General features: G+C 41.8%; 2 protein-coding genes and 1 pseudogene across 2 annotated transcripts in view; 1 reads left to right on the forward strand and 2 right to left on the reverse strand.

The window, feature by feature from the left end:
• ELOVL2 (ELOVL fatty acid elongase 2) overlaps nucleotides 1–17 on the reverse strand; it is a 63,790-nt gene extending 63,773 nt beyond the window's left edge. The window contains exon 1 of the mRNA XM_059399434.1: nucleotides 1–17. This exon is cut by the window's left edge and continues 131 nt beyond it. The gene's annotated coding sequence lies outside the window, so the exon portion shown is untranslated.
• A 30,709-nt stretch (nucleotides 18–30,726) lies between these two features.
• On the forward strand, nucleotides 30,727–59,599 carry SMIM13 (small integral membrane protein 13). Its single transcript, XM_059399435.1, has 2 exons — nucleotides 30,727–30,882; nucleotides 55,176–59,599. Exons 1-2 carry the CDS (start codon nucleotides 30,807–30,809, stop codon nucleotides 55,361–55,363), a joined length of 264 nt encoding a protein of 87 aa, XP_059255418.1. The 5' UTR covers nucleotides 30,727–30,806; the 3' UTR covers nucleotides 55,364–59,599.
• Nucleotides 45,247–45,549, reverse strand: LOC132018478 (U6 snRNA-associated Sm-like protein LSm5; annotated as a pseudogene).
• Nucleotides 59,600–63,970: the final 4,371 nt, after the last annotated feature.

The raw sequence follows: 63,970 nt of genomic DNA on the forward strand, positions 1-63,970 counted from the left end.
ACGCCCGCCCGCCTCCCCGCCCCCTCGGGCTCGCGCCGCTCCCGCGCGGCGCTCCGAGCTCCAGGGCCGTTTCGGGCGCCCGCCGCTCCCCACCCCCTCCCCTCGCCGGGGGCTCGCCGGCCGCGGCGCGAGGAGGGCGGCGGGGGGAGGGGCGGGGCCCGGCGAAGCGGGTGGCCCCCGGCGGCCTAGCGCGCCCCCTCCCGGACGCCCGGCTCCGTCCGCGGCGCCCCCTGCCGGCCGGGTGGCGATTTGCAGGCGCAGCCGACGCCCGTCGCGTGGCGTGGCCCAATGTTCGCAGAGCGTCCGCGCGGACCTCCCCGCGGGCGGCTGCCCGCTGCCAGCCCCAGCCGAGGCGGCGGTGGCTGCGGGAGCTGCGAGGACCCGCAGCTGTAGAGGCCAGGGCTCTGCCCCTCCTCTTAGCTGGGCTCCGCGGTTTTCAAGCACACGTCAAAGGGAATGGCTTATGCTCCTGCGGGTTTGCGGGGTGTGGGTGTCTTAGATCCACGGAGCAGTCCGGCTCTCTTTGGCTTCAAGTCGGGCGCGGATCAGTCTGAGCCGGCAACTGCTTGTTTCACACGACGGTGCCTGCAGAGGTCTCATTCCAGGGACTTTTTAGTTACTACCACCAACGGTTAGTTGAACGCTTAAGCGTGAACAGAAAGTATGGGGTCTTAGATGCTGGGCTTTTAATTTTTTGAAGTTTTTGTCACCCAGGTGGAAGATGTTAGGAAAGATAGACCTGTGCATGCTGCATGACCTTTCCCGCTCTTTAGCGTTGGGAATGCTTGATTTTTTATGTGGCCGATGTAGTACACTGAAATGCAAGGAAAGGTAAATGTGTTTGTTGAGAGTCAGTACACCACATCTGCATGTACACGGAGGTCCCTGCCGTATACACTTAGCATTCCACACCTGAAGGACTGCGGGTGAGTTTGCAGTTTTGTGAAGTAGCAGAGTGACTAGCCATCCGTGTCAGGGCTAATTGTTGTCACATAACCTCCTAGTATTTAGAGTTAACTGTCGTTGGAGTGTTAAAAGTCAGTTAGATATTTGCTTATAAGGAGTGCGTAGCTTTAGACCATGAACAGGTAGGAATTTGTTAACCAAGTGTCTTAAAATCTTACAATCAGGGGTGCCTGGGTGGATCAGTGGGTTGAAACCTCTGCCTTCAGCTCCGGTGGTGGTCCCGGGGTCCTGGCATCAGGCCCCGAACCAGGGCTCTCTGCTCCGCAGGGAGCCTGCTTCCCCCCCTCTCTCTGCCTGCCTCTCTGCCTGCCTGTGATCTCTCTTTGTCAAATAAATAAATAAAATCTTTAAAAAAAAAAACCTTACCATCAATGGGCTCAGGAGTCAGCCCTGCCACGTAGTGGCTATGTGATACTGGCTTAGTTACCTAATTCTCGGTGTTTCAGTTTCTTGGTCTATAAAATGGGGATAAAAATAATGCATTATATATGGCTATTAGGATTAAATTAATATGAATAAAGCACTAGAAAAATGCCTGCAGCGAAACTACTAATTATTGATACTGTTTTTGATCTAATGCCTGTGGAAATCAGAAAGTGATATTCTACTTAAAGCTGACAGGCTGAAACCAAATAGACAATTTGATGCCAGTTCCATTCATTCATTCGCTTAGTTCATTCAACACAATCTCATTTACAACTGCACCAAGAAGAATAAAACACCTAGGATAAACTTAATGAAGGAGGTGAAAGGCCTGTACCCTCAGATAGTTAACATTTTACTTCAACTGTATATTAATGAATGGGCCTTCTAGAAAGAATAGAGTAGAAGAACCTAAATGAGGTTCAGATACTTGAAGAGCTTCTTGCTTGACCCAGACTTCAACCAATGCAACCTGAGCAACTTCTTCAACATCTGGGAAGCAGACCAAAGGGATCCTAAGATTAACCCAGAAGTTATAGAAGGCAGCCTCAATTTATAAGCTCATCATTCTTTTAGCTCAAATGTAGTATTTGTAGGTGACTATTGGGTATCTAACATAAACCTAACATAAACATAATATAACGTAAATGCTGTGTGGCTTACCACAGTACAGATGAAGAACCTCAGAAGGGGAATGGTATACCCAGGGTCACATGGTCAGACAGTTGGGAAATGGGGAAGCCAGAATGCCATTTGAAACCTGTTGGATTCTTTCTATGATACCATGCTATTTTGAATAATCCTATCTTTAAGAATCCTTATAAACTTGGCAGAGAAACTTGCTTTCTGTGGTTTGGAAGAGCAGATGAAATATAAACTTCACAGCAATTTGAATTTTTTTAATTATGGAAAATTCCAAACATCTAAAAAAGGTATACATATTAATGAACTCCAACGCATCCATCACCTTTTTTAGAGATTATCTACCCATGACTAATCTTGTTTCATCTATACCCCTACCTACTTTTCCCTGTTCTATTATTTTGATCTTTTTTTTCCCATTCTGTTACTGTGAAGCAAATCCCAGATGTAATAATTTGTCATTGAATATGTCAGTATGTACCACTAAAGAAGAAATCTTTTAAAAAATACACATAAGTGTCCCTGGGGTGGCTCAGTCCATTAAACATCTTACTTTCAATCTCAGCTCAGTTCTTGATCTCAGGGTCAAGAGTTGGGCATGGAGCCTACTTAAACAAACAAATAAGAAAACACACAAAGTGACAAAACCATTGTAATTTCTTAAACGTTAGCCATAACTTATTAATGACATTAACTATGGACATCAAGTATACAAATTTCCAAAATTTGTCTTTTTTTAACATAGCCATGGGTTGCTACATCTCTTGTGTCTCTTTCGTCTCCACTTTTCCCCTCCATCTCTTTTGATTTTCTTGCAACGTATACTGTAGATTTCCTGCAGTCTGGATTTTGTGGACTACAGCCCCAGGGAACAGTTTCTCATGTGCTTCTGACCTCTGTGCTTTTGTAAACTGATAACTGTAACTAGCTCTAGGGGCTTGATCAGACTCAGGTTAGAAATCTGGGGCAGAATACTTCAGAGGTGATTGTGTGTTTCCATCAGGAGGCACCTGCCAACCAATTGTCACTCTTTCTGTGATGCTTCGGCATCAGGTGATGATGCTCAGAGCCTACATCCACTGATTCATTAGGGATTGCAAAATTGTGACATTCTGGCTCTGTCATTCCTTCTTCGTTTACTCGTTAAAATACTTCAAAAAAATTGCCCATATGTGTTCTTTGGCTACCCATGGTGCTGTTCATACGAGAAAGACAAATTAGAACTTTAAAATGAAGAGCTGATTCCTTATGGATGTAAAAACTCAGTTCAGAATTTAAACATGAAGGTAAGTTAAAAAATAAATCGCATTTGGAAATACCCAGGCTAGCTGCCAGTGTCAATAAAGACACCTTAACTGTTGTTGCCCAACTTGCTTATCTAAATAAGCCGAGTTCTATCTTAACTAGAGTGACTTTCACAGATTTCTTTGTTTATCCAACCTTTGAAAAGGAAAAAAATTAACAGAAGGCTTTAATGTGATTGATCCTTTCCAAGGGAAGAGGTCAGAACTCAGGAAAATGAGTTATGAAGAATCTTTTTGGAATCGCATTTGGTTCTGTCATTAAACTAGTTGGATAGAAAAGTACATATGACAATAACCTTTTTTTAGAGAGGGAAGGGTTACAGGGAGAGGGAGAATCTGAAGCAGGCTCCACACCCAGCGTGGAGACTGATGTGGGGCTCAGTCTCACAACCTTGAAATCATGACCTAAGCCAAAATGAAAAATCTGATGCTTAACCAACCAAGCCACCTAGGCTTTTCTTAACAGTCTTGAGTGTACTTGGTCAGCATTGTAACTAGTTCTGTTAAAGGTAATTTGTAATTACCTTAGTTCTACAAATACTTGAGCTTAGATTAGAATTTGCCTGAAAAATGTTCATTTCAACTGTCTTTTTAGCTTCGGTCACACAGTAAGCATTCAAGTAATATTTAATATAGACCTATCCCCCCCCCCATTTTTTAAAAAAAAGATTTTATTTATTTGTTTGACAGACAGAGATCACAAGTAGGCAGAGAGGCAGGCAAAGAGAGAGGAAGGGCAGCAGGCTCCCCGCTGAGCAGAGAGCCAGATGTGGGCCTTGATCCCAGGACCCTGGGATCATGACCTGAGCTGAAGGCAGAGGCTTCAACCCACTGAGCCACCCAGGCACCCTCCCCACTTTTTTGTTACTGCACACCACCTATGGTTTCTGTGACATTCTAATGAGAATCTCATTGGATCCAAAGACCTTTGAAAAATATATTATTATTATTGGCTAATGGAATTGCAGCTCCTTAGCAAATGATATCACTGATATTAGCAACATCCTGAAAAAAATGTGGTCTTTACTTTGTCATGGCCTGCACCATGCCAACACCACAGTGTTTACAAAACAAAACAAAACAAAAAAAAAAAAAAAAAGGAAGGGGCACCTGGGTGGCTCAGTCAGTTAAGTGTCTACCTTCGGCTCAGGTTATGATCCCAGAGTCCTGGCATGGAACTCCAAGTTGGGGCTCCCTGCTTAGCGGGGAGTCTGCTTGTCCCTCTGTCCTTCCCCTTGTGCTCATGCTCTCTCTCTCTCTCTCTCTCAAATAAAATTTTGGGGGCGCCTGGGTGGCTCAGTGGGTTAAAGCCTCTGCCTTCAGCTCAGGTCATGATCTCAGGGTCCTGGGATAGAGTCCCACATCGGGGTCTCTGCTCAGCGGGGAGCCTGCTTCCTCCTCTCTCTCTCTCTGCCTGCCTCTCTGCTTACTTGTGATCTCTCTTTCTCTGTCTCTCTCTGTCAAATAAATAGATTAAAAAAAAAAAGATACATACTTCAGTTCATGTGTACCTGTGCTAGTCATCCTCCCCATAGGGAAAATGAATGAAGCACAGCAATGGGTCCAATTGAATTTGTACTCACCTGCCCTTTTGCATTAAGCTCTACAGCTTTAAGAGACAATATGCCCATAGCTAGAATTCCTGGTGTATCAATTTCCCTCATTTCTAGGGAACCAAAGTCTCGATATTCTTTTACTTTTTAAAGATTTTATTTATTTATTTGACAGAGAGAGAGATCACAAGTAGGCCAGGGCAGGCAGAGAGAGAGGGGGAAGCAGGCTGCCCACTGAGCAGAGAACCTGATGCAGGGCTTGATCTCAGGACCCTGAGATCATGACCTGAGTGAAGGCAGAGGCTTAATCCACTGAGCTACCCAGGGTGCCCCAAAGTCTCTATATTCTTAACTTTGATACAGAGTAGTCATTTAGGACCCTGTATGTGGAAGATGGTCTCTTTTACCACGCAGAGGACTCGTCCTGCTCCCCTAGTCCATGCCTTCACCTCCAAACTCTAGCAAGTCCTGCAAGGCTTTGGACCTTGTTAAATGGACTTTTGCCACTAAGTATACATAATTTTATCATCCAGACTAAGCTGTATTCAGGAACCAGACTATCTCTTGGGATGTTAGCATGCTCTCTCTTATCTATCACAACTATTATATGCTCTCATACCAATCAGAGCACAGGAATAAACAGAAAGGCCTGATCACCTTTTGAATTCCTTAGACAAATAGTTTAAAACAAACAGATATCCTCTGGAACTAGCTGAGTTAATAGGTCAATAGCCTTTACTTGAGGAAAATGAAAAAACAAATAGAAAAAAAAAAACCCACATGTTTTAATGGGACTAAGTTAAGATCCTTTATTCTTCCAGAAGATAGAATTCAAGTCAAGGGCGCCTGGATGGCTCAGTGGGTTAAGCCGCTGCCTTCAGCTTGGGTCATGATCTCAGGGTCCTGGGATCGAGTCCCACATCGGGCTCTCTGCTCAGTGGGGAGCCTGCTTCCTCCTCTCTCTCTCTCTGCCTGCCTCTCTGCCTACTTGTGATCTCTCTCTGTCAAATAAATAAATAAAATCTTTAAAAAAAAAAAAAAAAGAATTCAAGTCAAAATGTAAAATGTGAAATACTAGAGACCAAGGGAGAAGTACCTATTCTCAGAGACCTCTGAAGGACATCTAATGAAGTCTTTGTGGAGAGAAGGTAATAACAACTTTTAATTCTTGTCTACTTCTGCAAATGAGGAGTGCTGAAGAAACAAACTATTAGCTTTGAAATAAAGCAGAAATTCCTATTACAGGCCAAGCTGCAGTGGTGGGGTGGTCTTCTGGGACACATCTACACTTTATTTCTCTAGTAGTGTCATTTGACTCACTGATCCTGAGTATCTATCAAAAGTTTAATTGAGAGAGGAATTTTCTAATGGAAATTTATCATTTTTGTAGTCTTATTGGAATAGTCTACATCCATTCCTGCATTAAGCCAGATCTTTAGAAAGCTGAAGGCATGGCCCAAATTACCTTAATGTAGCTAACTTTAAAAAATTACTTTTCCTATTAGAAGGGTCCAGAGATAAAGATACTTACAACCTATTTTTATCTGGCTTTAGTATGTGTGTTTGTACTAGAATAATCTTCACTTGTTCTGATTACTAGAATAATCATCAAAATGAATTCTAGGGGCGCCTGGGTGGTTCAGTGGGCTAAGCCTCTGCCTTCGGTCCAGGTTATGATCTCAGGGTTCTGGGATCGAGCCCTGCATCAGGCTCTCTGCTCAGCAGAGAGTCTGCTTCCCCCTCCCACCCCACCGCCGCCCTCTGCCTACTTGTGATCTCTTTCTGTCAAATAAATGAATAAAATCTTGAAAAAAAAAAAAGAATTCTAAACAGTTAATCAAGGGATGTCTGAGTGGCTAAGTCAGTTGGGCAACCGACCTGCGGTTTCGGCTCTGCTCATGATCTCAGGGTCGTGGGATTGAGCCCCATGTCTTGGCTCCTTGCTCAGCACAGAGTCTGCTTGGGATTCTTTATCTCTTCCTCTCCCTCTGCCCCTCCCCCCAACTTGCTCTTGTTTCTAAAATAAGAAAATGAAATAAAATCTTTAAAAAAAAAAATTGGGGGCGCCTGGGTGGCTCAGTGGGTTAAGGCCTCTGCCTTTAGCTCAGGTCATGATCTCAGGGTCCTGGGATCGAGCCCGGCATTGGGCTCTCTGCTCGGCAGGGAGCCTGCCTCCCCCTCTCTCTCTGCCTGCCTCTCTGCTACTTGTGATTTCTGTCTGCCAAATAAATAAATTTAAAAAAATAAAAAAAAATGAAGAGTTAATCAAGCAGCAAATGCATTCAAGAAAGCCAGATCTCATTTGCCCATTCCTTCATCCACCCATTCAATAGGTTTTTCTGAGTACTTTTTGTCTATTTGCTACCCTCATGCCTCCTTTGGTAAAGAGTCTCTTCAAATCTCTTGTCCAATTTTTATTGCATTGTTTCTTTTGTTATTAATGAGTTTTGAGAGTTCTTTATATATTCTGGATATAAATCCTTTATCATATATGCATAGTACAATATCTTTTTCTAGCTTATGGCTTCTTTTTTCTTTTTACAACAATGCCTTTCAAAGAGAAAAAAAAATTCTTAATTTTGATGAAGTCCAAGTGTTTGTTCTTTTATGAACTGTGCTTTTGGTGTCGTATGTAAGAAATATTTGCCTTCCCAGGGCCACAAACATCTTCCCCTTTATATTCTTCTAGGCCTTTTCTAGTGTTGTGTTTTACATTTAGGTTTATGTGGTTTATTTTTACTAAGTTTTTATATTTAGTGCAAGAGATAAGTCAAAGTTCCTTTCTTGATCTCCCTCCCCGCCCCCTTCTTCCTCCTTCCTTCCCTCCTGTTTGGTATAAGGACACCCAGTTATTCCAGCGCCATGTTGGAAGGATCATCCTTTATTCATTTGAGTTGCCTTTGCTCTTTTGTCAGAAATCAACTGACCATACAGGTGTGGGTAAATTTCTGGACTTCCTGTCCTGTTCTGTTGATCTACGTGCCTACCTTTTCACCAATACCAGACTGTCTTGATTACCATTTCTTTAGGGTAAGTGTTGAAATCAAGTTTTGAAAGTTTTCCACTCTCTTTCCCAAAATAGTTTTGGCTATTTCAGCTCCTTGGCTTTCCCATATAAAATTTCAGAACCAGATTATTAATTTTACACCAAAATTCTTAATGGAAAGTTCGATTGGGATTGTGTTAAATTTGTAGATCAATTTGAGAACTGACACCTGAATAATAAGTTTTTCAATCATGAATTAGTATTTCTTTTCATTTGTTTAGATCTTCTTTGACTTCTTTCATCACTGTATTCTAGTTTTAAGCATATCTGGCATATATTTCATTAGATTTATACTAAGTGTTTCATGTCTACTGGTGCTATTGTAAATGATTTCTTAAAATTTCAATTTACGATTGTTGCTAGTACAGGGAATAACTGATTTTTGTAGATTGACATTGTATCTTGTAACCTTGCTTAACTTATTAGTTCTAGAAGCTATTTTGTAGATTCTTTGAGATTTCCTACATATGTGATCATATCATCTGTGAATAGAGATGGTTGTATTTCTTCCTTTCCCATCTATATTCCTTTTATTTCCTTTTCTCAGTTCATTATACAGACTATAACCTCCAATACAATGTTGAATAACAGTATGACAGCAGACATTTGTTACTTGTTCCTGGTATGAGGCATAAAGCCTACAGGCTTTTGGTACTAATGATGATGATGGTTTTGGGGGTTTTTTGTAGATGTTCTTTATCAGGTTGAGAATTTTACCAAATTCAGCATCCATTTGTAATAATATCACAATTTGTAACATTACATTTGCAATACTATTACAAATGGATATTGAATTTGGTAAAATTTTTGCCATGTTTATTGAGATCATTATACTTTTTTTCTTCTTTAAATCTGCTAATATGGTAAATTTTATTGACTAATTTTTTTTAAGATTTTATTTATTTGACAGAGAGAGATCATAAGTGGACAGAGAGGCAGGCAGAGAGAGAGAGAGGAGGAAGCAGGCTCCCTGCTGAGCAGACAGCCTGATGTGGACTCGATCCCAGGACCCTGAGATCATGACCAGAGCTGAAGGCAGAGGCTTAACCCACTGAGCCACCCAGGTGCCCCTTGACTAATTTTTGAATGTTGAATTAACCTTTCATTTCCTGGATAATGCTCAGTTGGTCTCTTTAAAATATATATATTTTTTTTAATTCATGTGATACAGAGAGATACAGAGAGAGAGGCTGAGCAGTGAGGCAGAGGAAAAGGGAGAAGCAGACACCCCGTTGAGGCGGGAGCTTGACACGGGGCTTGATTTGAGGACCCCAGGATCATGACCTGAGTGGAAGGCAGACACTCAACTATCTGAGCAACCCAGGTGCCCCATGGTCTCTCTCTCTCTCTCCTTTTTTTTTTTTTTAAGATTTTATTTATTTGTCGGAGATAGAGAGAAACAACGGGAGAGGGAACACAAGCAGGGGGAGTGGTCGAGGGAAAAGCAGGCTTCCCTCTGAGCAAGGAACCTAATGCAGGGCTGATCCCAGGACTCCAGGATCATGACCTGAGCCACCCACGTCTTACATATTGCTGGATTCCATTTTCTAATATTTTGTTGAGGATTTTTTTTTCATCTGTGCTCTTAAGATTTATTATTTTGTTATTTTCTTCTAATGTCTTTATCTGGTTTTGGTATCAGAACGAAAGTGGCTTGGGTGCCTAGGTGGCTCAGTTGGTTAAGCATCTTTCTTTGGCTCAGGTCATGATTCCAGGGTCCTGGAATTGAGACCCCCATCTGGCTCCCTGCTTGGCAAGGAGCCTGCTTCTTCCTCTACTGCTCCCCGTGCTTGTGTGTTCTCTCTCTCTCTCTCTCTGACAAATAAATAAGTAAAATCTTAAAAAGAAAAAAAAAAAAGAATGAAGATGGCTTGATTAAATAAGTTGGAGGTGCTCCCTCCTTTTCTATTTCCTAGATGATTTTGTGTAGAGCTGGCACTATTTCTTTAAAATGTTTTGCAGTATAAGGGCACCTGGGTGGCTAAGTGGGTTAAGCCTCTGCCTTCGGCTCAGGTCATGATCTCAGGGTCCTGGGATCGAGCCCCACATCTAGCTCTCTGCTCAGCGGGGAGCCTGCTTCCCCCCTCTCTCTCTGCCTGCCTCTCTGCCTGCTTGTGATCTCTGTTAGGTAAATGAATAAAATCTTTTAAAAAAAATTGTTTTGTAGTATATAGCATTGAACCCATCTGAGCCCAAAGTTTTCTTTCTTAGAAAAATTTCAGGGGCACCTGGGTGGTTCAGATGGTTAAGTGTCTGCCTTTGGCTCAGGTCATGATATTTGGGTCATGGGATGGAGCCCCACATCAGGCTCCCAGCTCAGCAAGGAGTCCACTTCTCCTTCCCTGCTGCCTCTCCCCCTGCTTGTGTGCTCTCTCTCTCATGAATAAATTTTTAAAAAATCTTAAAAAAAAAAGAAAGAAAAATTACAAATATGAATTCAATTTCCTTAAGATCTAGGACCATTCAGTCATTTGTTTCTTCTTGAGGGAGCTCTGGTAATTTGTGTCTCTTGAAAAGAATTCATCCATTTTATCTAAATTGTCAAGTCTATCAGCATAATGTTGTACATGATCATACTCCCTTCTTGTCCCGTAGGTGTTGGCAGGATCAGCAATGATATTCCCTCTTTCATTCCTAATATTGGTAATTTGAATTCTGTCTTATATTCACGGTCATTCTGGCTAGAGGTTTACCAGCTTTACTTCAAAGAACCATCTTTTGAAAACTAAAAAGTCAGGAAACAACAAATGTTGACAAGGATTTGGAGAAGGGGGAGTCCTCTTTAACGCTCTTGGTGGGAATGCAAGCTGGTACAGCTACCCTGGAAAACAGTATGCAGGTTCCTCAAAAAGTTAAAAATAAAGCTACCCTACAACCCAACAATTGTACTACTGGATATTTACTCCAAAGATACAAATGTAGTGATCCGAAGGGGCATGTGCACCCGAATGTTTATAGCAGCAATGTTCATAATAGCCATACTATAGAAAGAGCCCACATATCCATCGGCAGATGAATGGATAAAGAAGATGTGATATATATATATAGGAATATGACTCAGCCATCAAAAAAAAAAAAAAAGAAATCTTGCCATTTGCAACAATGTGGTGGGAACTAGAGGGAACTATGATAAGTGAAATAAGTCAATCAGACAAAGACAATTATCATATGATCTCACTCCTATGTGGAATTTAAGAAACAAGGCAGAAGATCGTAGGGGAAGAGAGGAAAAAATAAAATGATGAGATCAGAGAGGGAGACAAACCATAAGAGACTCTTAATCACGGGAAACAAACTGAGAGTTGCTGGAGGGGCAGGAGTAGGGGATGGATTAACTGGGGGTTGGGCATGAAGGAGAGCACGTGATGGAATGAGCACTGGGTATTATATGCAACTGATGCATCACTGAACTCTACCTCTGAAACTAATAATACACCCTATGTTCACTAATTGAATTTAAATAAAAAATTATATCAACAAATAAATAAATGAGAAATGAAAAAAGAAAAAAAAACCCAGCAGGCAAAGAATCAACTTTTGGTTCACTATTTTGTTTATTGCTTTTTTTGTTTTCCATTTCACTGATTTCTGCTCTTTCCTTATTATTTCCCTCCTTCTCTCGTTTTGAGTTAATTTACTTTTTACTTTTTTACTAATTAACTTTTTACTTTTTACTTTTCTTTCCCACTTTCTTAAGGTAGAAACTTAGATTATTGACTTATAGTTTTCTTCTTTTCTGATACTAGCATATATAGTATAACTTCCTCTAAGTGTTGCTTTAGCTCTATTCCCCATACATTTTGATATGTTGTGACTTCATTTTTACCCAACTCAAAATATTTTCTGCTTCCCCTGTGACTTCCTCTTTTACCCACGTACCATTTAGTAATCTTTCTTTTCCAAAGATTTGGGGATTTTCCAGATTATCTCTTTGTTATAAATTTATAGTTTAGTTCTGCTGGGGCTAGAAAATATACTTCATGCAGTTTTTTTTAAATTCTTTTAAGTTTTCAGAAGCATTTCAGAATGTGAATCTAGGTTCACCTGGGTGCCTCAGTCGGTTAAGCATCTGCCTTCAGCTCAGGTCATGATCCCAGAGTCCTGGGATCAAGTCCTGCATCAGGCATCTTGCTCGGAAGGGAGCGTGCTTCTCCCTCTGCCTGCAGCTCTCCCTACTTGTGTGCTCCCTCTCTCTTTCTGACAAATAAAATTAAAAAAAAAAAAAAAAAAGAAAGAAAACTTTCATTTTTTTTCCTCCATTCAATCTTTAAAGTATACTATAGCAGAAGAAAGGAAGGACTAGCTTTCTCCCTCATTGAAACAGAGTCCCTGGGCACCTGTGGTGGCTCAGTCGTTTAAGTGTGCCTTTGGCTCAGGTCATGATCCCAGGGTTCTGGGATCGAGCCCCACATCGGGCTCCCTGCTCTACAAGAAGTCTGCTTCTCACTCTCCCTCTCCGCCTCCCCCCTGCCTGTGCTCTCTCTCTCCCTCTCTCATGCGCTCTCTCTTAAATAAAATATTCTTTTAAAAAAGAAAGAAAGAGAGTCCCTGCTCTCTGGCCTTTAGCTGATTATGCACACAGAAGGCTTCGGTGAGAGGAGACTCCCTTGTGAGATGAAATCAGAAGCCTGCCATTCAGCCTTAGTCAAAAACAAAACTGGTTGTGAAAATGTGTTAATTAATGTGACTACCTAGGAGTTTTCAGTGCCTTTTTTTACTTCCTCTGGCTCCCTTGCCAGGAAGATTTCAGGAGAAAGCTACTCATCAACCCAAAGAAGAAGCATAGAAACTCACATGCCTCTCTTCCTTGCATTTGTTCTATGGAACGACAGAAATATCTTCGTCCAGCTGTAACTGGTAGACACAGTGATGAAGAGATCAGTGACTTCCAGAAAGACATACAAAACACCTGCTATGAAGCCATCTTTGTTAAGGATATGAAAGATGCAGGCACTGTACTTCAAATGGAATTAAAAAATAAAATAGGGGGCACCTGGGTGGCTCAGTGGGTTAAGCCGCTGCCTTCAGCTCAGGTCATGATCCCAGAGTTCTGGGATCGAGTCCCACATCGGGCTCTCTGCTCAGCAGGGAGCCTTCTTCCTCCTCTCTCTCTCTGCCTGCCTCTCTGCCTACATGTAGTCTCTCTCTGTCAAATAAATAATAAATAAAATCTTTTAAAAAAATAAAATAAAATAAAAATGGAATAAAAAATGCAGGCATTATACTTCAAATGGAATAAAAACTGACCAATATTTATCCGTGGTCAAGTGAATCCTCCTCCCACTGCCTGGTGCTCCTTCCTTCACAACCTCACAGACTCAGAATTTTCTCCCCAGACACTGTTTCCCAGGGGAAAACTGACCCGTGGGAAGGAGTAACTGAATATTTGTGGAAAACTCCAAAATTTCAAAAGAATGGGCAGCAAGTAGTTGTTTCCATTTTCAATAGTTATCAGTTCCCACTTTCAATAATTATCAACCAATAACCAATTAAATTTTATTTGAACCCTCACCGACTTCCCTTAATCCCATCCTAGCCTTTTTTTTTTTTTTTTTTTGAAAGAAAGAGGGTGCGCCAAGGGGAGGGAGAGGGAGAGAGAATCTGAAGCAGACTCCACACCCAGGGTAATACTTGTTTCAGGTATTCAGGTCCGTCATTCATCAGTCTAATACAACACCTAGTACTCACCACAACACATACTCTCCCCAATGTCCATCATCCAAACCAGCCCATTCCCCTACCCCCTCCAACAATCCTCAGTTTGTTTCCTATGCTTTAGAGTCTCTTATGGTTTGTCTCCCTCTCTGAGTTCCTCTTGTTTCATTTTTTTCCTCCCTTCCCCTATGATCCTCTGCCTTGTTTCTCAAATTCCTAATATCAGAGAGATCATATGATAATTGCCTTTCTCTGATTGGCTTATTTCACTTAGCATAATACCCTCCAGTTCCCTCCATGTCGTTGCAAGTGGCAAGATTTCATTTTTGATGACTGCATAGTATTCCTCTGTATATTCATACCACATCTTCTTTATCCATTCTTCTGTCTATGGACATCTGGGCTCTTTCCATAGTTTGACTATTGTGGACATTGCTGCTATAAACATTCAGGTGCATGTGCCCCTTTGGATCACTACATTTGTATCTTTGGGGTAAATACCCATTAGTGCAATTGCTGGGTTGTAGGGTAGCTCTATTTCCAACTTTTTGAGGACCCTCCATATTGTTTCTCACAGTGGCTGCACCAGCTTGCATTCCCCCCAACAGTGTACTTTTTGACTTTCATGGCTTCTGTGCTTGGGGCCACGAGCGCTTGTGGTACTGCATATGATCCTAATGCTGCCCTTTGAGGCCTTGTTATAAACCAGGCACGTGGCAAGTGCTTTGCATATGTTATCTCATTTAATCCTTACACTAAGCCAACAAGTTAGGTACCAACATCACATCCCCATATTGTAAACAGAACCCTGAGGGATCAAGCAATGAAATAATTTGCCTAGGAATGCACAGTTAATAAGAAACAGCTGAGGCCCAATAACACAGAATTCTAATTCTGATCGTGGCACTTTTATGGATGTTCAAAATATTTCTTAGGTTGCAGACAGAAACGGAATGCCACCGTAAAGGTCCATGTGGTCTATCTAAACCAGCAGGCCTGTATTGAGTACCTTCTGCGTTCACGGAACTGGGTAGGAGTTGGGCAGAATTGGCAGATAAACCCTGTTCCATCACTGCCTTGCAGACACTCAGAATCCGGAGGCGGGGGCGAAGGAGATGGACACAAGCAGATGCGATGAAAAGTGGGCCACGGTGCGGGCCACCCCGGAGCTACCGGTGAGAAGTGATGCGCAACAGAGAGGGAAAAAGAATTCTAATTTGGGAGATTTGAAAAAGCTTTTGGAGGACATAGGAGCTTCAGTGCCCCTGAATGAGTAGTAGGATATTAGCCAGCAGAGTTTAGGTAGCTGGAGAGTAAAGACGATGAATATTGAAGTATAATACTGCATTCTATTGACGTTTTCTTGGGGCCTTTGTTTCCCACTGCTGATTTGGGGGCATGTATAAAACAGCTTGCAGCTTTCCCGGCAACTCAGCACCTTGTAGCATAGGTGGGTGGGAGCTAACCCCTCACCTGCTTCCACCCCCTTTCCATCATCCACGACAACTGCGAATCAACTCTTTGCTCATCTCCCCCCCTCCCTTTTTAAAAAGATTTTGTTTATTTGCGCGAGAGAGTGTGGGCACGTGAGAGAGAAAGCGAGCATGCGCAGGAGCAGGGGGCGGGGCAAAGGGAGAGGGAGACGAAGACTCCCAGCTCAGCAGGGAGCCTGACTGCTGGGCTCCATCCCAGGACCCCAGGACCGGAGCAGAAGTGAAATAAGTCAAGTAGAGAGAGCCAATTATCATATGGCTTCACTTATGTGTGGAGCATAAGGAATAACACGGAGGACATGGGGAGATGGAGAGGAGAAGGGAGTAGGGGGATATTGTAGGGGGAGACGAACCATGAGAGACTATGGACTCTGAAAAACAATCTGAGGGTTTTGGAGGGGAAGGGAGTGGGGGGGTTGGGTGAGCCTGGTGGTGGGTATTAAGGAGGGCACGTATTGCATGGAGCACTGGGTGTGGTGCATAAACAATTCTGGAATACCGAAAAAAATAAAAAAATAAATAAAAAGAAAAAGAAAAGAAAAAGGCAGACTCTTAACCAACTGAGCCACCCAGGTGCCCCTCCTGGGCTGTTTTAAAAAGCCCAGGATTGTGTTAGGATTACGAGTGGCTGTGCTCCTTGTGGCCTGGGCTGCCGTTTATCTTATCAGCTTGCTTCTGACCTAAAGCATCCTTCAGCTTTTGCTGAGGTCAGGCAACTTGCCAGCTCCACCTTGGCAGGAGAGCCTGGGTTCCCTGGATAACTAGCTTTGTGCCTCTCTGATTACAACCTGATTATAACCCTGGATTGTTCCTGGTGAGCGGTGACGGCTGTCACTGCGGGAGGCAGTCAAACCCTCTGCTTCCTGGCAGATCTGGCAGAGATTCCTCTAGGTCTGTTACATTAGGAAACAACTCCTTTTTCCAGCTCTTGAAAGGACTACTTCATTTTACATCTTTATTAAAGAAACCTGTTTCTCTGGCTCTAGAAGGTTAAGTGAGAAGGGATAGCTGAGCAGCAAGTTTTCCGTTCTATTTTGTCACCATCAGCTGCAAAAGGTTAGCCTCTAACTGCCTGGACCCTTTTCCCCCAGCCTGGTTCCTCCCCTTTCCCATCTCCTCCCAGCTACAGTGGCAATTGTGTTCTCAGAAAAGACAGGTTTTAATATTAATCAAAGCAAACCCTAAGTAGAGAAGTAAATCTACTAGTATCCACTCCTGCCCTCCAAAGCATATGGGACAATGATTTTAAAATTAAAAGCCAAAAGCAAAGTAGTTTAATGATCCGTGCTAGCAGTTCCTACAGTTAATTAGGAAAGTTAACAACACTGCCTACCATCCTGTACTTGGAAGATCAAAGAACTTCAAAGTCATTGTTGCTAAATTATTCCCAGTGACTTTTATTACTACAACATTTTTAGTATGTAGTAGTGACTAAGGCTATCTACCCAATATTTCTGGTTTTCCTCCCCTATGCACGTATCCTACTTCCAAAACTCTGCATTAGATGACACGGCATGTGATTTGCTTTGGTTAAGAAAATGTGAGCAAATGGGGCACCTGGGTGGCTCAGTAGGTTAAGCATCTGCCTTCGGCTCAGGTCATGATCCCAGGATCCTGAAAACCAGCTCTTTGTGTGTGTGGGGGGAGGCTCCCTGCTCAGCGGGGAGCTGCTTTTCCCTCTCCCTCTGCTTGCCACTTCCCTGGATGTGTGTGTGCTCTCTCTTGGTCACATAAATAAATGAAATCTTTCAAAAAAGAAAATGGGAGCAAAGATAACGGATGCCACCTCCAGACAAGCTTTGAGAGCCAATGAATGACCGCCCAAGGTTTTCCTTCCCTCTGCTACGGTGGCTGGTGGCTTTCAAGGTTGTGGCTACTCTGTCAACCAGATTCCCCTTATAATGACAACACTGTGCAGAGCCCCAGGACAACAACACAATGGACACAAACATGAGCTAGCAATAAACCTGTGCTAAGTCTCTGACCCCGGGATCGTTATGGCACCATTACCCAGCCTCGCTTGACTGATACATAGGGTTTCTTAAAGGCTTCTGAGGATTAAAGCAATGAGCCTCCAGATAACCTGCAGGATAGCCTTCAAAAAGTTTTTGGCTTGATGAGTGTGATAAAACACCCTCTACAAATTTGAGGGACTGAAGAGAATTTTGCCAAGCTTTCCAAAAAGGCTCACTGTCCAATCTTCTGGTAACTTGCATAAGGTATGGCACACATATAATATATATTGTGTTATATGTTATATAACATATATAATATGGCACCCTATAATAAGGTTTTTTTTTTCCCTAGAACATTAAAAATGTTATGAAGTGACAAGACAACACAGAGGAAATTAACCTTGTATTTGATATTGAGAAAACTTTTAGACTTTGGTTCTTAAGACCTCTTATGCCCATATTCTACAAGACTAGCGCTTTTCAGATATATTTGCTATCCTTGAGAGTTAGAACAGGCAAGTGTATTACTCAACTAAACAAACTTTTGCTAAGTAAGCTTCCCCGCGCCAAAGTTACATTTTAGCACCCTCTGCTGAAGAAATTATGTTTGCCTCTGATTGGTATGGTGACTCCTGCCTCTGTGATCTTTCTGACTTGTGCTTTTCAAATATAAGCTCTGGAGAATATATTATTTACACTCTACTAAAAGAAATTTCTCCTTTAAACAATTGCCTTTTTGGCAAACTATCCACCTATCAATGGTGTCTTCTGCAAATCGTGGAGCAAAGGAAATGCAGACGCACATGCAGTCATCAACATGAGTATAATTTACACATTCACAATGTAAAAGTACATCTGGTGAAAATTAGACATTTGTAATACCATATTCTCTCCCTGGCAACACCCTTTGCCTCCCACGCTCACCTAGGGCTTAAGAGCTTCCAATCCCTCCATAATGTCTTCTGAGTTATTTGCCAAATCCCACTACAAATTATGCCATTCCCAACTAGTCATTCAACAGACTATGGGACAGGCACAGCGCTAAGGGCAGGAGTTCCATTTTCAGCGAAAGGGATGTTAAATCTGTCCTCTGAGAGTTTACAATCTTATTGCAGAGCTGACTTTCCAACAAATGAAGCGATCGATGAGTGTTTAATTATGGACTGCAACATGTGATTTCAAAGGATACAGTTCCCTGGGACTATGCAGCGGGGAGAGCCAACGGACATGCGCTAAGTCACAGAGCCGTGACCGAGCTGAGATGAACAGAGGCCAACGGGCAGGTGCCAACGAGCGCAAGAGCGGGGTGGGCAGGAGGTGGGAGGGCATTTCAGGAACGGCAAGCAACAGGTGTAACACTCCATATTCAGAGGGAGCCTGACTGGTTGTAGGAATGAAAGACAACAAGGTTCCAGTAAAGAGATCAAGGGAGAGAGGGGAGGGACAGGAGGCAGGGTCAGACCAAGGTCATGGGAGGGAGTTTTGCTCTTGGACTTAAGAATGCTGGGGCTGGTGAATGGGGGTTGGGGGTGGGTAGGGTAGATGCTATCAGCAGGACACCATCAGCTCTGTGTCACAAAATGAAATGATTCCTATTGGGTAATAACACTGGATATAATAAGAGTCATCTCCCTTAGACTCTAGAATTGAACCGGGTACCTGACATGAGAGTTCTCCATGCTAGGTACTGTCTGTTTTTCCAATCACACCTTTCAGTGGGTTCTATGGTTACTGATTGTTCCCGGAGAAGACCCCCTATGCTCATTTGAAATGTACTTTCTTCTTTCCCTCTCTTCTTTCTCCACCTATAGACGTGCCAATAATTTTTAAAAGTTTGAGTAATCTCTACATCCAACTTTGGGATCCAACTCATGATCAAGAGCCACCTGCTCTACTGACTGAGCCAGCCAGGTGCCCCCAAATGCCAATCATTCTTAAAAGACCAGGGAAAAACCACCTCTTTGGGGGAGCTTTTCTCTGAGTTTCTCAGAAGGAATTCTCTTTCTACTTCCGTAACATATGATCTGCATTTCTACCCAACACATTTCACACTTCTCTCTCCACGAAACTGTAAAAAAATGATAGGAATGATATCCTCCTCATCTTTGGATTTCTTCCCCATATTTATTGGATCATTCAGCTAAACTTGATAAATGCCTTTTTAAAAAAAAATATTTTGTTTATTTATTTGACAGAGAGAGAGAGTTCACAAGGAGGCAGAGAGGCAGGCAGAGAGAGGGGGGGAAGCAGGCCCCCTGCTGAGCAGAGAGCCTGATGTGGGACTCGATCCCAGAACCCTGGGATCATCACCTGAGCCAAAGCCAGATGCTTAACCCACTGAGCCACCCAGACTCCCACAATATAATCTTTTAATCTGGTAATCTATAAAGTCAAATATTCTATTGGTCATGATGAGACCAAGGAAGGAAATGAACATCAACCATAGGCACATTCTTGCTTGTGACAGTTGCTGCTATCTGCATAGATAAAAATCTGTTCCTATAGTTAGCTGTGTTAGTTGCCATAGAGAAACTGGGGTGTGTTCAGTGCCTAACTATAACTTCACCCACTTCTAAAAATTCAACCATACTTATGTGGATTTCCGGGAGGTCAGGATGAGAGTAGGGGACAGTGTATCTGAAATGAAGATATTTTCCCAAGTAATGTCTAGAGGGAAAATTTGAATTCTTTTCCTCTCCCCGGTTCCTCACTCCTTTTACCCACACAGTTCGCCCTTCTTAGTGATATCTCTTGAACCCTTCCTCTCCTTTCCTTCCCCATGGCCTCCCCATGCCCTGGCCTTGGACTTCATTAGCCCACAGTCACACTTCTGCAGCTTTCTTAAGGTCACCTTGAGGCTTGTAGGTGAGTTGAAATTTCTCCTCTGCTCTCTTACGGTCTCCAGATAGGTCTAAGGACCAAACTGACATAAAACAGTTTAACAGGAGGAAAGCATACAAATTTTGTTTAGTAATTTTACATGTACATGGGAGCCTTTGTGAGAAAAAGTAAGACCCCAAGAAGCAGTTAGCATCCAAGCTTCCAGTGTGGACAAAGAGCAGTTAGTTGTAGAAATATGACAAGACAAAGAGTTTGGGGCCAGACAGTTGATGATGGAAAAGTGTCTAGAAGATCAGGCTTCGTTAAACCACGTTTATTTGTTCAGATTTCTCTTGACCTCAACTCTCTTCTCTGGTGATAGGGATGGCTTCCTCTTCCCTGGTACTGGGAGGACATCCTTTTGCCTGGGAATTTTCTCTTCTGCTTTCATAAAGAAAAAGGAAGATCTGAGTGCCTACCCTGTACATGCTTTTTTCATGTGCCTTTAATTCAAAATATCAATATGCCAAAGTGGCCTATTTGGGGATAACGTGCTTGGAAGCCCTATAGGACCTAAAGTCTTTCCACCATATCCTTAACGCCACTGCTGGATCTAATCCCCCCCCCCCCAAACTTTTCTCTTCTTTTCTCAAGATTCCTTCCCCTTCTCTTCTCAGACTTTCATGCCTCTTTTAGCTTTCACATTTCCAACAAAGCCTGACTACTCTCGTGCACAACATCCAGACACCTCTGGAGATCTTCTGGCTGAACATCTTTATCCAGAGTTCCCACCATCATGCTCCAAAGCCAGCATGGCAAATGTTTCCTTGTTCCCCAAGTCAAAGATTTCTGTTCAGGATGCTGACATCCATTCAGTCACTTGGGCTAACAATCTGGAAGTTATCAGTGGCTCTTTCTGTATCCTCAGGAGCATAGACAACTCATGGATCTTGTCTCCCTAGTGTTGGGCCCCTTCTGCCCATCCTTTGCTATACCCTACATTCAGTTCTTGTGGCTTTTTGCTCAGATGAGTAGGATGGGAAAAAATGCTGAAAACATAACAAGAAAATACAAGAAGGTGCATATTTTTATCTTAAAAAGAGAGTAAGCATTGTGCCTGGGTGGCGCAGTTGGTTGGGTGCACAATTCTTGGTTTCAGCTCAGGTCATGATCTCACAGTCATGAGACTGAGCCCCACATCAGTCTCCACAGTGAGCAAGGAGTCTGCTTGAGTTTCTCTCTCTTTCTCCCTTTGCCCCTCCCTGCTTCACTCTCTTTCTTTCTGTCTCTCTCAAATAAATAAATATTTTTTAAAAAGAGGTAATATTTACTATAAGGATTGACCCTGAGGGCCTCACTTGTCCTTATGCTATATACATAATAGAGTAACAACTAATACTAATAGTAACTAATACAAATAGAGTAACAGCCAGTATCCTGAGGGCATATCAGGGGATCCACTCTCAGTGTATCTTTATGCACTGCTGTTTCCTTGCTAGGAGTGGTTTTCTACAGGCTTAATTTTTGTAAAAAGCAAGACTTTAAAATAATATGTCATCACCAAAATGGCCAGCAAATCTTTTGTAACACAAGAGTTTTCTGGTTTTTTCCTTCATGAAATATCATCAAGTTTTTGTTTTGTTTTGTTTTGTTTTTTTTCCTTTTAAATGATGGTGTCCAGGTTGGGTTCCTGGGAAGGAAACCTTGAGACACAGCCTGTAGGCTGATTATCATGAAGGCTGTGCCCTTGGTTTCAACCAGAGGAGAAGGTAGGAAAAGAAAGTGGCAGGAGGCATCAGAGGGAGAAGTCACTGTAGGCCAGTGACTCTGCAGCTGACCTCATGGGAGCTCTGGAGCTGTCTTGACTTGTGCTCAGATGGCCAGATCTTTGTGTTCCTGTGTGGATCAGTCCTCGGATGTGGCCACGCCATCTCCACGGCTGGAGCCACAGTGTATGGCACTGAGAGGTGGGTGAATAAGGGTGGTAGATCGGTGTCCATCCCGGAAGCCAACTATACCAGGTTTGCTGGTCTTTTCTGCAATGAAATGATAAACTAGCTTTCTATAACATAGTACGTAGCTGACGGTTTGGAAAAATAACCACATTTAATCTATTATCTCAAGATAAAGAGGATATCTTAATAAAGGAGAAAGCAGTTACTTTTAAAAGAAATGCATGCTACGGAGAAGACATTTTGAAAACATGACCACCATTATACGACTTAATTGTCAAAAACTACCCAGTTGTGTCACACACAGAATTGAAACCAGAATTTTTTCACTTGTCCACAATTTTCCAAACAAAGAGTCCTCATGGGTTTTTTTACTTACTTGTAAAAATGATAAAAAGGCAACATCTTCCAATGAAGGTTCAAGAACAACAAACATAGGAATGATGGAAATTTGCTAACTGAATATTTATGAAAATTTTTGTATGCCAAGTGGATGGGACTGACAAATGTGGATCACAATTCAGAAAGTCAGGCCGAGATGCTCTGCTTTCATCTGGATCTTTTTTGAGGCATCTTTTACAATTATGACAAACTTGAAATTAATTATAAGATACAGTGAACTTAGATCACGGAGCTGCTGAGTCTCAAAGCATTAACCGTTTTCAAAAGATTTTTTGTAGCAATGAGGACTGTTTGGTGATGGTTAATGGGGGTGAATTGTGTCCCACAAATAGATCATTTGAAATCCTCACCTCTAGTACCTCATAGTGGTTTTATTTGGAGAAAATGTTGTTGAAGATAAACATCGGTTAAATTAACGACAAGTCCTTACAAGAGAAGGCAGAGGCACAGAGGGAAAACAGTCATGTGATGAGTTGGCAGAGATTAGATCTATGCTGCCTCAAACTAATGTGTGCCCAGGAATGGAAGAGGCAAGGAATGATTCTTCTTTAGAGGCTTCTGAGGGGGTATGGCCCAGCCAATGCATTGATTTGGCACTTCTGACTTCCAGAACTGTGAGAAAATGCAGTTCTGATATCTTAAGCTACCCAGTTTGTGGTACTGTGTTACAGTGGCCCTAGAAAATGAAACAGTGATACTAAAATGTTTTCTAGCCATTAGACATAAAATGTTTAACATTACATATTTTATCTCGTCTCTCTTTGGAAGCACATACACATGTATTAAAGGAGAGCTAATTTTTTTTTTTTTTTTTAAACTAAGAATGGCGGGGCACCTGAGTGGCTCAGTGGTTAAGCATCTGTCTCCAGCTCAGGTCATGATCCCAGTGTCCTGGGATTGAGCTCCACGTCGGGCTCCTTGCTCGGTGGGAAGCCTGCTTCTCTCTCTGCCTTTCCTCCCGCTTGTATTCCCTCTCTTGCTGTGTCTCTGTGTCAAATAAATAAAATCTTAAAAAAGAAAAAAAAAAAAAAGGTAAGCCATAGAAGGGGGAAAATAGCTCGAGTATGCCCTGGAAGTTGTGTTTGAAAAGTTATTTGTAAAAATAATTTGAGTCCAAGAATGTTGAGTTTCTTAATTTGTTTCTGCCAGGCCTTGGGGATTTCTCTAATCTCATTTCAGGATTTGAACTTTTCTGGGTCAGCCAGATCAGGCAAAGCTGACCCGGGCTGACTGCCTATTTATTTTTGGTTCCCCCCTTACCCTATGGTTTGACTTTCTGGTGTCTCAGCTCCATGCTCCTGATAGTCTTCTAGCCCTGAGCCAGGGACTCCACCGTCGCCCACCCAGAGTGGTGGCCCCAGCCACTCAGCATTCTCTTCAGGACCTCTGGAGCCATCTCTGGGTAAAGGAGCCCTTAAATGCTAGTGCTCCATTCTGGATTTCCAAGTCTGTCTCTTCTCTGATCTTGGACTGGTCATTCTTCATTATCTTATCAGGTTTTTGGATTTTTTTTTTCTTTGACATTTAGAGATTTTCTCAATGCAGATTATTAAGTTGTATTCTGCCAGAGTGTTGGCCCTATTTTGCTCATATACTACATTACCAAAAGCATGATCAAAAACTGTTTAGGGACTCCTAGGTTATGCCCATGATCTCTTAACATCTTCAATCCCCTTCACCCCCAATCGCTCCTCCACTCTACTGCCAGATCATGGTTTTTTGTTTGTTTGTTTATAAGATTTATTTATTTGAGAGAGAGAGAGAGAGCAAGAGAACAAGTGCGGGGAGGGGCAGAGGGAGAGAATCTTCAAACCCAATCCTTACCGAGTGCGGAGCTGTCAAGAGATCATGACCTGACCCGAAACCAAGAGTCAGACACTTAACCGACTAAACCACCCAAGCACCCCCAGATCAGTTTTTTTTGTTTTTTTTTTTTAAGATTTTATTTCTTTATTTGTCAGAGAGAGAGATTTTGCACAAGAAGGGGGAGCAGCAGGCTCTCTGCTGAGTAGGTAGCCTGATTCTGGGACTTGATCCCAAGACCCTGAGATCATGACTTGAGCCAAAGGCAGACACTAAACTGACTGAGCCACCCGGGTGTCCCAGATAAATGTATTTAAAACATTTCCATTATTTCCCTGTTCTCAAAAAAAAAAAAAAAAAAAAAAAAAAAGAAAAAAAAGTACTCAATGACTTACTGAGTTGTGACTTTGTACTATGTCAATTTAGCTAAGCTGGGATTCCCCAGAATTTCCTTTCTGGGATGTTTCTGGATCACTGTTGGCCAACAGAGACATTTTGGATGCTATTTGGGAGGCAGAAATGAAGCAGCTGCCAATTTTTAAAAAATGTTTTAATGGCTTGCGGGAGGTTCCAGGCGCACTGGGTCTGACCTGCCGTTACCCCACCTGTTGTCATGGAGAAACATCCAACCCCAGTTCCTGGGCTGCTGAGCTGAATGGTGTCATCCCCTCCCCCTCCTCAAATTCAAGTCCACCTGGAATCTCAGAATGTGACCTTATTGGGAAATAGGGTCTTTGCAAATGTAATCATATTGTATATTCAAATGAATATCCAGATGTAGCCCTTGTAGATGACGCCCTATATTCAATAACTAGTGTCCTTATAAGAAAGCCACCTGAAGACACAGGAGAGACAGACACGTAGGAAAAAAGCCTCACTGAAAGACAGGCAGAGATTCCGTGATGTAGCTACAAGCTGGGGAAAGCCCAGGCTGGCCAGCCACCCCAGGAAGTGAGGAAGGATTCTTGCCTTGAGCCTTTGGAGGGACTGTGGCCCTGCCAGCACCTTGGCTTCAGACTTCCGGCCTCCAGAACTGTGAGAGAATACATTTCCCAGGGTTTGAGCCCCACATTTCGTGGTACTTTGTCATGGCAGCCCCTGGACACCCAGACATTCCAGTTCCTAGCAACGTCCTCTTCTGTCCTGGACTGAGAGCGTGTGCACAGCCATAATGAGGGGCGCCAGCTTCTCCTACCATCACTTGTGGTGTCGAGGATGGTGACAGGGAGAGGCAGACGTGGGTACTAGTTAGTCTTTCTGAGTACCACTTGTGCTTGCTGGTCCTAGTTTGCCCTTTGCTCTCTTTCCTATCCAACTTTCCTTCTCATCTGCCAGTCTAGCAACTGTAGGATCAACACTAGACATGGAGGCAACTGCCTGCATAGACGGTCCACCACTCACTCAACTGCCCTTAATTCTTAGAGTAATTCCCTTATTCCATACCGGACATGGTGATTCTACTTCTCTGGTGAAACACTAACAGACTGTTTTCCAAAGTAAGTAAAAATGAACTGAATGAAACCAATTCTGTAATCCAGTTCCTTCCATTATATTAGAATACACTGGGTTATTAAAATTAATACCTACCTTTTGTTGAAGACCTCCTAAGGGCAGAGTACTATGCTAAGCAAACTCTTTATAGCATCTCGTTAAATGCTCAAAACAACCCTCCAAAGAAGGGACTGATAATATGCCTATTTTATAAATGTTTACAAATGTGGTAGTGGTTTAAACTTTTAGAGAGATGAACTAATTCAGCTAAGTCAGGTTTTATATCCAGAGTCTAATTACAGAATAGGAGTTCTCAAGCACCATATTATACCTCCACTCCAAGTTCATTAGAACTGAAAGGAATTGTATATTGTCCATGGAATCTTGAGGTCCCCGACCCACCCTTATGTATACTCACAAAATATATTATAATGACTTCAAGACTTTGCCCATGTTTCTTCCCATATCTCCCCCTTTTCCTAAGAACTAGCCTGATGTTACCATCAGTCTTGTGGTCCAATGGAAATAAAATTTTCTTTTAAATCAGACTGATCTCGGTTTGAATGTTGGCTCTACCCATTACCTCCTCCCAAATTTTTATATTCCCTGAGCCTTGATCTCATCTGTAAAATGCCTGTTACCACTACAGTAATATTCAATATATTCACTTATATGCACGTCTGGCTTCCTCTGCTAGACAGTAGGTCTTCAACTTTGTAAAATTAAAACCTACAGAGAATGTATTTTGCATTGTAATTCAATTCTCTCTCTCTCTCTCTCACACACACACACACACACACACACATAGATAACTAAAACAAATTTCATGAGTAGCGCTTGCCCCTAGTACTTATAATACACAGTGATATCTTTTTTTCTATTCTACTTTTTAAAGTACTGATCATGACATATCCAACTGATTTTATGGCGCTCAGAAGAGTCAATGTTGAAAAAGGCTAAGCCAGTCTGAGTTCTTTTTTGTAAGAGAGCATATCTGATCTATTTTGTATTGCTACTGGCAAACACAGTGCCTGGTACAAAGTAGTATTTGCTAAAAACTTACCTTAGGACTGTGTTTTCCTTGAAGGCAGGAATCTCATCTTTTTAGCTCCTATGTAACCAGTAAGTATATGTAGCATAATTCTTCTCATAATACTTAGAGATCAAATGACAAATTCAGGGCTACAGGCTTTTGAGATCAAATATTTCGACCATTAAATATCCGACTAGCACCTACTATGTGGTACTACATAAATGCTGAATGCAAGGCTTCTTCCCTTAATTATCTTAATTATCTGGAATTGCTAAAAGGGAACCCGGAATAATGTTGCCCAGTTGAGAAATTAAAAAAAAAAAAAAAGAGTAAGACACATGGAGGCCAAATGTCACCTTTATTAATAATAAAGACTAGGTCAGAGAACATATAATAATGTGAGAGCCAGTCAGGCCTGCTAATTAAACCCTAAGTTGAGGCAATGCTGAACAAGTGGGGCCCTCCCTACGCTGAAAGGCTACACAGACAAGAGGCTTAGGACAGCTCACACCCAAGAGGAATGTGGGAGGAAACAAGTTGAGCAAACCCACTTTATTTTTCCTAAACGCACTAATTAGGTAAGTTACTCTTCCCCAGACCAAAGACACAGGGAATAAAAGAGCACAGAGAGTCTAGACATTACCAATTGAGTTTCTTCCCTTACGGAATGAAAGAGCAGGGGAGGAGGAAATGCTGTCCTCTAAGAATCAGAATATGTGTGTGTACATATATAATGTGTGTATATATGTGTATATGTGTATATATATATATTAAATGATATATATGTATGCGTGAAATATAAATAACATAAAGTAATCCAAGGAATATCACAAGATAGGTACCTAATTAATTTCTGAATGTAGTTTGCACTAGTGCTTCTAAAAACCTAGAGAGTATTAAACAGTTAGAAACTCTCTATATCCTCCTGCCCACCTCTCACATGCCTGGCATGAAACCTGAGAATCTGCTTTTAAAGCTTCCCATGTACAGGTCAGGCCAGGAGCCACTGGCTTAGAGGAGCTGGACAGACAAATGAATAGGAAGCTGGCAGGTCTTACTGAGGAGGAAACTGGACAGACATTGAAGGATTAGTAGGCTTGAGGTCAGAAAGAAGGGCGGTGGGGCATTTTATACAGGGATGAGAACAGTAAGTAGACTCAAGAAATAATCATAGCTTGAGAGTGATTTCAAGACCTTACCCTTGAAAATCCTTACAGAATTTATCCTTGGAAACATGATCTGTGCTCATATAGCAAATGATGAGACATAATGGGTTTAGTGGAAAAGCCCTTAGACTTCTGAGAATTAAGACTTTCATTCTTGGTTATGGGACTTCACCACAGTCACCACATTCTTTACCTGGACAGCGAAGGATCGTTTGTAAAGAGAGAAGTTCATAAAGCATTCTAGGGAGATGACTGCATTGTCTTTCACACTTCAAGATAGGGCACAGCCCTTCCCCTAGACGCTCAGACTACAAACCTGGGAGTCATTTTTTATTTCTTTCCCTCACCTGTTTTCACACCTAGTCTATCAGCTAATCCTGATGGGATTCTCCTTCCAGAACCTACCCCAAATCTTTCCACTTGACACCATTCCATTGATTGCTACCCTAATCCAACATATCTTGTCTTTTCTTTCCTCTTCTTTTTTCTTTCCTTTCCTTTTCTTTCTTTCTTTTCTCCCTTCTTTCCTTTCTTCCCTGAGATTATCCCAGAGTTTTGGATTCAATAGGTCTGGGTAAGTCCTGAGAACTCACATTTCCAGCAGGTTCCCAGGGGATCCTAACGCTGCTGGTCCAGAGACCACTCAACAACTTAGAGCAGTGGTTAACCACGGGTGCACTTTAGAACCACTTGGGAGCTTTAAAAAAAAAAAAAAAGTGTGTGCTTGGGACTGACCTCTAGAGAATCTGAGTCATTTGCTCTGGCCATTTGTAATCTTTAAATCTCCCTAGGTGCTCTGAAATGTTGAGAAACACTACCAAGGCCTAGAGGAATGGCTGTTTGTTTGCTCCTTGTACCTTTTGCTCTAGCTGCTGCTGTTACCTGGTATACTCTTTCTTTAGGTATTTCCATGGCTGGACCCTTTAGGTCTCAGATTAAATGTCACTTACTCAAATAGGCCTTCTCTGATCCCCCCAGTATAAAATAACACACCCCCCCTTTTTTTTTTGTTATGCTCTCCTGCTTGTTTTCTCTTTTCTTTTTTTAAAGGTTTTATTTATTTATTTGACAGAGAGAGAGATCACAAGTAGGCAGGCAGAGAAAGAGGGGAAAGCAGGCCGCCTGCCAAGCAGACACTCCAATGTGGGGCTCAATCCCAGGACCCTGAGATCATGACCTGAGCGGAAGGCAGAGGCTCAACCCTCTGAGCCACCCAGGGGCCCCTACCGTTTGTTTTCATTACAGGAATGAGCGGTTAGAGATTTCCCTAGTTATGCTTATTCAATCTTCCAATATAAGCATCTTGAGTATAAACACCTTTGTCTCATTCACTGCTGTATCCTTAGCATTTAGAAAACGGGCCTCTGTTACATATTCAATACATGGGAATGGAAGGGTAGATAAGAAGCTTTAAAATAAATTATTCCTGCTGTTGTTTTCAACTATTCAATTGGGCTTTAATAAAACGTGTTTCATTTATGCAACAGAATTAACTTTTTTGATCAATATATCACAACTGCACTGGATTCATTCTCTTCATAGGAACCCTGTATTAAATCTTCTGCAGTCATTATCCCTTAATGTATTTTCATACGCAGTATTTATTCATAATACTGCTGCTTAGGGAATACAATTTACGGGGCAGCTGGATTACGGCCAAGATAGATTTGTGAAATCAAGAGATTCCTGCTCAGATTTTGTTGGCTGGTTTTTGGAGACAGAGAACAAATGAAAGGAATTTGCAGAAGAACAGAAAGGTACTTCAGGGAGCAACGGAGACATAGGAGAACGGGAAAGCTATTACGGTACCTTGCTACACATTTATCCTCTCTTCTTGGGGCACATCTTTAACGAAGGAATATAATCTGGCGGAACTGAAGAGTTTTGATTGCAGGTAGAGATAGAGTACTTGAGAGTATTTAACTCGTCTTGTTTCACAGTGATTTGTTCAAGCCAGCGCGGCAGAATCCTCAGCTCTGGGTCATGGGCAGCTTGGTTTCAATTAAGTCCCTGAATTGAATTTACAACTCAGGCGAATTAAGGGCTAAGCAGATGTACTTAAGTCCCTCGCGGATCATTTCTGAAATATATTACTCATGAAAACACAGACCAACATCTGTTACGGGAGGAAAAGAGAGACTCCGTGCCTCTGGCTCGCCTTTTTGGCACGGAGGTGAGTATTTCCTCAAAAGCCCAAGTATCCAACATGCACCCCCAGCAATAGGCTAGGTTCACATGCAACCAGTTTTCCAGGCAGCTGCCTCCCCTTTTCTTCCCTCCTGCGGCTCCGTCGATCGTGGAACAAAACGACTTCATGTGTGGGTTAATGGTTGCAATCACCAGCGCGCTTTCGCACAGCGCAGCACAGTCAGCCAATTAACGCGGGTTCCGAGAACAGCAAACCGCAGTCGGTAGACAGAGGTTGTGGCTCCAGAAAAACCAAAGGCACAGGGAGGGAGAAGCAAAGCGTCCAACTTGGCGGTGCATTGTGGGAGTTGTAGTCCCCGCGGGGCGGCCTCCAGTAGTCTCTACTGGGCTCTGCACTTCATCTCCCAGCGGGCCCCGCGCCGCGGAGGAGGAGAGCGGTGGGCGTGCTCGGTGCTGAGCTACTGCTGGGGGAGGGGACTGGGGTCGAGAAACTGCGGCGGCCGCCGTGGGAGACGTTAGCCGCTGTCTCAGGGAGCTGAGGGGCCTCCCACCTCCCACCCTCGTCCGCCCCGGCGGAGGGCGACGAGGGCCGAGTGGCCGCCGCGCGTCTCTGTGCTCGCCCTGTCTCCCGTCCACGGGCGCGCGGCGTCCGCCATGGAAGCACATCCGGCTGTCGCCGGGGTCTCCGGGCTACGCGTCCCCGACTCCCCGGAGCGATGAGGGGGTAGGGGCGCCCTGCGTCGCGCCTTGCCGCGCGCCCGGGAGCGAAGGAGGGCCCCCTCCGCCCCCGCACCGCCCCCGTCCCGCCCCCTGGGGGCGCTGCCGAGGGGGGCGCCCGCCGCCCTTGCCACCCAGCAGCCCCCCGCGCCCGCCGCTGAAGCCCAGCACGCGCCACCGGCCCGCCCGCGCCCGCCGCTCGGCCGCCCGGCGCCGACCGCCGTCCTCCCCCCCAAGATGTGGCACAACATCGGGCTGACCCTGGTGGTGTTCGTGGCCACGCTGGTGATCGTGCTGCTGCTGATGGTGTGCGGTGAGTGGGGCATCCGCCGCGGGGCACGTCCACACGCCCGCGCACACGCCCGCGCGACTCGGGGGCTCACTTGTTCGGTTTCTTGTTTTTGTTTTTAATGGCGTGGACGGACAAGTGTCTTAAAATCGTCTGCTGTCCACCTAGCGCTAAGGACCGAGCCGGGGGAGACGTGTCCCTTCCCCAGGAGAGGCCCGCCGGCATCCTGGAGAGGGAAGGAGCGGGATCCCTGGCTGGGCATCCTGACTCGGGGTTCAGCCAGAGACTGCTTCACGGGCGGCGTCTGCCCCTGATTGCCGTTCGGAACCCTGGCTGCCCAGATTTTAACCTTGGCCTGTATTCGAAGGTGAAGGGATTGGTGACTCCTTTTCCTTTTTCAGAGGTTCTGACCCTGAGGATCATGAGAGGTTTCCCTCCCTTCACTTAATCAGGGGTAGTAGGGACAGAGTTGGGTTGGAAGCGCCCGGGAAATTGTTTACTTCGAGTTCAGGCTTAAACTGAATTCCAGGCAGCAGTGTGGAGGCGAGGCAGAATTTTAAAAACACCGGCGATATTAAACTTCCAGGGTCAGGTAACCTAACTCTGTTTGGTAATTACGGTGCTATTTTGTTTGCTGTGATTTTTTTCTTTTCTTTCTCAGGATAGGAGGATGTAAAACTTTTTCAGGGTAATATTAGCACTATTTTAGATCTTCTTGATTTCTTTATATACAATAACTGACAACCACAAGCCCCTTAGCAGAGTGACTGAGGGATTGTGAAAATTTGGGAAGTACTGAGAACCCGGTGTCAGTGAGTTTCATTTTTCATAATTCCAGTATGTATTGGAGGCTAGTTCAGCCTTCGATGCAATAATTTGTCAGAAATAAAAGTAAGTACTGTAGGGCTTATTCATTTCACGGTTAATGTACTAACTGCTCTGTATCGGCTGTGTTTGGAAAGGATGTGTGCACTTACGCAAAAGGGTTTTATATATATTTGTATTTACAGTTGCATTTTATTATATATATATATTTGTGTTTACGTACTTGTATGTTTATTTTAAATTTTCTTGCCATAGGAAGGAACCAGAGTTAACAGCCTTTCTTTTCTGATGATAAAACAATTGAACACCTTTCTCTGTTTCCTGCTTGTGACGGCAGGATTTGGGGCTAATTGTAGATATGTAAGATGCTGAAAGTAAGGAAAACCAGATCTGTGTGATTTGTTTGCCTGTGAGGAAGGAGGATGCGAACTGCTTGGAGGTGGGGATCTGTGTGGCATGTAGACCATACAGCCTTGTATAGAATATTTGCCGAATCTGTCTTTGGGGGCACCCAAATTCCCCTTTGCTACTTAACATCTTATTTGTTCTCTCAGCTCCCAATAGCTAGTTAACTTTGATTTTACTCATTTTTCTAAAAATGCCTTGCCTTTGGTTTCAGATAATACTGTGGAATGAGAGGTGAGGCGTGGTAAGTAAAACACATTTTATTTTGATTGGAAAGGTCCAGAGCTAATAGCTTTATGAAGAAAGTAATTCAAGCACTGTTTTGTTGGGAGAGCTAATGATGGTGTAGTGTCATGTTTTGACTGGGTTGGACCTGGGGCTTGGAGAGTGGAGGGCAGGCTCCAACTAGACTTGAGACTGGGGAATCTCAGGCATTGTGTTAGTTTGTGAGTACGCCGTAACAAAATACAACAACAGAAATGTATGTCCCCCTACTTCTGGAGGCAAGAAGTTCAAGATCAAGCAAGGTGTCAGCAGGGTTGATTTCTTCTGAGGCCTCTCCTTGGCTTGAAGATGACTGTCTTCTCCTTGTGTCCTCATGTAGTCTTTCTTCTGTGTGCCTGTGCCCTAATCTTTTCTAAAAAGAGGCCAGTCATATTGGATTAGGGCCTCACCCTTATAAATTCTTTTAACCTTAGTTAACTCTCTAAAAGCCCTGTCCAAGTACAGTCAGGTTGGAGATTAGAAACCTGTGACACAGGCCTGCCCCGAGAAACTCCTTACCTACTTTAATGTGGAAGTGACCGGCCCTTTGACACAGTGCTGCCTTCTAAATTTTCAGGTTTCTCAGGAGGTTTTCTTTCTCTTGTGAGTCTTGGTTGTGTGTACTTTTCTTGCCTCTCGTCCATGCTGAAATGCTTTCCACTCTCACCATTCACTGAAGTGGCCCTTGTCAAGGTCAGTAACAACTGGCCTCGATATTACCAAGTCTGTGGTCACTTAGTCCTAATTGTATTTAACCTCTCATACTCATTCTGTACAGGTGAACATTCCTTCTATGAAGTATTTCTCTTGGCTTTTGTACACTGTGTTTTCATACTACCTTCCTGATGTAGGAAAGACATTAGGATTCGAAGCCAAGAGCCAAGAAAGAATTCTTGAGATGTCTTTGGTGCAAAAAGGTGATTTTATTAAAGCTCAGGGACAGGACCCGTGGGCAGAAAGAGCTGCACTGGGGTTAGGAAGTGTGCTCCATCATATACTTTGAAGTTGGGAGGGGTTAGGGATAGGTAAGTCTCTAAGGAATTTTGGAGGCAAGATTTCCAGGACCTTGAGGGGGCTACATTTGGGTGGGAAAAGGTCATTTATTACTGTCTAATAAAACCTTAGTCCCATAGTGCTTAATTGTTTATCTTTTCCTGGCTTCTCATCCCTTAGAATTTATTTATTTAAAAAATATTTATTTGAGAGAGAGAAAGTTAGAGGGGAGGGTGAGAAGCAGACAGCACCGAGCATGGAGCCCAGCATGGGGCTTCATTCCATGACCCTGAGATGAAGACCTAAGCCAAAACCAAGGGTCAGACGCTTAACCGAATGAGCCACTCAATTGCCCCTCATTAGAATATTTTGTTAGATGTTTTTGGACCACAGTCTTTGATAGGAAATATATTTTTCCCAGTACGTTCTTAAGTATATAAATTACATATATCTGTTTATTTCTACATCTGTTAATCTTGCTATCATCTTTCTGTCTCTGAAATAAAAATTTTATGGACTAGTACTTGCCCTTATTCCATGAGATATAGTTATTTTCCATTATATTTCTGTAACATTATAATACAAATATATATTTCTATTCCCTTTCCTTCTGTTCTCTCCCCATGGTATCTTATCCAGCCCTGGAGATTTAAATATTAATTGTAACTAATGACTCAGTTTGACATCTCCAGCTCTCACTTTTCTCCTGTACCCCAGGCTCATGCATGTATCAGCCGTTTTTTCTTGATAGCCCCACTTGGAGATATAAAAAGCATCTCAAACTTTATCCGCCTAAAGCAGAACTCTTGATTTCTGTCACCTGTCTTCTCCTTTGCCCCCATCCTGTCTCAGATGTTCCCAGCACCCAAGGATGTGGGTGTCTTTGGTTTTGCCCTTTTCCTTTGGTCCCATCCCTTTTCCCTTACAAATACCAGCTCTATCTGGAAGTGTCTTCAGTTTTATGTCTTTAAGAAATGTGAAATATGTTCTCTCCTCCATGTCTGTGATCACCACTCCCATCCTCCTCTTCGGCTTGCATTAGTTTCCTAACTAGTGTCCTTTGACCCCCTCTTTTCTTTCTGATGAGGGAGCAGAAGTCTAGCTGAAGACAAAGCAGAAGCTAACACCTTGCACTCCGTCCTGCCATGGGAATGTGCGTGACATTCTTCCAGCAAGCTCCCAGCTATCTTAATGTTAATACCTTGCTAAAGGGGAAAACAAGCTTAACTTGAAAATGGCAAGGCCTCTGGTATCTCTTGGTCTTTCTTAGCATATGAAAGTTCTTTTGAAATCTGCCTTTTTTCCGTACCTCCCCCAACCCAGAGTATATCATCAATTGCTCCTCACAACCCCAGTGTAACTCCCTCTGCCCTCAGGTCCTGTCTTTGTTTTAATAAAACCACCTTTTAGCATCAGAGATGTCCAAGAAGTCTTTCTTGGCCCTTACCTCAGAACCTCACCCCACCCAACCTCACCTATATTCCATATTAGTACTCTTGTGTTAAGACCGGGTTTTCTCAAATGTTTTTAACAAAAGAAAATTTCAGAAGTTAACAGTCCTTCAATCCTCCACGCCACTGTTTCCTCTACCTATTTACTTCTATATTCGTAAATAATTTATTCACAGCTAGTTCTTGATTTTGCAGGTTTAGACATTATTTATTAACCATGGTGGAGTCCCCCCTTCTCTACCTGCATGCCGTAAGTAATGACAACTTGTGATTCATCGGAGAGTCAAGATTTAAATTTTACCTTTTTTTTTTTTTAGAGGTGGGGCGGGGCAGAGGGAAAGAGAATCTTAAGCAGGCTCCGTGCTCCTTTGGAGCTCATTTGTGAGACTGTCTCACAACCTGAAGATCATGAAGTTGAGAGTCGGACACTTAACTGACTGTACCACCCAGGCGCCCCAAGATTTATATTTTAACTGTGTAAATAGTCCCTGCTGGTTAAAGAGTGTAACATGACTACACTTAACTTTCTTATGTGGTTCTTCATTTCTCTTGAAGTTAACAGTTGCCTTTTTAATTTACCTAGGATTACTTTTTTGTGTGTGCCCCTTGTTGATTCCCTGGTCCCTTTCCCCTGCCCAATCCTAGAGCTCTCTCCTTCCTTCTCGGCCTGCCCTTCACTTTCTCTGCTGCAGACCCTGTTTCCTGGACCTCATTTCATCATCTTGCTCAGTTTATAATCTTGTTTTGCAGGAGCACATTTTCTGTTAGCTTTCTGAGGGAGAATGCATGGAAGATTTTTTGAGCTAATGCTTACCTGAAAATGTCTTTCATTGATGTCCTATGTCTTTTACTGATGTCAGAGTTTCTAGAAAAAAAAAAAAAAACAACTCTATACTTGATTGATAATTTGAATAAGTTTCAAGTGGTAGATAATTGTCATTCAGAACTTAGAAATGGTAACTTCACTGATAATCTCGCTTCCTGGACCTGATTTTAAGAAATCTGATGCCTTCTGTTTCTTTGTCTTTGTAAGTAACTTGATTCTCTTTCTAGATGCTTTCTGGTAGTTTTTTCTGTCATTGTTATTCTGAAATGTCGTACTGATATGTCTTCGTATGTTTCTTTTCCTTCTGTTTTCCTGGGCCCTTTCAATTAAAAAAAACTTGGGTTAGTTGGAGGTTGGACCTTATGGGCTGATTTCTCTAGTATTACCTGTTTATCTCCTATTTTCTATCATGTCTCCTCTCCCTTCTGGCATATGTTTTGGGTTTTAGCTTCTCTTATGTTTTTATTTATCCAGTTTTTAATGTCAGAACTTTCTTGTTTTCTGATTGCTTTGCCAGCATCTGTTTTGCATTATGTAATATGTTGTTTCTATGACTGTATTAGTTACACAGTTGACCCTTCAACAACATGAGGGTTGGGATGCCAACCCCCCCACCCCACCCTGCACAGTTAAAAATCTATGGATAACTTTTGACTTCTTAAAAACTTAACTACTAATAGTCTTCTTTTGACTGGAAGTCTTATTGAGAACAGAGTTAACACAAATTTTATATATCTAATGTGTTCTTGCAAGAAGGTGGAAAAGAAAATGTTATTAAGAAAGTCATAAGGAAGAAAAAATACATTTATAGTACTGTACTATATTTGTTGAAGAAATTCTGGACCCACACAATTCAAACCTGTGTTGTTTAAGGATCTATTGTAGTTTCTAATAAGGTGTTTTTCTTCTCCCTGCGCAATTGTCTTTGTTTCTTCCATGTATTTTCTTTTCTTTTTTTTTTTTTTTAAGATTTTATTTATTTTATTTGTCAGAGATCACAAGTAGGCAGAGAGAGATAGAGAGAGAGGAGGAAGCAGGCTCCCTGCTGAGCAGAGAGCCCAATGCGGGACTCGATCCCAGGACCCTGAGATCATGACCTGAGTCGAAGGCAAAGGCTTTAACCCACTGAGCCACCCAGGCGCCCCCTATGTATTTTCTTATGGTTTGTTTGCTTTGGACTCTTTGTGATTGAAGATTTTTACAAATGGTCAGTGCTCTGTTCTGTATTCTTATTTATGGATGAGGGAGTAAAAGAAGGTAATAAATTCCCAGTGTCAATTCTGGCAGCAGGTTGGCCTCTATCTGGAAATGTCCGTGTTATTCCATCTTACCAGAGGGGAATGCTCTCATTTTCGGGTGTTATAAGCTTGGCTGCCCGCATGACAGTTTTGTAAATAGACTCTCAGCCAATCCTTTTTTCTTCCTTTCTCAATCCTTCTTCCGGCCTGAAATCCTGATCTTTCCTTAATTCTCGATTGGATTTTGGCTCCAGTTGCTGTCCTTTTTCCCCCGCCATCCAGACTTCTGTTTCCTTTGGTCTGCTAGATCATTTACCACTCTTTTAAACATGCTTAACACCTATCCTCTAGTGGCTCCATTTCCCTTGAAATACAATCTAGATCCTTACTGTGACTACAAGGATCTGAGGGATAGAGTCCCTCCTGCTTCTCCATGCCCCTCCCCCCACCACTACTCTCTTGTTGTTCCACACAGGCCAGCCTTGTACTCTCCCCAGGGCCTTTACCCTCAGTCTTTTCTGGCTGTTCATGTGACTGGTTCTTCTTCAGCCGGGTTTCACATCAACCGCCCAGTCCACCTAGGGCGACTCATCCAGTTACTCTTTATCTTACTGACCCTTGGTTTTCTGAGCACTCAGCCCTTTCTGAAATGAGCTGTTTATGTGGTTTTGCTCCCATCAGTTTGGGCTCCATGAATACAGGGACCCTGTTTGGCTAATTCACTGCCCTGTCCTTGGATTTTAGAGTAGTGCCTGGCATGTAGTAGGTCCTCATAGTTGAAGGAAGAACGAAGAAAAATTGCTCAGTACAAATTACTTCAATACCCATTACAAATTACAAATAAGTCTTAAGTGTGGTACAAACCAAGTTTGTCTCAAGATGGATGAATTTTATATTACTCAGTACACCCGTGATCAGATGCTGTGGCGGTGCTCAGGGGTACCCAGAAATTAACAAGTGTAATTCATGTTCTTGAGGACCTTATACTCCAGGAAGGAAGGTACGTATATGGGAGCTTCAGTACAACCTAGGCTTCTGAGCTCCAGTTTCACATACACGACTCTGCTCCTTTTTCTTGTTTCACAGAGAAGCTCAGAATCTTTACCTAAAACAACTGCTTGTTTTTAGGTTATGCGTGAAATCTTGGGCATTGTTTTACCTTCTTATTCATTCCCAGTTATTGGGCCATATATCATATACCTGTTCATCCCCCAAATATTTGAGCATCTCTTACAAGCTTGGTTCTAAGAAAAGCCTACTAATGTAGGTATACTGTATTTTATGAGAAATTCATCAAGTTAGGTGTGTGTATTCATTCCCTGGTAATTACCTTCCTTTTTTTAAATGGAATTCCCATCATTTTTTTTTGTTTAAATTCAGTTAATTAACGTATAGCGTATTATTAGTTTTAGAGGTAGAGTTCAGTGATTCATCACTCTCGTATAATGCCCAGTGTCATTATATCATGTGCCCTCCCTAATGTCCATCACCCAGTTACCCTATCCCCCCATCCCCCTCCAGCAACCCTCAGTTTGTTTTCTGTGATTAAGAGTCTCTTATGGTTTGTCTGCCTCTCTGATTTTGTCTTATTTTATTTTTTCCTCCCTTCCTCTATGATCCTCTTTTGTTCCTTAAATTCTGCCTATGAGTGAGATCATATGACAGTTGTCTTTCTGATTGACTTATTTCACTTAGCATAATACCCTCTAGTTCTATCCACATTATTGCAAATGGCAAGATTTCACTTTTTTGATTGCTGAGTAGTATTCCATTGTGTCCGTACATGTGTGTATATATGTATATGTATGTATATATCTATCACATCTTCTTTACCCATTTATCTGTCCATGGGCCTCTGGACTCTTTTTGTAGTTTGGCTGTTGTAGACATTGCTGCTGTGTATCTTTGGGGTAAATACCCCATAGTGCAATTGCTGGATCGTAGGGTAGCTCTATTTTCAACTTTCTGAGGAACCTCTATAGCTTGCATTCCCGCCAACAGCCTGGAGGGCTCTCCTTTCTCTGCATCTTTGCCAACATCTTTTGTTTCCTGTCTTGTTAATTACAGCCATTCTAACTGGTGTGAGGTAGTATCTCATTGTGGTTTTATGAGTGATGTTGAGCACTATTTCATGTGCCTGTTGGCCATTTGGGTGTCTTTGGAGAAATGTCTGTTCCTGTCTTCTGCCAAATTCTTGATTGGATTATTTGTTCTTTGGGTGTTTGATAAATTCTTTATAGATTTTGGATACTAGCCCTTTATCTGATAAGACATTTGCAGATATCTTCTCCCATTCTGTTGATTGTTTTTAGTTTTGTTAATTGTTTCCTTGGCTGTGCAAAAGGTTTTTTATATTGATTAAGTCCTGTAGTTCATTTTTGCCTTTGTTTCCCTTGGCTTTGCAGACCTGTCTAGCAGGAAGTTGGTGTCCAAAGTCACACAGGTTGCTGCCTGTGTTCTCCTCTAGGATTTTGATGGGTTCCTATCTCTCACATTTGTGTCTTTCAACCATCTTGAGTCTCTTTTTGTGTATGGTGTAAAGAAATGACCCAGTTTCGCTCTTCCTGCATGTAGCTGTCCAATTTTACCAACATCATTTGTTGAAGAGACGGTTTCTTTCCCATTGGATACTCTTTCCTGCTTTGTCGAAGGTGAGTTGACCATAGAGTTGAGGGTCCATTTCTGGGTTCTCTATTCTGTTCCATTGATCTGTGTGTCTGTTTTTGTGCCATTTACCTTGCTATCTTGATGATGACAACTTTGTAATAGAGCTTGAAGTCTAGAATTGTGATTCCACTGGCTTTTTCTTTTCAACATTCCTTTGGCTATTTGGGGTCCTTTCTGGTTCCATATAAATTTAAGGATTATTTGTTCCAGCTCTGTGAAAAAAGTTGATAGTATTTTGATAGGGATTGCATTAATGTGTAGATTGTTCTAGGTAGCATAGATATTTTAACAATGTTCTTCCAATCTATGAGCATGAAATGTTTTTCTACTTCTTTGTCTTCCTCATTTTCTTTCGTGAGTGCTCTATAGTTTTCTGAGTACAGATCCTTTGCCTCTTTGGTTAGGTTTATTCATTGGTATCTTATGGTTTTGGGTGCAGTTGTAAATGGGATCAACTCTTAAATTTTTCTTCTTTCTCCTTTGTGTATATAAATGCAGCTAATTTCTATGCATTGATTATGTATCCTGACACTTTGCTGAATTCCTGTATGAGTTCTAACAATTTTGGGGTGGAGTCTTTTGACTCCATTTGGATTTTCCAGGTAGAGTATACTGTCATCTGTTTGACTTCTTTGCCTATTCGGATGCCTTTTCTTTCTTTTTGTTGTCGAATTGCTGAGGCTAGGACTTCCAGTACTATGTTGAACAACAGTGATGAAAGTGGGTCTCCTTGTTGTGTTCTTGACCTTAGAAGAAAGCTCTCAGTTTTTCCCCATTGAGAATGATATTCGCTGTGAACTTTTTGTTCACAAACAGTTTTTGTTTTTGTTGTTCTTGTTTTTGTTTTTGAACTTATGGCTTTTAGGATACAATTACCTTTATTTTAAACAGAAACAAACTTTCTTTGCCCATGGCTTCAGGAGCAATCATCAAGTACTGATTTCATCTCAGTGGGATAATAACTATATTTGGTCTTTGTCCCTGGTCTCTGGCAGAAAGTTCCCCAACCCTTAGAATTTACTGAGTGAGGGGCACCTGGGTGGCTCAGTGGGTTAAGCCTCTGCCTTCAGCTCGGGTCGTGATCCCAGGACCCTGGGATCGAGCCCCACATGGGGCTCTCTGGTCACCAGGGAGCCTGCTTCCCTCTCTCTCTCTGTCTGCCTCTCTGCCTACTTGTGATCTCTGTCAAATAAATAAAATCTTTAAAAAAAAAAAAAAAAAAAGAATTTACTGAGTGATGGTAGCATCTTCTGTTATTTATAACAAGCCTCTTCTGACCATGCCTGGATTTCTGCTCAGGCTGTGGCTCAGGGTGGGGCCCCTAGGTGGTTTGAGGACAGGGGCTAGTCACTAAAAAGACTAAACGGGATTAAAGAATGAGAAGTTCAGCTCCATCCCCTGACCTCCAGGGAGGGAGAGGGTCTGGAGATGGGGTTATAAACACTCTTGAAGAAGGAGTATAATAAACGTATCTAAAGCCACATTCTTGATCTAGGAGCCTTCTCTATCTCCATAAATGGCAACTTTGTCACGGCCATTCCAGTTGTCTTTGAGGCTTCCCTGACCTCTCTGTAAGACATAAGCCTCTCATATATCTACCCCCTTTCCCCTTACAATGCTCTATTTTTGCCTAGAATTCTAACTTACGGGGCAAATACGTTTCAGTGAGATTGGTATTTGGAACATAGTAAGTGCTGCGTGAGTATTCAGATGAATGAATTTTTGGTCCTTGAAGAATTGGCTAGGATGAGGTTATAGATGGAGGCAGGAAGCACATGGATTGTAGCATTTTATACGCATCTCCTGCAGAATTTATGCTTTCTGATAGGCAGTGGGGAGCTAAGAGTTTTTATCAGGAACTTAGAATTTTGTACGCTCACCTTCATACAGTGTGAGGAGCGGGAGGCTAGAAGTAAGGAAACCAGATAGGTTGGTCTTAAGGTTGATCAGAGTTAAATAAAGGAGGTAACTGTGTTGGGGCTGGGAGCAGTGTTGGTCAGACTGTAGCCTGGCCCAGCAATGCCTGCCATTTCTGTCTGCTCTGCCTGCCCCTGTGTCTACAAAGCATAGGATATTGAAGTCTTTAAATCACAGGAGAGTATCCATGGGGGCCTACATGAGAGAGAAGTAGTTGTCTTGGTGTGTAGATTCCCCTTCCTCCAGGGGTTGGCTTGGCTGTGCTCCCTAGTTCAACGTGGCTTAACAGACTGTGGACAGACTGAGATTTGCAGGCCTTGTTGAGTGCCCGGTTCAGGGTTCCTGCTGTGCCAAACAGGGTCAGGGAGTTAGTGACCAGAGCCGCACTCTGGCTGATCTAGCTTTACAGACTGCCAGCACTGCCACTTACTAGCTGTGTGACTTGAGCAGCACGCATAACCTCTTAATTTCAGCCCGCAGACAAATGCAAATAATAGAATCTGGGAATACTGAAGATTGATCTATTTCTGCTTATGTAGCTCCCATTCAGGTACAAGTGAAGAAATAGGAATTAACTGGTGTGTGGAAAATAGTTTTTCAAAGATTAAATCGGGTGTTAGAATGATATACATTTCAAAGATAATGAGAGAATAAGGTAAAACGTGTTCATCACAGAAAAGTGTGGAGAGAAAGTACAAATTTGATAAGTTTAAGCAAGTATACGCAGTGGTGTGACCAGCACCACAGTCGAGATAACAGAACATTTTGAGCACTCTGGAAGATTCCCTCATGTCCTTTTGTAGTCCGACCTCAAGCTCCTTGGAACAGTTGCCCTGCTTTCCATAACCATAATTTTGCCTTTTCTAGAATTTAATGTAAATGGAGTCATGCAGCAAGTCTTTTGTGTTTGAGTTCTTTCACTTAGCATAAGGCTCTTGAAAGCCATCTGTATTGTTGTATATATCAGTGATTCATTTTTTTAAATTGATGGTTAATATCCCATTGGATGGGTATACACAGTTTGTTAATCCAGTTGCTTACTGGTGGATGTTAGGGTTTTGAGTTTGGGGCTGTTACAAGTATTACTGCTATTGTTAGTATTCATTTACAAGTCTTGGTGGGGATATATGTTCTCGTTTCTCTTGGGTAAATTTATAAGAAATTGCCAACTGTTTTCCATTGCCAACAGCCATGTTGTCAAGTGTCTGTTTAAATTCTTTGCCCGCTTAAGAAATTGCATTGGTCTTTTTCTTTTTAATTTCTTATTTTTTATAAACATGCATTGTCTTTTTATTATCAAGTTGTAACCATTCTTATTTATTTTGGGTACAGTCTTTATCAGATACATGTTTTGTAGATACTTTTCTTTGAAGTAATTTTTTGTGTTTGGTATAGGTTAAGGATCAGGGTTCTTTTTACATAAGGGTGTTTTAGCATCAGTTATTGAAAAGGCAGTTGTTGGAAATCACTTGATCATCTCTATTTGGGTTTATTTCTGGACTCTTCTTTTCCACTGACATATATGTATCTTTATGCCAATTGTGTAGGTTATGCAGTGTTATTGTTTTCAAAATGTTTACTGTTTTAGATCCTTTGCATTTCCTTATGAGCTTTAGAATCAGCTTGTTAAAATAGATCTATTCAAGTTGGAGAGAATAGACTTGTTAATCTTACAATCCATGGCCATATTGTATCTCTTTATTTTTATTTTTATTTATTTATTTTCTTAGGACTATAATTTTTCTCAGCAACATTTTATGTATTTCAGTATATAATACAGTTCTTGCACTAATTTTGTCAAATTTAACTGCAAAGTTTTCATAGTTTTGATGCTGTTGTACATGGTACTCATTTAATGTTTGCTGTAAATATATAGAAATACAAATGACTTTTGTATATTGGCAGTATATTCTACAAAACTGCAAAATTCACTTATAACCTTTATTTTTTTGTAAATTCCATAGAATTTTTTACCCAGAGGTTTTATACCAACTGCAAATGAAGATTGTTTTACCTATTCCTTTCAGTGTCTCTGTCTTTTAGTTTTTGCCTCATTGAAAGAAATGGGTGAGAGCAGATCTTTCTCTTTGATCTTTTGTAGAGAAACAGTCTCTCACTGTTCAGTTTAATGTTAGCTGTAGTTTGTAGATATTCTTTATCAGGTCAGAAAAGGAAACTTTCCTTCTTACTTTGAAATTTTTTTAAAAATTAGCAGTGGATGTTGGATTTCTTTTCACATGTTTTTTCTGCATTGAGATGATCATGGCATTTTTCTCTAAGTCTGTTTGTATGGTGTATTACATTAAATTTTGAATGTTAAAACATTCCTCAGATAAGCCCTTTTTATATATTGATGGGTTATGCTTTTCATATATTGCAGTATTTGATTTACTAAAAATGTAAGGTTTTCCCATTTACATTCATGAGGAATATTAGTAGCTTTCTTAAATGCCTTTATCTGGTTTTGTCACAATGGTCATGTAAGACCTAATCAGTAAGTTGGGAAGTGTTCCTCTTTTAATTCTTGTAAGAGTTTGCTCAGAATTAGGATGTTAGTTTTCTGTTGCTGCATAACAAATTACCACAAACTTCACAGTTTATGACAACATATAATTATTAGCTCAGTTTCTGCAGGTTCAGAGTCTGGATATGGCTTAAGCTGGGTCCCCTGTTCTCCATCTCACGGGTGCATTCAGTGCCTGTCTCTTAGGACTGCTGACAGAATTCAGTTCCTTGTGACTGACTGTAGCACTTAGAGTGGCTTGCTTTAAGTCAACAGGAGAATCTCTGTGATACCAAGGAAGGTCTCAGTCTCTCTTTTAAAGATTTATGCTTAATTAAGTTGGGTCTACCTACTGTAATTTCTCTTTTCAGTAACTCAGAATCAACTGATGGAGGTCTGCAAAATCCTTCTACGTTTATCACATAACCTGCCCCATCACCCTTGCTGTATTCTTTTGGTTGGAAGTAGATCACAGGTTCCATCCCCACGTGGAAAAGGTCACACAAGAGGTACACATGGCTTGATTCATTGAGGTTACTAAGCTAAATCTGCCACAGTGTGTATGATTTCTTTCTTAAGTGTTTGGTAGAATTAATCTGGGCTAGGACTTTTCTTTTGAGGAAATTATTAAGTACACATTGAATTTCTTTGCTAGGTACTGAGCTGTTCTAGTTATCTGTTTGTTTTGTGAGTTTTCATAGTTTGTGCTTTTCAAGCATTTTAATCTGAATTGTGTAATTTTTAAAAATAAAGTTTGTAATATTGTCATTACCCTTTTAATATCTGTGGGATCTACGGTGATGTCTTCCTTTTCATTCCTTATTTGTGTATCCTTTTTTTTTCCCCCACATGATCAGTTTGGCTGGAGGTGTATACATTTTACTGATCATTTTGAAGAATTAACTTTGATTTGTGTTTTTCCCCCTTTATTATTCGTCCATATTCTGTGTAATTGCTTTGCGCTTTTCTCTTTATTTTCTTCTACTTATTCTGAGTTTAATTTGTACTTCTCTAGTTTTTCATGGTAGAAGCTTAGGATATTGATTTTAGGCCTTTTTTTTTTTTAATAGTTAATAAATCTCTTTGTGGGTATTGCTTTTATTTTATGTTTTTTAACCCAAAACATTTTTATTTTAGTCTTCAAAGAACAAACTGTTCTTCTTTTTCCAAGATAATAGTGGTTAATTTACAAAAGTGGGCATTTACAAATGCATCTTCAAAATATTTCCCTTTAACGTGAAACTTGGCTTTATAGAATCCAAACATTAAAAGGTTAAAAAATTTTTTTCTATTTTGTTATTATAGGACAAAACAGAGAAAGTCCAGGAAATCCATCCATACTTCAGAACCTTCTCTAGGAACTAGCATTGTTGTATTATTTCCATTTAGCAGAATTTCATCTAATTTAGTGATCCTTCTTCCTTCTGGTGTGATTTCACTCAGTGACATCCTCCAGTACCATATTGACAAAGTCCTCAAATCCCAAGAGTGCCAACCATTTTTTTGTCACTTTACATCACAGTGAATTCTTCATCCTATACTTTTGTCCACAAGCTTTAGAGGCAGCAGTTGCAATGGGTTAGTGGTAGGGTTAGCTGCCATGGCTATGCCAGAAGTCACGGGTATTGCTTTTGATCTAAACAAAAAATTTTCCTGGGGGTCAGGGAGAGGAGTCCTGGGTGGGGGGATGGGCTACGTAGGCGATGGGCATTAAGGAGGACATTTGTTGTGATGAGCACCAGGTGTTGTATGTAAGTGATGAATCGCTAAATTCTATTCCTGAAATCAATACTACTACACTATATTTTGACTAACCTGAATTTAAATTAAAAAAAAAAATTCCATTCAAACTATTTTTATGTTTCACTTGTGATTTCTCTTTGGAATGGATTATTTAGGAGTATGTTGTTTAAACTTTGAATATTTGAATTTTTTCCCCAATACTATTTTGTCATCAATTTCTAGTTTAATTTTGTTATGGTCAGAAAATATATTTTGTATAAAAAAATAAGAAGGTTTACCCTTAAAGTTAATGAGACTGATTAATGTTATATTTTGGTAAATGTTCTATGTACACTTGAAAAGAATGATTCTTTTATAGTTATTGAATAGAATGTATTGTATATGTCAGATCAACTTGGTTGATAAGGCTGCTCGGTGTCTTAAAGCAGTTCTCTCCATTTATAACTATATTATGTAGCAGGCATCTTCAGGCTCTGAAATGGGTTAATTGGTGAAAGTCATTATACCCTTAAGTTCATGGGTAGTTTTGTCTGCGTGTTGGGGGGCTGAGACCATGGAGATTGGTTGATTTGAGTGTCTCCTCTGTACCAGGTACTGTTGAAGACATAGGGAACAAAGTGGAAGACATTGATAAACCATACATTTCCTTGTCTTCAGAAACTTGTGTTTGGGGGGGAATGGGAGACAGTTATTAATGCAGTGAAGGGTGGAAGTGAGTGTGGAGTGCTAAAGCAGTCACCCAAGACGACAACATTATACTGAAGAGAGTGCAGTAGAAAGGTATAGAAGTTATGTACAAATGACGTTCAAAATTCTTAATAATGGTGGTAGTAGTAGCCTTGTGTCTCTAGTGAGCCCGTGAGAGGAAGGGACTGGAACCTAGGAGACAGTGACAATGGGTAACGTTTGATAGGTGTTTCTTAACGTGCCATGCATTCTCTTCACTGTTACCCTTTGAGAGTGGGTACTATTATCTCCATTTAACGCAGGAGGAAACTGAGGCACATGGAGGTTAACTGGCTCAAGTTGCGGTTAAGTTGCTGAGTTGGGATTCTTGGCCAAGCAGTGTGGCTCCAGCCTGCATGTGAGCTGTCAGCCGTTATACTGATAATCCAGTCGACAGATAGTAAGGATTTGGTGTAGGCTCGAGAATGGCATTGGGAATGTAGAGAAGGAAAACAGATGGCAGAGGGCTTATTGAGGTAGAATCTTAAGCACTAAGGGAGAAGAGGGGTCAGTGTGCTGAAAAGGAACTGTTTCTCACCAGAGAGATGGGGAGAGAATGTAATACCCATAACAGAAATCTGAAAATCGAAGAAGGAGCTGCAGGATATATATATACTTTGTAAAGTTGTCTTCAAGCCAGCCAAGCCAATTCCTGTCTGGGGTTCAAGAAAGGTGGAGGGAAAATGTGGTTAGCATTTGTCATAGAGGTAACATGTTGATCTGTGGGTGCGTCGTGGTCACCAAAGAGAGAAGAAAATAGAGAAGAGGTTGTAAAAGGCAACTTAAAAAATGTCCTGTGTGTTGGATCGGAGAGTTTTGGATGTGGAGGTGTTACAGTTCAGCGTGTTGATTCGGTAATGGTATCTCCAGGGGCTCATCATCCCCTGTTGCCCAGTGTGTGGTCACGAAAGGGGCGTGTGCCGTAGAGGGTATGATATGGTGGCACGAGGAGCATGGCTCTATTTTTACTTCGCCTTGTCTGTGGCCTTGGATAAATTATCCTGGAAGTGAGCCTTAGCTGCCTTCAGAGAAAAATAAAAATCAGAGGACTGAAAATGGAAAAGAGCTTTGTACAACTTGAGATTGGTATTGAGGCAGTTAGTTAACCACTTAGGTGCCGTTGTGAACGTGGGATTATGTAACTCCATTGGAATGATGCCCCAAAGACAGACATTTGTGATTATACTGTAGGTGGGCTTTTGACCCAAGAAGATCCTGGGGAGTGAAATAAAATTCTCAGTCTATTTAGTGTTTTGGGCTTTAGCCATACTTCCACCATGAAGATCTGAGAAATTAGAGAACACTTAAATTTTGTTGCTCTCTTGCCTAGCTGGCCTTCTTCAATGGCTGAGTCACTTTGAGCCTTTATTTTCTTATCTAGAAATTGGTGATAATGATTCCCGTCTCATTAATTCAGAGGGCAGTTGGGAGGATTACAGGACTGTTGAATAGAAAAGCACTTTGTAAACTGAGAGCTCTATAATTATAGCTGTCCCTTGGGTTTGGGTTGTGTCGATGGTGTTGGTTCATCTCTCAGGTTCATCTTGCTATCACTACCCTTCCACTGCCAGCACCTTTATCTTGCAGAGAAAAACAATGTACAGTGTGTTTCATGAAACTCATCCTTTGAACCAGTGCTTCGTTATTGGCACACACAACTGAATGCTCCTTCGCTTATCCCAGAATATACACCTTCTGTTGCCAGCCAGTGTTTCTGACATACGGTGCTTATCACTGTGAGACTGGGGCAAGGCACTCACTTGCCTTTTAAACTGTGGAGAACTGCAGGGCTGCTTTCATCAGTCAGTGTAAATTTCTGATTCTGTATACATATAATGGTGGACAGTTCTTCTCTCCCCACTTCTCCCACTTCCTCCTTCCCATTTCTTTCTTACTAAATCCCAGGACGGGGTACAAAACATACATCCCGTACAGGAATGTCAGGTAAGCCCTTTCTGGTGTCTTTGTATCTGGTCTCAGTGGGAGGAACTGTATGAGCTCTACTTCCCAACAGTTCCTGTCGGCTGTAGGCATGCAGGGCACAGGGGTAAGACCTTTTCAGTAAAAGGTAGCTTTTTTAGTGATTATTATTCTTTTCATCCCACTGCCCCACAAAGATACATACACATACCTGGTAGAAGTTGGTCACTCGGGGCCAGAGTCCAAATTGAGCTGGTGTAGTTACATGGGAAGTCAGAGTTGTACTCCTCAAAGCTTTCTAGCAGACTATGTTGAGTAGCCAGTTGGAGTGATTTTGTTGTAAATGGCTGTCAAATGGTAATCACATATCTTTAGGGTCATTCCATTGGATAATAAATACTTTTGAACTGGCCTTACATTTACTTGTGTTCTTTTCCCTAAAAGAGAGACTGTGACTGCCAGCCTCCTCTGGTCTCACCTCACCCGCACCGGAAGTAGTTCTTAGTTCAGGAGGTTGAGGACCTCTTGCAGCGTGGACATTCAGTAAAGGTTACACTGTGTTGTGGTTTTGAAGGAATCAAGGCAAGAAGATGGAAGAGTTTATCCAAAAGAAGAATTGCCTGCCTAGCTCAGGGATGTTTTGTTTTCGAGTGACTCATTCGTGGGGACCATCCTCCAGGACTGTTGCTAAAAAAAAAAAGTAGAGGAGACTGCTTTCCTGGATTCTTTCTGTAGACTCTCCTGTCCACTCCCCTACAGTCTCTAAGATCGCATTCCAGCTCTCTGGCATAAGCCCCGCAGCCATGCTCGTGATCCCTAATACAGGTGATGTACCCTGACGCTGGGCCTGGGTCTGACACTAGACCCAAGTTGGGATGGAAGTCCTGGTTTTTGGTTTTTTTTTTTGTTTGTTTGTTTGTTTGTTTTTTTTTTGAGGTTATGAACTGAAAAGTCTTTCGTAGAACAGGGAAGAAGCAGCTATGTACAGGGGAAGCAGGAGAAGAAAGTGAAGCAAATGTGTAGAGAGAAACAGATACTGCTGTGAGAATGACATTGGTGCACAACAGCCTTCTCCTAGTTGTAGCAACCTGTAGTTGTTCCCCATGTAGTCTGTAAAGCTGACTCTCCTGTAAGCAAACAATAAATTCCCTCGCTTTGGTGAAGATAAGTCAAGGTTTCTGTTACAAACCGTGTATATGACTTTCTACTTTGTTTTTATCTTAAGACCAGTATAACTTAACTATAGATGAATAGAGCAGCTACCAGAAGTATGTGAGTGGACAGTTTCGTTAAACTGAATGACAATTTGACCATTCAATGATAAGTGCAAAGCATTTCCTTTCAGTACTTGTCCCAGAGTTAAAAAAAAAATGTATTATCATTGTAGTAACTGTCTTACTAGCAGCTTTATCTGGCGCTGTTGTGGTTTCCTTGGGTATATACCCATTGGGTTTTTAATAATGGTTCTTTTTCTAAAATAAATGAGCATATGTGTAACTTTTTTTTTTTTAATCAAACTGCCTGGAGTGTTTAGAATCATCCTTTGTTCAGACTAATAATGCTCTTTGTAGAAGCATGAGATCTTACTAATGTGGGTACTGTGATATGGGAACTCCCTTTTCCCACTTCCTTCTGCCATCTGTCTTGGAAAAATTACAGCTCTGTTAGAACTTAAGTCATTTTACGTGGAGAGCAACTTGTTGACCTTCCCTCAGTTTAGTAAATACCACCGCAGTTCTTATCTACACTGCAGTTTGTCTTTTAGCTTTGCATCCCGCCCTGTCATTATAATAAGTCCATAACAAACAAGCCCGGTGAATATTTGTTCTTTTTGGCTGCCCAGCAGATGAACTCTGTATCTCAGTCAGGGGAATTCTCTGCTTCAGATGTTTTGTGGGAAGCAGTGGGACAGCGCACATGCTCCCCTTCCACTCCCAACCCTGGCATATCCTAATACCTGATAGATCAGAATGCAGCGCAGGGCGGGGGTGCTGGGGTGGGGGGGTGGGTGTGGGGGGTGGGGGGGGTGCAGAGATTAGCATGCCTTTAAAGTTTTCTTATCCCAGGTTGGGGGAAACAAATGAGAGGTGCGAAAAGGAATGGAAAAGGAGTGGTTTAGCGAGTGGTTTAGCACTGTGTGGAGGGTGGGGGGAGGCAGTGTGAGTGTGGAGGTAGTAGTAGCCTGACCTGACTTAACTGCTCTGAACTCAAGCAGCGCATTGGCAACCACATTCCGAATTTGATTTGAGATTGAATCCCTTGCATAGGTTGTTGGCAGTGATTTAAAAAAAAATTTTTTTTGTTTGTTTGTTTCATTAACCTTGAGAAAGAGAGTTTGTGATCTAGCTGAATGCTGTTGTACCATCCCAAACAGACTGCAACAGGTGTCCTTAATGAGTTCCTTACTGTGTAGATTTCAGTGCTAGGAGACTTCGCTTTCTCTTAACCATCAGCACAGGGGCACACTAGTAATTTATGATGGGACTCCAGTCATGCCAGCCCTTCTCTATAGTCTCTAGTCAAAAGAGTACTTCCCTACTTTTTTTTTTTTTTTTTGAGATTTTATTTATTTATTTGACAGACAGAGATCACAAGCAGGCAGAGAGGCAGGCACAGAGAGAGAGGAAGGGAATCAGGCTCCCCATTACGCAAAGAGCCCGATGCTGTAATGTGGGTCTCAAACCCAGGACCCTGGGATCAGGACCTGAGCCAAAGGCAGAGGCATTAACCCACTGAGCCACCCAGGTGCCCCTCCCTACTTTTCTTTATGGTCATTTCACACCTTGTAGCCACAGTTGGAGTGTTTATTCTTTATGAGGTCAAGACTGTGGTCTTTGAGAGTCAAAACTCACCTGAGTTAAGGGTTTTCATTCCTGTTTGTTGAAATCAGCTGCCTTTAATAATTTAGGCCAATTAATGGCATAGCCATATTCAAAACAATGTAAGTATTCATGACTGACTTATTAGTTTCTGACTTGTTTTTCCTGATTCTTTTATTAATCAGTCATATTTGTCTATTGTGGAAAAATCTTGTAAGTATAGGGAAGTATTTAAAAACAAACAAACAAAAAACCCGTGCAGGGCTTTTTATTTGAGGGGGGACACAAGCGGGCAGGGGGGCCAAGGGAGAGGGAGAAGTGGGCTCCCCGCAGAGCAGGGAGCCTGATGCTCCCTCGGGTTTGATCTGAGGACTCTGGGATCAGGACCTGAGCTGCAGGCAGACGCTTAACCAACTGAGCCACCCAGGCATGTGTGTGTGTGTGTGTGTGTGTGTGTGTGTGTGTGGTGTCCCCCCCCCCCCATGCAGGGTTTTTTAATTAATCTGCAGATTCAGTTGTAATCCCTATCAATTCTCATTTCCTTTTTTGCAGAGATCCACAGTATAATTCTAAAATTTATATGAAAATGCAAGGGACTCAGAACAGCCAAAACAGTCTTGAAAAAAAACAAAGATGGTAGACTTCAACTCTCAATTTTAAAACTTTTTTTTAAAAGATTTTATTTATTTATTTGAGAGTACAAGTAGGGTAAAGGACAGAGGGAGAGCAGACTCCCCACTGAACAGGGAGACCATGTGGGACTCCATCCCGTGACTTCAGGATCATGACCTGCGCCAAAGGTAGATGCTTAACTGACTGAGCCACCCAGGTGCCCATGTCATTTGATTTTTGACAAAGGTGTCAAGACAGTTTATTGGAGAGAAGAGCAGTCTTTCAACAAAAGGTTTGGGAACAATTTGATATCCACATGCAGAAGAATGAATTTGAATCTTCTCTTGCTAAAATTAGCTAAAATAGATCTAAATATAAGAGCTAAAAGTAAAACTGTTAGAAGAATACATAGGTGTAAATCTTTGTGACCTTGGATTAGTCAATGGGTCCCCTAGATATGACATGAAAAGTAGAAACAGCCAAAGAAAAAATTGATTAGATGGGTTTTATGAAAGAAAAAGATATACTAGGCTTCATCATATTTAAAAACATTTATACTTCAAATAATCTTGTCAAGACAGTGAAAAAACAACCCAGAGTGGAAGGAAATATTTGGAAATCATATCTCTAATAAAGGTCTAGTATCAAAAATATATAAAGAGCTCAGGTCACCGGGGTGGCTTGGTGGGTTAAGCCTCTGCCTTCGGCTCAGGTCGTAGTCTCAGGGTCCTGGAATCGAGCCCTGCATCAGGCTCTTGCTCGGAGGGGAGCCTGCTCCCCCCACCCCCTGCCCCTGCCTGCTTCTCAGCCTACTTGTGATCTCTGTCAAATAAATAGATAAAATCTTAAAAATATATATATATATATATATATATATATATATAAAGAGCTCCTACAACTCAATAATAAAAAGACAACCTGCTATAAAAAATGGGCAAAGCAATGGAATAATTTTTTTTTAAGATTTTATTTATTTATTTGACAGATCACAAGTAGGCAGAGAGGCAGGCAGAAAGAGAGGGGGAAGCAGGCTCCCCGCTGGGCAGAGAGCCTGATTCAGGGCTCATCCCAGGACCCTGAGATCATGACCTGAGCCACCCAGGCGCCCCTGGGATAGATAATTCTCCGAAGAGGATATATAAGTAGACAATCAACATGTGAAAAGATGCTCACCATCTTTAGTCACGAGGGAAATGCAAATAAAAGCCACAGTGCTACACCCACTCAGATGACTGTCACCCAAAAGGTGGACAATGGAGAGAGTTGGTGAGGATGAGGGAAACTGGAGCCTCGTGCAGCTCCAGACGTGGGGATGTGGAGTGGTACAGCTGCTTTGGAAAACAGTTTAGCAATTTCTCAAGTGGTTAAGCGTCAAGTTACCACGTGATCCAGCAGTAGTCCTCCTAGGGATATACCCAAGAGAAATGAAAATCTGTCTCTTCAAAAACTTGTACACAAATGGTCATTGCAGCCAAACAGCAGAATCTGTTTTCTTTTATACCAGCCCCAAAGGAGAAGCTACCCCAATGGCCCTTCACTGCTGAATGGTTAAACCACATGTGATGTGTCTGTACAATGGGATATTTTTCCGTGATAAAAAGGAATGAAGTGATACCTGTGACATGGATGATGAACCTTGAAAGTATAGGTCAAGTGGATGGAGCCAGACCTAGAAGATGACATGTTGTGATGGGAAATGCTCGGAATAGACAAATCCGTAGAGACAGTTCCATTACTGGTTGCCAGGGGTGGGGGAGGAGGAAATAGGGAGTGACCGCTGATGGATGTGGGGTTTCTTTTGGGGTTGGTGAAAATGTTCTGGGCTTTGATCGTGATGATGCTTGTACAGCCTTGTGAATATACTCAAAACCACTGAATTGTAACCTTTGAAAGCAAATTTTCTGCTATGTGACTTGGATCTCAATTAAAAGAAAAGATAATTAACAAAATAGAAGCCATGTCCGATCCCACTGCCCAGGGACGACCCGCACAGCTTACTATTGCTTACTCAGTGCCAGACAGCGCGGCCCTGTAGGCCTCCTCTCATTTAATTCCCACTGTAGCTTTGTGATCTTCTTTCAGAACTGGGGCTCCTGATGCCTCCGGAGTTCTTTCTGCTAATTCGCTGTGCCCACTTTTACGAAGAGCTGTGGGTGAAAAAGAGAGCATGCTGACTTGGAATATTAGGAAAATACTACTTGAAGTGCATTACTCACATGGTTGACGAAAGTTCACTTATGGTGTGGTTCAGTTAGCATTCAGCGCTCAAGCTTCAGGGAAAGCAAGCCCGTGAGAAATCGCATTAAGCCCCTTAAGTTTTAGTCTTTTAATACCAAGGAGCTTGTGTTGTTCTTTTTTCTTTTTTTCTCTTCAGAGACTGCAAGAAAGAAACAAGTAGAATTAGAACATCCTTAAGTGGTCGTTCAGGGTGACCTGGTATAATACAGGGGTAGAAAAGCGGCTTGGATTTTGTCTTCGGAAAATGCTGCTCCTCAGAACATGCTATGGTCCATTGCTTTTCTATTAAACTAGAGAGTTGAAAGTAGAAGGCAACACCAGCGTGGAAAACTTTGTCACAGTGGTTACTTTTGTTTGCTTTAATAATTAAGGCGCTTAACATTTCAGAGCAACTAGTCATGGCTTCAGAGGTTTTATCCTGTCTACTCATTTTATTGATTGATCCTTACTCATGTGAGTCTGAAATGTAGTGAACTTCAGACTCCTTGCAAAAACAAACAAAACATGGTCAGTAATTTTTATTTTTAAGGAGAGTTCAGACTTTTTAATGACTCTGACTTGAAAATATACTGTATTTTAAAAAATCTTGTATTTCAGGTAGTGGTGCTCTGGCTTTATTCTTTCATCATGTAATTAAAGAACATGTATTAATTTCCTTGAAAAATGTATTATTTCTAGAAACTTATGAATAGCTTGATTCTGACAGAATTTCTCAGAGAAGTGCCTTGACCCCTGCCACATAATGGTTTCACATTGTGGTCAGATCAGACTTTCTTTTAGTAAGTAAAACATAACTGTCCCAGGGAAATGCAAAGTATCTTCTTTTTTCCCCCAATAAAGTGCTCTCAGAGATTTGATTTTAATATAATAAACACTTGGACCTAGATATCGTAATGTCATCATAATTTTAATGTAGATGGAGCACGCTTGGGTTCTAAATTCCTTGAAGGCAGAAACTTTTTGCCATTCTTGTGTAATGTCAGAGTTTATTCTTGTGCCTTGTCCATGGTTTAAAAAAAAAAGTAAAAAATATATTTACAATCACATACTTGTTGATACTATCTATACTGTTTTATAATATATCCCTGACACATACACAATTAACTGGCATGTCCTCCATTGATAATATTGTGTGTAATAATTTTTCTTAATGTTTCTGTCTCTTTTTAGGTTGGTATTTCGTATGGCATCTTTTTTTATCAAAATTCAAGTTTCTGCGGGAACTGGTGGGAGATACAGGATCTCAGGAGGGAGATCATGAGCCATCGGGCTCTGAGACGGAAGAAGACACTTCGTCATCTTCTCACAGGATCAGATCTGCTCGGCAAAGAAGGGCACCTGCTGATGAAGGCCACTGACCCTCGCTCTAGTCCTGTACCAGTGAAGGATGAAAGGCAGTGGGGAGCCTCTGTCTTTAATGACCGGGCTATACAGTTTGGTAAAAGATGGAAGAACATTTTTACTTGGATTTTAAGTCCAATTAAAAGAAAAAAAGATTTCTAATGTTAAGCCATATGAAAATAAAGGGAATTAAAACCAAATCAGACCATTGCAGATTTCATCTTAAAGGTAATCTTTTGCTTTACTAGCTTTTCACCTGCATACTTACTCTCTGGCTCCCAGTTTATTACCTTCCACTGGTGTGTCTCTGGTAAACATTACATGCTTGAAAAACCGTATTTTATCGATTCTGTAATGTATGTTGTGTTTTTGTTTTTGTTTTCACATTTTACCTTGTCCGAAATTGGGATGTATCTCGTAATTACTGTGAACCAGGAGAGGGTCATGATGTGATTATCCCAGCCTGTGTGTGTGTGAACTTGCTAACAGCTTGTCCCAGCATCGTCACGGTATTGTTCGTGTCAGGTTTAATTGGCATTTAAAGATGTCTTCAAAAAGATTGCACTATGATTCAGCATTGAAACGAAAAGTGATTGTGTACGCAGAAAAGCATGGAAACAGAGCCGCGGGGCGTACGTTCGGGACTAGTGAAGCAAACGTCCGGCGCTGGAGGAATGACCGCCACTCCATATTTTCTTGTAAAGCGACAACAAAATGCTTTACGGGACCCAAGAAAGGAAGATACCCACAAGTAGATGAAGCCGTACTGTGTTTTGTCAGTGAGATGCGTGCACAAGGATTGCCTGTCACGTGCCAAGCAATGCGATTGAGGGCAGGAGAAATGGCCAGAACCCTGGGGGTCGATGAAACAAAGTTCAAAGCGACAAGAGGCTGGTGCGATCGGTTCCTGCGCTGAGCAGGGTTATCTTTAAGGCATCAAACATCGTTTTGCTCCAGACTTTCTGCTGACAGGAAACAGAAGACGGGGGTGGGGCACTCTTTCAAGAAACGCGGCATCCCCAGTGCGCTCAGTGACACCAAGAGTGCTGTTCTGTAGAAGAATGTGGACGTTGATGGCTGTGGTCTGAGCAGTGATTCAGAAGAGTTGGACTCAGAATATGAGGTTACAGTTATAACCTAACCATACTTCACACCCTCTTTATGCACAAGATTGATGTGTTAAAAATCTGCTTAAAACCATTTCAATAAATATAAACATTCTACACACTATGAGAGCATTGTGTCAGTTTCATTGCCTGTTACTTCTTAGTGATACATATGGTGCATCTTGCAGTTGATGGGATCTTAAATAAAAAATAGTTTGTAAATTTATTTTTCCTTGTGAGGTGGCAGTTATTTATTGGGGCACTTAATCCTGCCTCTTACAATGCTGTTAAAATAGTTATCCTCTATGAGATAGTTGGTTTTGTTTTTTTTTTGTTTGTTTGTTTGTTTTTTTTTTGCAACATATTCAAGATTTTATAGCAGTGACTTAGCCTAAGAATGGTCTTCTACTTCAGGAAAGCAGGATTCAATTCTCCCTTTATATGGGAGGGCTTCACACTCAAGGCATGTGTTGTGGAGAAGGTCCTTCTTCACAGACAATTCAGTGACGAGACCTCAGAGGTCCTGGGTACCAAGGGAAACAGAATGGGTGCAAATGCCCACTTCACTGGAAAAGAACTTGCCAGGTGTCCGTGTTTGTCTTCACTAAAACTTGGACTGAAGGTTCACCAGGGAAGAGAGAGATGGATTCAACAACCCTTCCTGTTCAGTGTTACCACCCTGCTCAAGAGTGGATTGCAAAGCCAATTTCTTTTATGAATCCAAGTTCCTTTTTGTGTGTGTGTTTACCCTTTTTTCCCTTAAGAACTAGCCATCACAGGGCATTACCTCTATGTTATGATGGTGTATGATACCTCATACTCCATGCTGATGGTTTTGCCAACAGACCACTTGCACTCCTGAGGTATGCCTCTGCCGTCACTAGTCCTTTGGTCTTACACTGAAAGGGAATTTATAGAGCATGCACTTAATTTTAAACATTTGCTAGGGAAAGATCCCCAGCTGCCCAGAGTTGGGCATAATCTTTCTGTCATGTCCTTACTGGATGCATTTTTCTCTTATTCTGTGACTATAGAGATTAATAGAACAGTGACCTAAGTTTCAGGCATGCATTTTAGTGCTTCATACCACCTGGATATCAAATTTAAAATGGTCCTCAGAAAAATGAATGCCTAAAATCTTCTTGGTATAGGAGGCTATTTAATGAGATCTTTCATAGTCTAAAACTTGGAGCTGTGGATTCTGCTTTATAGGGGATACCTTGGATTTAGGTGGTAATAGTGGTTGAAAAACCTTAAATAACAAGTGAGCTTCTATACTATTTCAGTATTAAGGAATGATGGTCTCTCTAACCCCACATAACCTGCAAGGGTCATCATAATACTACAGACGAATCCACGGCGGGGGGGAGGGTGTATGTGTTGGTATTATTTATTAACATTTATGTTTCAAGGATATCTTTTTTAGTAGAATTTAAGGAAGGAAATAATCCTGTTTAACTTGTTTGGAAAATATATCCAAAAGCATGTTAATCTCTTAACACCCCACCATGTTTTAATTTCTCCTCAGAGAGTCAAAAGAAAACACTGGTGCCAATATGAAAATTCTATAAACGAACTTCTTCTAAAACATGTAGTGTTCTCTTGGACTCCCTGCCCCCCCCCCCCTCCCAGTAACACTCAACATAGTACATATTCCTATGGCCACTGAGAAAGGCAAGAGGAATAGTAACACAATTATCTGTGTGGTACAGTGTTTTGTTCCTTTTCCTAGTTCAGTGCTTTTGTAACTACTCTCAGCCAGGACTTTCCAAGTACCTTCGCAGTTTCTCAGTGAGAGACAGACTGGCCTAGGGTTAATTTTGCAGTTTGGCAGGCGAGAATTCTACCACTGAACCACCCATGCAATTTTGCAGTTTGGAAAGATGCTGAGCATTAAGAGCACATACAAGTACCCGTCTTGTCAGAATGCTCACAAACGGTGATAGCCATTATCTGTACCATCTTTTGAGGATAAATTCTAAAATCCAGGACTTTCAGCAGTGTTGTTTCATGTTCTTAACCAATTTCCCGCATCTCTGTCTCTGAAACTTTTGTAAAAATTGCCTGTATTAAACATACTGGTTTGCATCGCTCTGATTTAAACGCCAAAAAACCCCACTAAATATTAATGTGGCACTGTTCAGTGAGGTTTTTAATACATAGGTTAAGCTAAAAATAGAATTCATCCCATGGATTTTGTAATGTTGTTTTCATGGTGGAAACATTAAATAAGTTGTTTTGGTGAATAGCTAATTCACATATGTGCTGACCCATTTCTTTAGATGATACTAGGTTTAAAACCACTTCTAACTGTTACTTTGCGGAAAGGAGGGAATATATTTGCGGAGAGGTGGGTGAACGATATTCATGGTTTCACAAAAAGTTATTTTAAAACAAAATGTGTCAAAAGATTTGAAAGTAGTACATTTTTATTGTTAGGAGCGACCTATTTTGACATTATTTTAAGGCAACAGTGCAGTATTTTTTAAAGTCTGTCTTTCTTACGAGGTATGTTTTAATGTAACATGTAGCCTGTGTAACTTTAGATTTTTGACCAGTAAACTTCAAGTGCTTTTATATTTAAAGTCGACTTTAAAAAGGTAAGGTTATAGACTTTCAAGCAACTAATGGAATAGTATTTTGTTATGGAGTCTAGAATTAAAGCGACATGTACGGGTGGCTTTTAAAGTATCCGCTATAGCTTTTAAAGCATAAAGAATGCCATTTTATCTTACTAGGTTACATTTTCCATTTGTTAATGTGTGCTGCCTATCTTATGACTGGTGTTCGATGTTACACTCCAAGTTATTATGACCGTGTTTGATGTTACACTCCCAAGTTAATTCTGCACTTAACCATTCACCAAATACTGCTGCTGTGGTTTCTTACTGGAAACATTCTGTGCTGTGCTATGATGCATTGTCATTCAGCTGCTTGACAAATAGGTTTATAAGGAATTAGAATTGTGTGCGTTAATAGTAGCTTTATATAAAAAAATGTAAATTCAGAGTTAAGCAATGTGTGTAAATGATCATTCACTGTTTTTGTTTTGGAACTGGTCAGAACTATACCTAAGCTTCTGTGGTTTGTTTGATGTTTTTAACTTTCACTTTAAACTGCCCAGAATAAATTAAAATGAAAACAGAAGTTTGGTATGTCATTGATGACCTATAGTAAGTATGTAAAGGTACCTGGGGCGTGAGGGGAGTTGAAGAGCAGTCATTTTTACCAGTGGTGCATCCTTCACCACTTTTCAAACTCTAAGGATCTATAAGAATTAAGACAGCAATAGTATTCCTGGTGCCGTGAAAATAATTGACTTGGAACCCAAAGGACATACAGCATTGGAGCAAAATTGGTTTATGTGTGGCCTTTGGTTTTCTTTTCATACTTTAGCCAACACCCTCGAGATTGTTTTGATACTCTGTTGACCTTAGTCTCACATTTTTGTTAGTATTAACTATCCGGAAGACTAAGTGACAACAATGACCAAAGGCAAGCGAAAAGATAGAGGAATGCTTTGAAAACCAGTTTGAGGTGGGAAATCATTAATTGCAGTGGCTAGGAGCCAAGTTTTTCATTTTTGTCTAGCAGTGCTTAACTGCCAAGAATATAGAGTAGGGAAGTATGGATCTTGCCGGGGTCAGGCACTGGAAGGTAGAGACCTAGGCTGTCAAAGATTGCTGAAGAGCAATCTAACGGGCAAGGCCAGTAGAGATTGCTGGAGATTGGCTGTGGAAGCTGGACTGTAAGAGAAGTCTGATCAGTAAGACACTGATAGATCGGGTGAATAGAAGAGGTAGAGATTGGAGATAAAATGAATGTGACATTTGTGTGTCATGGATAAAAGGAAGTTTGGGGTAGATGTTAGACTTCTAGAGGTGAAACAGTTTTCTGAGCAGAGTCATTAAAAATATATAGTCCTAGAAAAGGAATCTGAACTCATTCTAGTTTGTATGTGGACTATCAGTATGATCACTAATGCGTGATGGCTAGAGTTGGGGTGGAGAAGAGGACCAGGCACTGGGGATCAGTTCAGACACTTGGAAGACTGATCGTGAGGTCTGGGATGTTAGATGGTCCTTAAAAGGAGGAAAGGAGTTCCTGAAAAGGAAAGAAAAATGATTTTGGATGGCCGTGAGAATGCTTTCTCTTCATTCTGGCCCCCCCTGGGAGGCCTACAGGCCAGTATGTGATGGTTATGTGCAAGTGAGTACTTCAGTTACAAAAATGATGCTGCTCGTGGAGAATGTTGGGACGGGGAGGAGTGTGGAGGGAAGGAAAGCAGAAGCTTCTCTAGAAGTCTTGGAGGAGTCAGAGTTTTCCAGGTGGAGGATGAGAAGAGGATTCCAGGCAGAAGTAAAGCATGTGTGAAGTCAGAGTTATGGGAAGATGCTTTGTTTGGAGAACGGTAGATGGTTGTTTCTGGAATAGAGAGTAGTTCTAGGGCACAGTGGTTTGAAACCGGAGAAGTAGGAAAGATCTAAGTCACAAGAGACCTCGTAGGCAGTGGCAAGGGCTTCGAAGAGCGTGCATTGTGTTGGAAAACCTTGAAATATGTTGAGTTGAGCAAGAGCGTGGATTCACTTGTTTAACGTGTATTGAGTGACAACTCTTGCAGGCGCCCAGACTGAGTACATATGACCCTGAAAGCTCATGCTCACTGGATCAGGGAGGGTTGCTTCAGAGGCACAGTGGAGATGGATATACCTTAACTTTTTAGTCTAAGAAAATAGAATGTTATTGGGAAAGAGTGACAACCATGGGAAATGGGACAATATGAAGAATCAGCAGGACCTGAGATTGGGTTGTGAGGCCAAGTGAAGGACAAGGGATAAGTAAAGGATGATTTCAACCTTTGGGTTTAGTTTGAGAATTGGTAACATTAGGGGATGCATGTGGAAGAAGCAGTCTGTGGTCGGCACAGGGAGGAAGATGGGGGACAAGAGTCCAGTTACGGGCATATGTATTTGAGTTGGATATGCTTAGGGGCCATGGGGTGGACAGAAACACTAACCAGTTGTAAAAATGGTCAGACAGGATAGGGTTGAAAATACAGTCCGATCACCAGTATGTGAATGCATTGAAGCTGAAGGCAAAAAGCAGGATCTACAGGGGGAGGAGGATCGAGTGAGAGGAGACCCAAGAGATGGCCCCTAACGAGTAGAGTACTAATATTGAAGGGGCTGGTGAAAGAAAGATCATTAGGATGGTGAGAAGGACTGGGGAGAAAATCAGGAACCTACCTGGAGGAAAGTAATGTGCTGGAAGCAAACTGAAGAGTGAGTGTTCCACTGCTACATAGACAACGATCCTGCTCACGTCTGCCCACGGAGGAACTGTAGCAACAGGAGACTTGCAATAGTCCAGGCAGAAGACGATGTGAGTCTGTGCAGGGCTGGTGGTAGCGGGGACACATGGAAGAAATACCACGGGAATTGAGGTGACAGGGCTTGGTGGGTGAATAGACAATGGGAGGTCAAGGATAAGGATGAACCCGTGGTGGGTGGTTGGTGGAGGACGTGGGTGGAACATAGTCTGGGGACAAGTCCAGGTACGGGTAAGACCAGTGGAAATGGTCCATCTGAAGAAACATAGGATGAAGTCAGGAGAACTGAATTCCTACCCACATGCTGTTATCTTCATAGGCTGGTTACTTAACCTGTTTCCCGACCTACCAAATAGGAATGATAACATCTAGGATTATTTTAAGGAGTAGGTTAAAAAAACAAAAAACAACCTAGATAAGCATATTCCTTAGAGTAGGCAATCCATAATAGCCTTCTCTTCTCTTCTTACTCACCTTTGTAAACAGAGAAGCCTTCTTAAAGCCAGCTTGGTTTAGGAGTTGGTCAGTCCATTGAAAAAGTCCATTGAAATGGGGAGTCAAGAAAACATACCTTCATCCTACACTATCTGAGTTAACACCAAGGCTGTTTTCTCACTGAACAGAGATCCATTAGAGTTTCAATCTTGGTTTCTTTGTAAACGTTTAGTCTTACAATCCTGCAATTTCTGGTTTCGTTCTCTTCAAATTGGAACAAGAACAGAAACTTGCAAAGATTTTTACTATGTTTTCCCATTTTTTACAGTTGCCTCACTTGTCTCTAGATGGATAGGATTTTAGCATCTTGTCTTTATCAACTTTTCACAAAACATTCAACTAAGTTTACATAGAACTAACAACATTTTTTACACTCATATTGCATTGTAGTATTTAATTACAGAATTATAATATTGGAGACTACTGAAATAAGCAGGTTTGGGAACCATTTTGATCAAACAAGTCATTTGGTGAGAACAGAAGTCCAGGAGCCTGGCGCTCTTCTAGAGTCTTCATATCTGTATCTATTCCCACCCTTTCCTTCCTGCCTGGTCCCTTAAGAGGACAAACCCTTAGAGGACTGCCTACCTGGAATAATCCCTCTTGTGCTTTGGATCCTATTCTCTTGCCTTTGCAGCAAATTGACATTGTTAAGTTAGTTGGCCCTTGAACAATGTGTCAGGAAGTCAAAGATCTGCTTAGACCTTTGGACTCCCCCAAAACTTAATAGCCTACTGTTGACAGAAAGCCTTATCAGTAGCATGAACCGTTGATGAACATATTTCATTAATATGTTTCATGATATATACTGTGTTCTTATAATAAGCTAGAGAAAAGAAAAGCTAATCATAAGGAAGAGATAGTACATTTACAGTACGGTGCTGTTTGTATTGACAAAAATCCTTGTGGACGGGAACAGCCCATGTAGTACAGACCCGAGATGTACAAAGGGCAAACTGTATTTCTCCTCCGTATCCAGGCTCTCCCACCTCTAAAAGTGGGCATTAAGCATATTGTATCTTGGAAGGAGGAAAGCACATTCTCCTCCCCCAGCAGCCAGCCTTCTCTGAGTAGTTGCCTCTGGGATGCCCAAGATGCAAGATCTGAAGGACATTTTCCAGCCCTCAACTTGGCCTGACCTCCCAATAGCACCTGCTGTCCTTGCTCATTCCTTGAAACATTCTTTGGGCTTTCGGGATGCAGGTTTCAGTACTGCCTGTCTGGCCCTGCCCCCTTCATCTCATTTGCAAGCTTATCCTGCAGTTTAATGGCCTCTGGCCACCCCCTCCCCCAAGTAGTAGCCCCCTTCTCCTTACCCTGTGCTGTCCCCTCAGGCAGTCCTACTTGTCATTTCAGTTACCAGCTCTTCCACCTGTGGGACCACATTATCTCTTGAGCCAGCTGCCTCTTCAGTAGCTCCTCTGCGTGTCTTAAAACTGGTCCAGCTCTGCACCTGCAAGGTCAAATCCGCGGCTGCTTCTGAGCCTGCTGTTCTTCCAGCATCCCTGTAGAGTCGCTGAAGTCTACCCTAGGTACCCTTGATGCCCCATATTTTAGCACTTCAGTTTTGGTTTTACTTCTGAAATAGTCCCGAAACCACCTGTTTTTCTCATTTTCTTATTACCACCAGTAGGCACTGTATTGTGTACTGGTCACAAGGAGGGGTGTTTCTGCAGTTAGACTTCTCTGAGCCT

The sequence above is a fragment of the Mustela nigripes genome, chromosome 5, assembly GCF_022355385.1.
Source record: "Mustela nigripes isolate SB6536 chromosome 5, MUSNIG.SB6536, whole genome shotgun sequence".
NCBI classification, from domain to species: domain Eukaryota; kingdom Metazoa; phylum Chordata; class Mammalia; order Carnivora; family Mustelidae; genus Mustela; species Mustela nigripes.

Excerpts from the sequence above, each read along its gene's own strand:
- SMIM13 (XM_059399435.1), top strand. The coding sequence starts at position 30,807 with ATGTGGCACAACATCGGGCTGACCCTGGTGGTGTTCGTGGCCACGCTG. Across the intron at positions 30,883-55,175 it reads GCTGCTGCTGATGGTGTGCG|GTTGGTATTTCGTATGGCAT; the intron begins GTGAGTGGGGCA and ends GTCTCTTTTTAG.